Source organism: Harpia harpyja, chromosome 13 (assembly GCF_026419915.1).
Source record: "Harpia harpyja isolate bHarHar1 chromosome 13, bHarHar1 primary haplotype, whole genome shotgun sequence".
NCBI classification, from domain to species: Eukaryota; Metazoa; Chordata; class Aves; order Accipitriformes; family Accipitridae; genus Harpia; species Harpia harpyja.
The window spans coordinates 14,507,091-14,579,179 of NC_068952.1; the positions used below are offsets into that span (position 1 = coordinate 14,507,091).

Genomic DNA, 72,089 nt, shown 5'->3' on the forward strand with positions numbered 1-72,089 from the left:
CCAAAGATCAAACAAGGTGGACTGTTCCTGGACAAACTAGAGGGAAGTCAAAGATATTTATTAATAATATAGAACACCTGGTTTGTTTTCTTTGCTTCTATTGAAATATTCTCTAGAATAGTTAATAAGATCTAACAAGAATTGGAAAGAAGATACTTTCAGGAAGATCAGTGGAGGTTTTTCAAAATTGCATAATATCTGGAAGTTGCAAATTTAAATTGTGGTGAAACAATCCCATATTTATTTAAGTGGATTCAGTAGCCAAGTTTGGACTATAGAAGTGTTTTGATATAATGTGATGTGAGAGGGGGAGAGCTCTAGATGCATATGTTCTGATTCTTATGTTTATTAATTCTAGGAGAAAATAATGTAAAGTACAGCTGAACAAATGCACAGAAAAAAAGTGGGACAGCCCGTCATCCCTGGAGAAGACAGTAAGGTAAAATGATGTGATAGTGCAATTGCAGTACTTTACCACAGAAAAACTTAAGTGTCAACAGGTTTTCAAAAAGACTTTATAGTATAGCCATTTCTGTCAGATCTCAAAACAGGTAGTGTTTTTCTGAATTCTAGCAGAAATGAACTGCTTAAAGAAATCAAAGCTTTTATTAGAAGGGAGTGAAAAAAAGGACTCTAGCCCTTGTCATTGTTGAGAAAAATGAAATATAACCTTACTTCAGAGTAAGGCCTGAGAACTCAGGATAATGAAATGAAACTCTAAGATGGCATAAAAATCAAGATGGTGCTTGACCTACTAGTCTTTCAGTATATAAGGAGTTATAATACTGAAGTGTACTGCTAAACCTAAACATATTGTGTTAGGTTAGCAGTGCAAAGAAAGGCAAGACCACAGAGAGACATATAGCAAACAGATGATATGTATAGAATGATTAAAGAGAAGGTAATGTGGTATTGATCACTAAAAAGTTGTCCAATAAATCTAATGCAATCTCTCTTAAAGGCAGATATATTAAAGGGAATAAAAATCTAGTGTATAAGGGTAACAGACCAAGAAGCAATAAGCATCATGAGCTGATGATGGAGGAAAAATCATGTCAGATAAACTTGATTAATATTTTGGAGATTGAATTACAGATGGCTGCAATGGAGCAGATGTCATTTGTGTGGCTGTCAGATCCTGCTCCTATTTATACAGATGAAAATCCCGACTGACTCTGTTGACATCCATTGAATTTTTGCTGACTGAACTCAGAGAACAGGGAACACATCCCTAGTGTTCAGTGAAACAACATTTTCATTGTAAATATACATTCAAACATGGCTATGTGTATTAGCATAGTCAGGTAAATTTATACATCACAGAAAGAGGATAAATGTATAGATCTGTGGTTCTGGGGGAAGTAAGAAATGAGCTGTGGATAATAATAATGCAAGCTTGTTTTGACTTGAAAACAAGATGGTCTAAATGAGAAGTTCCTAAAAGATAGTATGTTTACTGAGGAGCTTGTGCCACATTTTTTATGTCTGGGATGTGGTATGAGGGTATGCCAGGAGTGATGGAGAATGCAAACTGTGATGGGGTAATGCCAGAGGATTGCAAAGGCTGGAGGGAGACAAACCTGTAACCTCATTCATCCTGCAGGGAGTGGTCCTTAGGAGTGCTCTTCCCTCAAAGTACTCCCTAATTTTGAAAGGCACTAGCTGGAACGCCCCAGAACAGAGCCGTGGGATGAGACTGGGAACAGCTCTTAGTCTCACTTCCAGCACTTGCCTGTTCAGCAACAGAGATGCATCCTGAATCAGAGGGTAATCCAAGACAATTTACTGAGTGAACTTGTCCTATGCTCACAGTTCCAAAATGTGAGTAGTTTCCTTTTTGCAATGGGCATTCAGATCCGTGCTGGATACTTAGGATAAGTACTGAGCATACAGACCTTTGGAAATGCCAGCTCTGAGAAGAAACAAACATATGCTGTGGGTGAAGGAAATGGAGGGCTAATGAGGCTTTTGTCAGATGCCTTTCTCCATTTGTTGTGTAGCTTCCTTCCTTTAGCTTGCTATTTAGCCTACAAGCCTCAGAGAACAGATTGTCTCAATCTAGGTTTTTACAGTGCCTTGCTGAGCATGGGAGCCTTACATCATAGAATATTTGCTTTATTGATCACTCAAATATAGCGGGATTTGCCTTCTGTGCAGCTTTTCTTTTCCTTCCTGGTCTCCAGCAATAGCACAAGGCTAAGCAGAAAGAGGGTTAGCTTTTTCCCAGAGGACAGGGAATCCTAAAGAAAAACTCCTCTGAGCATGCAGCAATAGCAATGTCTGTCCAAGCCACGTGGGACTACACTATGTATTATCCACATGCTTTGTAGCTGTATGTGATAGTGAATGCAGTAAAAAACCTACACATAGCATGTTCAGAAACTCAGTATTTTCATCCCTGGTGAAGAAAAGCACTTAATATTGTGGGAATAAATAAAGACAGGGAGGATATGCCGTTCTCCAGTGCCCAGGTTGAGAGGCAGTGACATTAGCTGCAGGGTGCAATGAGAATAATTATCCCCTCCCCACTCAGTTGTGGCAATGGAGTTGTTTCTGTGCCAAGTCCCTGCTTTCAGGACGCTAGCTGATGAGCAGGTATAGGAATTTGTGCATTAACTCTGCCTTTGTTCTTCTCTAGCTCAGCTCATCCTTTCCTTTGTCCCATTTGAAGGACACCCATAGCAAAGGCTCTGCTGCCTATCACTGCAGTCCTAGGACAAGTCCCTTTAAACCTTGCTATCTTCCTTTTTCCCAAGAGGGTAAAAGTTAAAGTATTTCTCAGTGGTAAAAATAGGCAGAGTAGAATTGTTCAGGGAGTTCACGTGCAGCCTGGATGTATGTGGCTTCCTCCAGCTGACGTGGCTGCCAACAGTCTGACTCATTGCTCTTCCTTGATATGTTTCTCCACCACTATTATGTCTTTCATGAATGAGTCCTTAAACGTCCTTTAACGTGAACAATACAGTTTTGTCATTGTTTGACCAGTCAGAGGATAAGAAGATGAGATGGTATATCACAGAGAACATTTATTTCCAGGCACTTTTACTGTAAGAAACTGCCTCTGTAAGCATAGCTCTGAATAATAACCCTCATAGGAAAAAAAGGACATCTGTTCAGCCCTTCCATGAAGTGACAGTAATATCAGCTTAATGGAGAAAACTTCCAAAAGGAGACTATTAAGCTTTCCTGAATAAATTAATGTTATGCAGTTTTAATGGAGGTCTGAAATAGATGTAAGAATTAAAGAGAATATAAAAATAGGTATTTTGTGGAGCTTTACTTTAGTTGATATGAAATTCTCTCTTTCAGATGATTGCATAAAAGTAAACTGTATTTTTTCAAGCTGGCTTTAACGATCTGTATCAACTGCACTATATTGCAGAAGGAGTGCTTTTAAAGTATGACTTTAGCTGATGAGTAAAGGTATCGGCCACCAGCTCTGTGAGGTGAATACATTCAGCTGGATCAAGCAAACACCATGAAGACCAGGGCTGAGAAGAGTTAGCTGGGGCCAAGTGGTTTTAGGACTTGTTCCCTATCAGTCCCACCCCATTATAAATTAACCTTGGATGGTGTCTATGCTGGCTGGTTGTAATCTCTACAGAGTCTGTAGGTTGGGATTGGCAGAGTGTGCTTAATTCCTGCCCCTAACTCATGCCTGGTAAAATCAAGACTGCACCTGGAGGGAAGGGAAACAGGTATAAAGGAGCTGGCTGTTCCAGTTTCATGTTTGTTAAGGTAGGTATCAGATTGTTTCTTCTTCATTCTGGAGTAATGCCTATTAATTTAGGTTCCCCTATTTACTGCTATATCGTGCTAGAACTTCAATTTGTTGTAGCAGCTTCAATATACTGGTGAGTACTTATTTTTTAAAATATTTTAATGACTGTTGAGCACTTATCATCTCTTTGGAATCTCTTTGCAGGTGAATTTCAATAGACTTGGAAAGTTCTACAAAAATCTGGTTTTGTGCCTCTTTGGGCTGACCTGGGTATAATCTTCTTCATGTAGGCTTTCTAGAGGCTACCTGATATACTGTTTACTAGGTAATTTAAGGAACTCATTATTTCAGCTATATGTGTATATGTAAATGCATTACTGTTTCTTGTAAAAAAAATTGATAGAAAACATAAGCTTTTTTTTTAACTTGGTGAATGATTCTGAAGTTGGTTCCCATAGAGGAAAAGGAAAGTTTGTTTACTTGGCCCTGAACAAAAGATCTCTGTTTAGGTGGTTTATGTGGTATTATTACTGTAGGTAATCATGTCCCTGGGTTCTCAATATTAAAAATGAACACTTATGTCACTTTAAGTAGTTGCCACGGAAATCCTCACAGCATGAACCTCTTCAGTGAGGACCTTATGGCAGATAAATTATGTCTATTATTTTCCTAAACACATCAGGTATTAGAGTGAAAGGGGGTTTGCGTGCCTTTAAAACACATGCACAAGAACTACTACTTGCTTGCTCTAGCATACGTTTCCTAACCTTACTTCTTCAAATCAGATAAATGAATGTCAGATTCTAATAGTGCGCATTTATTTGAGAAAGCAATACAATGAATTAAAGAAATCTCTTTTAGCTCCTAGTCCTCTAAAATATTTTCAGAAGAACCTCTTTCTTTTAAAAAAAGACTTCTGTATGCTGAGCTTTTAAGAATAGAAATATGGGACACATTAATGGCACTTGAATGCTTTCCATTGCTTTACTGCAGAGTCCACTCTGAGCAGATGTAATCTTTGCTAGGGCAGGGTCAAATCCAAAAAATGGAAAATATGAATGGTCTTTCAGTTTCAATTTGTAACTCTTTTTTGTTTAGATGATTAACAAGCTCACTTTAGAGATTGCTTTGGACTACACTTAATTTTTAGTTGAATTCCAAAATAATGAGGAAGAAGTTCGTTAACTGACTTCCTTTTTTTTTTTTTTTTTTTTTTTTGAGATGTTATCATTGCTCTCCAGTGCTGTCTTCTCCATGTATCTCCACATGTTAACATCAACATCTGGAAGCTGTTCCTTTTCAACAGGATGCAGCTAATAATTTCTGCTTTTCTAGCATTTCTGTAAAGACTAACTCAGCTGTAATAAGGGTGGTAAAGCACCAAAAGTTTTGTTCTATTATCTTGAATAAGGTACACTATTAGAGTGAAGTTATAACCTGCAGATTAGAAGTGTTATATTGGAGTGTACTTTGTGTTAAGCAACCTTCATGCACTGATGCAGTTCCATCATTGTGTCAGGCTTTAGCTATAATGCCTATGTAGAGAGCCAAATTGTCCTCTGTTGCAGTGCTGTGAGATCAGGGGAATACACAAATACAGATGAGAATAGCATTTGTCCCAATATAGATATAAGAGGAAATTTTAAAAATGGGTTCAATGTGAAATGTTAAGAAATAAATATGGAAAATAGCAGTTTAATGACAAAACACACAGGCTGTATAAAATAATCAGTAACACAGGTTTTCAAAATATTTTCTACTGTTTGTGTGTGTCTTGTTTTTAAGCAAGGTGAATATTAGTACCTTTCACAAAGAGTATTTTTATTAGTCCTGCAGGGCAAGAAGCTGGAAGATGACTGTTCATGTGATCATACAAACCGTATTTATCTCTGTGTCCAGCTCCCACTGCACTGATGTTGATGTCCTGGAAATAGCATCTGTGACTAACTTGGTGCCAGCTGCAGCAAAGACCAGTCTCAAATATGGGTGGAGATGGCACTCGCAGTGGGTTAAAGCACACAGATGAGCAAGGACAGAAAAGAAGTTTGCTTTGCCACTTAACAGCTCCCCCCATAGTAGATAAAAGGAGTACTTCATTTTCCTGAGCTTTCAGTCTGTCTCTCCATTCACTATGTTCCCTTTTAAAATTGAGTCTGTTTAGCTTCCCCTGCCAGACACTCTGGCACAGTTCCTCAGGCACTTAAATATCATTGTGGATTTGGGCTTCCGAGCCTGCATCTTATTTCCCTCTGAGGGGGAGGAAGCTTTGCAAGTAGAGTTAATTTTGCTATAGAGGAAATAAATGCCGTGAAACCTTTCTATTAGATTAAAACTGATAGTAAAAAACCAACCTTTGGCCCTCCATAAGCAATGTCTATGAGCTGCACAGCCCAACTGCCTGGGATGCTGTGAAAAGGCTGGGTTAGGTGGAGCATTTAGTGTAGTTGGCTTCCAGTGAAGCCCAGGATAGTGCTTCCCTCTTGTATGATCTCCTTTTTCTATCCTCCAGCAGTATGTATGGAGCAGATCCAACCCACAGAGAGCACAGATGTAGCTGCTCCATAAAAGCTTCTGAAACATCCTGTGTCTGACATAAATAAAAATGACCTTTAGTATCAATCTCTATCTCTCTGACTGCCAATAATGGGCTAGTTGTGTTACAAAACACCAAGCACGCACGGTATGCTTGGCACAAATTTCCCCAGTATGGGCAAGATACAGCTAATTACTGTGTAAAAATACTCAGAAGGCATATATAGGTGTGTTTGTGTGTATATATATATGTGTGTGTGTGTGTATAGTGTGTGTATATACAATATAAATAAACCCTATGCAACTATGCAATGGTATTTTGGGGGATGCAGAACACAGCAAAGCAACATTTGCATTATTGTAGTGTCGCAGCCTGATTCTGTTGACATACTGGCGTAAATCAGGGCAGCTGCATCTAAAATGGCAAAGATGTAAGTAGGGGTAAATTGCCTAGCTTATATCCAAAAGATGGTAGAAATAGCTTTAGACAACTGAACATTGTCAACCATCTTGGAAATAGAAGCCAGAGTTGGTCAATTTTAATTTTAAACTGTAAGTCTGATGGGACAAGGCAATCTGATTCCCAATTCCAGTGCTGGCATACAGTTTCCTATCTTGGTTTAGAAGTAAAGCTAATCTACTAGGTTTTGGTGGATAAAAAAATGAAATTAATTCTTGTCATTCTGTGAAGCTTTTACTCAGTTTCATTCAGTGTTTACCATTCTCCTCTTGAAAAGAATAACAAGATATTGTCTGATGAGGGGGACCTGTGCATTGAATGTTTATTTGCCACTTGGTAATAAAGCATATAGGGTTTGAACCATGTGGGTTGTTAGTCACCCATATCGGGAAGCAATCAGTAACTGTTAACATTTTTCTCAGGTTGTCATAAACAAAGCTGATCTATTTGTGGTTCGACAATCTGCTGATCATTTTTTCCCAAGTCAAAATGTGTTTTTACCTTCTTTTTGTAATGTCTGCCAAGATGTTACAGACAACTCAGATCACAAATGTGTTCAGGCAAATAATTGCCACTGTAACAATTGCATTGTAATGATATGTGCCTTCTGTCAGTACTTGCTTCTATTTTATAGAGTAATAATTTTTGTAACTGTATTTGGGGAGTAGGAATTATCCTCTAGCTCACTAGCAAAACTGTGGTGCTTCCTGCATGGCTTAGTTGATCTTGGTGCAGTATCGTGGAGCTGTACCAAGAGGGGGTGGAAATGTCTCTAACAGCAGACCCTGTGCCTGGGATGTTCCTGCAGGACAGCAAAGATTTGAGTTTGACTTCCTTCTGTGCAGAGATGGGAGCTGTTCCTGGGGCTTCTGCTTCTTGTGAGACTGCTCTTTTCCTGGGACTATTGAGTAAAATGAGGTTATAGATCTCTGGCTGTGATTTGCAAGAAGAGAATGAGCTTTGCTTGGCTCTTGGAAAAAGTACAGTACAGGGCCCTGTGGCTCCTCAGTGGAGGTGGCTCCCTGCAGCACCCTGAGATCAGAGCATGGCAGGGTGGCATTTAAACGACCCTTCAGGCATTGCCTTGTGGTTCAGTTGTGGACAGCTGTGTGTTCTGTGTGCAATTCTCTGCTCAGCACAGTGGTTATGGTGGAGCCCATTTGGAGGTGCCCAAATCTGCCTTCTGCACAGAGTCCAGACCCTGCCCTAGGGTTCTTGGAGGAAGAGAGAGATAACAAGAAGCTAGGTAAGGTGCAATGGCTGTATTTCAGGATCAAACCCCAGTAGTGTTTGGAAATCATATGCTGAAGCTTTCAAGCTTCAGTCCTACGCATTGGCACGTGTTTAGTTGCTTTGCTCAATTGGATTGTCAAATCTGTTTTCAAACCATAAAGCATACAGTTTGAACTTATGGGCAACTTGCATAGAAGAGTTTAGCTCTGCTATGAGTGAAGTACAAGCTTCATCGTGTACATGCTTTAGTGCTGCCTTCAAGGGGAAAAACATTAAAACATCTTTAAATAATATTTTTGCTGTAGTTGTACAGCACTACAGAAGTTCTATTTTTCTCTGACATAACAAAGATGTACCCAAATTCCTCACTGAAGCTCCAAATGTGCTTACACCTTTGTCATAGCCATGACATCTTTCTCAGTGGTTTATAAAGTTATATAATGTAGTGTTTTAGAACCCAAATAATTTTGCTACAACTTCAGTGTAATTTATCTTGCAAACCTAGGACATAATTTTTTATTTAGCTGTGTAATGTACATGTACATGCACCTATTTAGCAACTCTAAAAATACAAAGCAGTGTTTGAATCTTCCAGTGTGTGGTTCTACTGCAACTTCTAATGAATTACTGGGCCAAAGATCTTGGAGATGTATTTAACCTAGAGCAACAGGAATTTAGAAAGAAGTGTTCTAAATTTGTAGACTTGTAGACCCCAAACAGGAGAGCTGTTTGCAGCAGGGAATCTGATGTGTGCGTTGGGACTGATTTGCCTAATGACTTTGCCATTTCAGGGCTTGTTTCTGGAAAGGTGCTGAATACAAACTGTCTGACTTTGTGTGTATATATTACCCTAGCATTCAAGCTTCACTCAAAATTCCAGTAACGTTAAAAGGGAGAGTTTTCATGCACTTCCATGCTTCCTGGGCAATCACTTAAAATATTGCTGACTGGATACAGCATAAGATCTTTCTGTACCAGATGGTGCTAGGACCTGTAGGTCAGATATTTCCTCTGAGTTACAGGGCAGGTATTAACTTTGTCGTCTTCATTATTACCTTAAAATCAATAATTTTACTTTGGGTCCAACCAGCTATTATTCTGCATGCTTTGATGTTGAAGAGTAGCTCTACAAGTACTTGTATATTGTCAGACAAGGAGGTGATGACTTTCATTAGTCTGAAGTGTTCATTCAAGTGCACTCTGGATTATTAACTGAAAATAAAATGAATAAAAAGAAATCCCAAAGCCCTGAAATATCTGCATTATGAACACAAGCTGTTTTTGTAGGAATTTGTTAAATAGCTTAAGTAATTTTTCTTCCTTTACTTGTATGCAATGATGGTGGGAGGGTTGCTTTCTGTGCATCTGTTCTATAAAATAAATGTGGCTGGAGAGCTGAAGTCAGAGTACAATTAATGTTTTTAACAATGGAGTGAAAGCATTTATTATCTTCATGCAACAAGATGAGATTGGTTTACAGGTGTGAGTAAATGCTGTGTGGGTTTGAGGAAAGAGTTTACTACAACACACCTGATTTTACCAGTTTACTGATCCACTTAGTCTAGTTTTTTGCCTCCGGTAGTGTTTGTTACTTCAAAGGAACAGGCAAGATCTAAAAATAAAGCAAGCATGGAGGAAGAAGAGTTCCTGTCTTGACTTTTACAAGCTGTCAATTTATGCATTGCAAGATGAAATGTAGTTAGCATTAGATCATTATCTTGCCTTAACTGTTCTATTTAAAAAAAAAAAAAAAATTGGACAAACTTGGGCTCTGCTGTTGATCTCTGATATGTTTACAACATGATCCATGAGGCTTGTTGTTTGCTCTTGTAGTTCTCTCAGAACCACAAATATATGTTTTGCATAAAGTTGCTTTTTGTAGGTCTGTCTTCAATGTTATAGAAACAGCTGGTGAAGACTTAAGCTTTATTTACTGTACCAGGATTATTTCTTAAGTATTGTGATTACTTCAAGCAATACTAGTTGTTTCGAACTGGTGCTGATGTATAATGTAACCTTGCTAATCAACATATTTTTGTTGTTGTCTCATATTTCAACACTTAATAAGGAGGAATATAGTTAGATACTATAATTTTATTTTCATAATTCATGGAAGTCAGCATAGCTCAAAATAAGAACATAAGTACCCTATCAGGTCAGACCTGTCTAGCCTAGTGGCAATAGGAGACACTAACTACTTTAAATATTTTTAATCTATATTGCTAATTTACATGAACTGAAAGACTGACTGTAAGATATAAGTTACTTGTTCAATTTGAAGTACGATAATAATGCTTATATCGCTCATTATACCATTTAAATGCTATAATAATAGAAATCAAAATATACCAATAGCTAAAAAGGAGTGTTTTGTCTTTCTCTTTACAAAACTTATCAGTTTTCTCATTGGGACTAAACATTTTAAAGGCACCGAACAACCACAGCCTCTTGATACTTTACTCAACAACTGGCAGGATTGGGCTGCATCACCTTTTCCCATTTGAATTGAAGGGGAAAGCTCCTGCTGACTTCCAGGATAGGTGAGATCCAGGCTTGGAATAACTGTCTGTGGATGATTGTAGGTAGACTCAAACTCCTTTGTGTATGTTCCTAAGCTTTCAAGTCCTCTCCAGCTTGTGATTCAGGACAATCCTACATGTGTTTAAGGTAATAATTAATTTATAAAGCACGGTGCGGGTATGGCTTCTGGTCTGTGTAGGCTTTATCGTAATACTGCTTAGAATATATATTTGTATAAAGGCTTTGCTTTTGAGTCTGGGAGAGACAGTGAGCAACAGATGGACTGTCTATGCAATACTCTACTAATGAGGTTAGCACGATCCTGCCAAAATGTAGTAAGTTTATTAAGTATGAGGTGACACAGTATCTGTATGATTCAGATAGAAAATGGGTGCCCAAATCAGGGTGCAGGTGCATCTTGTGTAGAAAGAGCTGTAAAGAAAAAACAGTCATGTAGTTTTGTGCTGGTGTGTTGTCATGGACACGTATGAACAAGCACATTGTTGACAGGAGTGCATTAGGGCACTTTGCAGACAACATGCCTGACTAAGCCTTTGCCACTGACCTAAGCCTGAAATCCTTCTTTGAGGCAACATTAGCATTGGAGTCCCCAGGCTGATCCCAATGACTCTGGTGCCAAAGTATCTACTGAGCTGACTACACATACACAAAACCAGCGCCTAACAGCCTAAAAGGACTCTAGGAACCAAACTTGCATCTGGCCAACTTCCTCATAAGCATGGGTGCATCTAATTATAAATGTACAATTGTTGGGGCAGTTTACAATATATATAATACGGAGGAAGAATAAAGCACCTGAAAAAGATTCACTGACTAATCAGGACCCCTGGAACTATTTGAAGACTTGGAAAAAGAAAAGTTGCAGGTTTCTAAATAAGTGGTTAAGCACTTTAAAAGGAGTAAATGAGAAGTTCTCTGTGCTTTCATTTGTGCTCTGACTACCAAATAATTATTGAGTGGGGCGGGGGGGGAGGCAGGCAAGGAGAAACAACTGAAGGAATTCTCAAAAGAGACACTAGAACATAAAATTCTCTTCTCCCAGTACTTGGTATCTAAGCCTGTTTATAAATCTTCTCATGCTGGTTTGATACTGATTCTTAGGCATACTAATGGGACTGGACACTTCTTACCTAGTTTTTAGATGACAGCAACTCCTCCTCAGAAGTTAATTGATGACCTGCTCAGCCCTGGTTTCTGAGCACAGGCAGTGGCAGAACTGTGGGTGATGAAGCTCTGACTTAACGTTCCTGGTCTGGTTCTCTCTCTGATTTGAGGCACCTAGCATGGGACCTGGGTAGAATTCAGGTGTTCAAACACAAGTTATCATAGAAGGACTTCATCAAAAATATAGTTTGAGTGGAGCCTTGATTTTTAAATCCTGGGAAGTATCTAATCTAGAGGCACCTTAATTTTTATTCTGAAATTTCCATGGTGCTCAGTGTCTCTAGATGGGTGAAGAGCTGTTGATTATTCTGGACACTGTTCTACATGTTGCTGTGTTTTATTCACTTATTCAGTGTGAAATATAGAAATATTTCTGTGGTGACCCTCTAATTGGTGGACTAAAAATATAATGCTTTGGTACTCTAGATTCCTCAATCATAGACTCTCACTCAAGGAGTAGGCAGTCCTACAGACACAACAATACCAATGGTAATCAGATAAATTACTCCCTTGTTCAAAGGGAGTGTTATAGCTTCTTTTCATGTGTGATAGCTCACACTCATAATAGCCTTCAGGACTAGGCTCAATTTCTTAAATTAGGTTCCCTGTTATAAGGAGGATGTAGCAAAGTTCTGCTCTATGCTTTACTAGAAAAGCTAGTGAACTTGTATTTAAGTTATAGATTAAAGCTAAGCCATCTGAGTCTTTCTCATCAGAAGAATGAACACTTGAATAAAACACATATGACATCTCAGTTTAATGAGCTTTGTAGGTGATAGATATTTTAAAGAAATATTTTCTGAACTTAATTAGAATTACAAAAAAAAATCAACAAATGGTAACTTTTTGCTTTCTCAAATGTGTAATTGATAATACCTGCAGACATTTAAGCAACCTGTTTTCTGATGTTAATTATGTGAAGGACAATTAAAAAAACCAAACCAAACCAAACCCCCTCTGGAGAGTTCCTGGAATAAAAGCAGCAAAAGATAATTTGACACTTGTTATTTCTGCAAGAAACCTCATCGTTCAAAAAGAAGCAGCTCTTAGTAGAAACTAATTATAATAATTTTTCTGCTCCCTTGTTCCACAACACACTTCTTAGGCTACTTTGACTTGAGATTTCTGCTGCACAGGAACACCCATGACCTCGATGCTCCTGTGTTAAGTCATAGTGCAGTGCTGTGTTGTTGATAGTATATTGTATAGACAGCATCCAGCACGGTATGTGTGGCATGTTACTGATAACTGTGATTGATACTGCTTTGCCGGATTTGGTAAACTGATAGTAAGTTACCTGAAGGAAGTACAGTGGTGATCTAAGTAATGCTTGATGCTGTTGCGGGTGCTGCTTCCCCCTTTACTAATGCACCTTCCTCTCTTTCACAAAGCACTGAGATCCTCAAGGAGTGCAGCAGATTGTTTTGTTTTTTAAAGGGCCTTTTAGCCAAATATCTCAGAACACCTGTGAGCTACTGCCAATTAAAACTCCTCTACTGTGGGCTGGGTAACTAATGTTATACCCAATTTATTACAAATGACAAAACTGAGACAGAAAAAATGAAGACTCTTACCTCAGTAGGCATGACAGTATCTGTCCTATCTCCTTTTCTACATGTTGTGGTAGAGACTTGCCTTTAAAAAGCCTTTAACTTACTCTAGATAGTATCATATATATTATTATATAAGTAATCCTGCTACTTGGATCTGTTTTCATTTCCTTTCAGATAAGAATGATTGTTCTGTTTGTTTTTTTTAAAAAATTACTGATTGTAGATTTTGCTGAAACTAACTACTTGGGGGAAGAAGTTTTAACTGGGCACAGCACTTGACTCCACAATGATTACACTGAATTAAGTGTTAGACTATTCAAATTTCCAGGCATTCTCACTAAAAGATCATTAAGATAAGAGAAGTAGGTTAAAACTTAGTTATCATCAAAGTCAGCTGGCACAGGAGCTAGGTATAAGGCTGCTTGCGTTTTGGATCCTGAGCAATGCAGAGAGCAACACATTCTTCTGTTCTCTTCCAGCAGTGCCTGGAAAAATAGAAAGAGAGATGACCAAATGTGTGTGGGGGGGAACCACACACTCAAATCAAAAACTAAAACATTGATGCTACTGAAAAGTAGGGGAAAACGAACAGGTTCTGTTCTGATTACACTTGTTCTCTTTCCATATTGGTATATCTTGTGATATTTCAGGAATTACTCTTCGCCATCACTAATACAAGCCCATCATCATGAAATGGTGAGGAAGCATGTATATCTACTTATGGATCAACCAAGGGGGAACGCATCTGTTCTGATCTCAGTGACATGAGGATTGGAACAGAATCACCTCAGTACAGATATTAATTTAACAAAATTAGTATCTACAAATTTAATAGTATTTTTCTTGTGGTCATCACTTTTATTAGCTGTTTTTGTGCCAGTTGCAGAGATGGCCAGAGATCAATCAGTGTGCAACAGTGATGCATACAATAAAAGGTGCCTGCTGAACAGATCTGATAAATGACAATGCAATATGAACTGTGCTGGCAGATCTCTGCACATGCATCATGCTGTGATCTTGAAAACACATGCTCATTGATTGGACTGCAGGACTGGGAATTGATTTAAGATTAAGTGATTTCATAGAAGTGGTGGAAGTAATGGTGAAGGGAGGAGGTGGCTATGTGTTGGAATCACAGGTGCAGAGAACTGTTCTGTGCACAGCTGGATGGTTTCAGCTCTTTCAGCAAATGTTTTCAGTGCTGTACAAAAGGTGCAAATGTCAGCACTACTACTTATTAGACTTTTCCTGTAGGAAAGAAGGCCTATTTTATCATCTGCCTATAATCTGCTGCATTGCATTACCAGTGAGTATACATCATCCTTCACCTTCTTCACGGTGGGCACTTTATCAGCTTATGCCACTCTTCACAAGAGTTGACAAGTACTTTCCCTTTCTGTTCTCTCTGGAAACTATTTTCACTGTTTTTTTTCCTTTACATATATCATGTGTGTCATGACTATGAAACAGCCATATGCATCCTACTTCAGAAAGAGAGCTGTGTTCTTAGTCTGAACCCCAAATCTTGCTGCATTGATGTTTATTAAGCCTGGACTGAAGCTTAGAGGATCTGCTGTGACTGCCCATTGGTGTATTCGTGCCATCTACCTTTATGCATGGTCTTTTGCATGCTGCTTTTTCTTGATAGTGCTTATCTTTTTTATTTTCCCCAGCTTTACTCATAAGAGGTGGACTGGAATGAATGGCTTTGTTGTTTCCTCCTGAAGACACTTCTGCCCTGAGGAATAATGGGGGCTATTGCAAATCCTGCATTCATAGATGCTGTGTTTCTGCACCAGCTGATGCCCAGCCTGGGGTGGGCCAAATACACAGAATTTATGTTGTTGGAAGCTGGGAAATCATGCATTGAACCACTGTTCATGTCTACTCACGTAGACTGGGCCTGGACAAGCAGGCTGTCACCAGCAGATAGAGTCAGGGTTTTACCATCCATGGTAACAGTCGATGTGCCCTCCTAAAGGAAAAGAACAGATAACAAGCTTTGAGTTTTCCATGTCCTGTCAACTAGCAGAAACAAAATGCCGCAGGTAAGTATGGAAATCTTTCCCACTGAAAGAGCACTTCAAACCTGCTCTGTTTCATGAGGCCTAGCTAAATATTCAGCTGGTCTTCCCTGTCCAACACTATTAGCATCCCTAAAAACATGCTTCATGGTTCATTGTTCCCCATTGCCTGACTCTTGGGGGTACACTGCTACAAATCTAACCTAGCAGCCTGCATTGGTACAGCTCTGGAAATTACAGAGATAATGTCCTGGAATACTTCAACCTCCTTTTCTACTTTTCTGATTCCTAATATCTTTTTAAGTCTTGAAAAGCAATTCACAAGTCAGCAGGGAGCTAACAGAAATTGCTAATAGGAGTCCATCCACACTGGAATGGACTCATCATCTTGTCAAGCAGAGGACCCAGGTTCTTGCCAGCAACAAGGTCTTGATTGCATAGGCTGCTGTAAGCTGCAGTGTAAACAAATGTCTTTTAGGATTATTATGTCTTTAATTAGTATTTGACAGTCCCAGTGAATTTCAACAGAACAGGAACTAATAGAAGTATCTGCCTCCCAAGCTAGCCTGACTTGTGTAAACGAAAACTCGCTTTTCTCTGTTTTTCCCTTGGGCTGCAAATGTTTCCTAGAATTCAGTTGAATGAAGGACATCTGGATCACCTACCACTGTGCTTTAGTATAAACAAGTTCTCAGTTACACTTTTTTTTATTAGCTTATTCTACCTGATTCCAGTTTGACTTCAGTATGAGGACAAATGCTTCAAGGCAGAAGTAATAGGTGATGCTTTTTTTTATCACTTGGAGGCATTCTGATAGATTTACAGTATATACCCCAGGCACAGTATATTGAAATCCCCACCGAGACCTGATGGAGGATGCCAGTATCTCTGTCCTCAACATACAAGATGAGGAAAAAGAGAGACTATTTTTATGGTGACAGTAGTTTACAGTTATTTTTCATCGTAGTTTAAAGGTGAAGGGTGGTGCCTGTTGATGATCTTTTCTGTGAGAAGGAAGGTAATCATTCTAACTTCTGTTGCTGAAGGCTTTACTACTGTTCAGTATCCTCTGAACTGAAATATGAAGTCATCGGTTAACAAGTGTGAATTATCACATACCAGCTGCCAAATCCAGATATCTGAATTCTTTTTAATTTTCTCAGTTGTTCCTGGTCCATAAGCTATAACCTTTAAAAAAAAAACCAAAAAACAAAAAACAAAGAAAAACAGGGAAGAAAAGTAATGGATTCATCCCAGTGACCAAAGTGTACATATTAATCTTCCTACAGCATTTAAAAAATTCTATTTTTACAGAAAAATGTTCATAGAAGATGACGTTATTTTTACAGACATTAAAATTCACATTATGTTTGGTATTCTCATATTGATTCCTACTGATAAAAAGGGAACTGATCACACCTGCCACTCCTTATGCTCCTCTGCATCCTCACTTATCTATTCCTTCTGCCTCCTCCCACTCTCAGCTTTGCATCTATATCCTTCCTGCGTCTGTTCTTGGAACAGGCACTTCCTCCTCATGAACTCTGGGCCCTGTCAAGAGCCTGTTGAATTACAAAGGTTCTTCCATTAACGTTAAAAAAAAGCTGCAGACTGGACCTTATTTTTCTCCTCATCTGCCCTTTTTGTGTTCTTCCTGACAGTCCCATGCTCTCTGTCACTTTGTTGTCAAATGTATTGGATTCTTCAGAGTGTGACTCCAAGTAGCACAGGGAAAGAATATGTTTTGTAAACTATCGTGCATACAGCACAGATATCAAATGGTGACAGCTTCATTTACACCCAAACTAGACTGTGTTTGACTAAACTGAGAAGTGAAATGCTTTAGCACAGCCCAGGCTCTCTAGTGCTGTCCAGTTTTCCTTGTTTACACTTTATGTAGATTGAGGGGGAGGAAGAAAACGTGTATTTACACACCCAGATTAGACTTGGCACCAAGAATGCTGTTCCAACATATAGGGAAGCCAAACACACTTGTGAGTAGTCATGCTGGTGTTTCTGCTCTGGGAAATATGGGGGGGTGGGGGGGTGGTGTGAGAGAGCTGGTTTAATCCCAAAGGAAATGAATGGAAATAAGGTTCAGGTTGATTCCATGAATGGAAGTATCTGAGCTAGGAAGCCCCTGCCCTAAGCTACTCAAATCAATGGACGAAGACAGGCACTTCCAAAGGGCAGGGCAGGCTAAGGCTGAGTTGTTCTGTAGGGGTGCAGAACTTTCTCTGCTGACTACATAATTTTCCCAGGCCTGGATTCACTCAGTCTGAACAGTAGGCACCTATTATCTGTACCTTTAAAAATATCCCTCTCTTTCAGAGAAATTAGACATCCCTACCTCTGTTTCAAAGTTATCTCCAAACATACTCAAGGATTTCTTCTGTTTTATTTCACCACGATGATCATTTAACCAGCTTTGGAAGGTAAATGGCTCCATAACAGAAGTGGAATTCAGTGGGAAAGGTGTTTCTTTCAGGAGTTCATCTGTAAGCAAGGCAGAGGGCTATCAGTGATGCTTGCTTCCCTTGATCTTTGCAAACATTTTACTGTTGTTTACAGCTTGAAGGTTTCAATTTACAGATATTATCTAGTCAAAAGTCTGTTGTAACAGCAAACAGTGCTATGGTCATTATCAGGACTTCTTACTTGAGGTTGTAAGATGCATGCATTATTTTGTATCTTTGAGTTGCTTTTCTGAAGCTGTTGTCAGAACTGTTGTGCAGTCGTGCCTGTTAAAAAGGCATTCAAACAGTATGCAATAGGCTACCTAGTTCTTGCTGGCATATTCTTCATTCTCTTCCAGACCAGCTTTTGCACTGGTAAAATCTGATGTGTCATCTCCGAGCCTTTGCCGAGTCACCCCTTACATATCCCCATGTAAGTGGAATTAGGCCCATGGAACTAGCTTACTCTACATCTTTCACATAGTTAGTACTGGCTTTTATGTTTCTTCTCCCCCGTGTGACCACAGTGGTGCAAACAGGTTGTCACAACCCTGAACTTAATAAAATGCCTTTTTTTTGTGGTGTTGCTGGAGTTGTAGCTGGATTTAATTTCCAGTAGTTGTCATTCATAACTGATTTGATTTAAAATAGCTGGAGGACCAAATGCAGTTTCCATGTAGCTGGTGAAATTCAAGATTTGTGCTGTGTGTTGCTGGTATATGAAATTAGCTTTAGTTATTTACCAGCTCACAGTGAAGTGCAGAGACAGCGCAATCGCCTTGGTGATCCTAAGCAGTTTGTTCTGAGATGCCATGGGGGAACACCCATAGAGTAATTTCAAGTAATAATGCCAACTAGATGCAGGAAAAACTGGCTAGATGGATGGCTGTCTCCCAAATGCATTGAGGTAATAAACTCACAGCCAAATCTTAGCCTTGGTACTAGTAATAGAGTAGGTCTTTTTAAAGTATTAGTGTATTCATTATGCAATGTTCTTCTGTTTTTTTTTTCTAAAGGTGTATTTCACTGCTCTGCAGTGTTTTGAATGTATCATTTCAGTTTTTCATGGAAGGCCATTTTGTATGCAGTCTTTGAACAATATGCGAGGTCAATGCATCCAAGGCATAGCATAGTGTACTGAATAAGCTACTGCTGTTTAACGGATCATAATAAGCACCGAGTATCTAAATCCATCTCCAGACAATCGGAATGGGATGCTAACCCTTTTATTGTAGAAACAGGTTTTGCTATTCAAATTTCTTCTCCCTTAAATTAAACGGAAGTAGTCAACATGTTTCTGCAAATGATTTGTCTCAGCAATGCCTCTTTCAGGAAATACTGAAAGCAATCTGAAGAAATTTGCAGCAAGAAGGAATTTTTTGTTTGAAAGCTTTTTGCCTTCAAACTTTTTTAAAATAAAAAGCATCCTACTTTTACATTATTTAACTCAAATATTTAACATGCTTTTATTGAAAAGCAAACTCCTCCAGAGAAATTAAGAAGCACCAGAAGCAAAAAGAAAATCTTTACATTAGATTTATTCTAATCTGGGCCTGGAAACATTAACAAGATCTAGTCTGAACATTCTATATTTTATTGTTTGATAACACTAAAAAGTAGTGTTATGGTCACTGGAGATTTATTTTCATGCTGCAATATGTCTGTTTTGGTTTTTTTTTTTTCCTTAATTTTCACAGGTTCATCAAACTTGCTTTGGAGGTAATTAGGAATACTTATACACTTTGTCCTTAAATTATGGATATGCTTAGCTATAGCTGTGTTGGAAAGTTGTTTTTTGGCTAGGGCAAGATACAAAATATAGGTCTAAAATATTATGAAATATATTCACAGACAGCAGAGGAGCAGAAAGATGTTTTATCAGAAGGTACTCAGTACAATTAGTATTCCAACAGATTTTTAAATATTTTGTTTCATTAATAGTAGCAATCTTTACCTTCTATGGTAATATGAAGATGATAGAGGTTTTTTTCTGTTATCAGAATAAAACAGGTCACTCTTGAATTTAGAAAAGCCTTTTGGAATACAAGGAAGTTACCCATTGGTAGGGCTTTCTACTAAAATGCATGTCCTAGTTGAGATAGTTAAAAAAAACCCACAGCACCCCAACAACCAACCAACCAAAAAAAAAACCCCAAACCAGTATATAGCACCCAGTAAGGTGAGAGACACATACTGAAAAGCCATGGGTATCCTGCTCAGCTCAAGGGGATACATCTTCTTCACAGATTAAGAATTCCAGCATCAAGCTAACAATTACGTTCAGACTTCATGTGCTGGAGAATCGATAGCAAAAAGCTGAGTGCCTAGGGTGGGCACTGTGATGTTTTAGGCAAGCAGAACTATGAATGCTCCCCATGAGTTGCAAGGAATTTGAGGTACAAAAAAGCCAAAGTACTTGTTTGTCTTCTGACCAAGAAACAACATAAATCTAACAATGAAAAGTAGCTATGAACTTCTAAGTTTGTAGCTTAACTTCTGTCACTTACTCCCCATAAACATAATTTTGCTAGTTTTCCTCTTTCTAGTGAGCTCTAACTCCAGCTGTCCTGATCAACAGGGACAACACAGACAGGACAACAGTAAACAGTGACCTATGCATACTTAGGGCCAATGTAAAGTGTAATAATATGTCCTACACTTACTATGGAGCATTGCGCTTTCTTGCTTGTGATGTACAGGCGCTTTCTAACAGTTTCATTTACTTTCAAGTATAGGTAGACTTTTTTATTTAAACTTTAAGTTCCTCAGGACAAGAGCTGTCTTTTGACACTTGTTTTGTCAGTGGGCCCTGATCTGTGATGGGGTTTTAGCTTATTACTAATTTTGATGTTAATGACACTTGCCCAGTGATAGCATAACAGCCTTTGAAAACTGAGTCTGCATGAAATGAGCCTTTAGTGTGATCCAGTATGATGATTTGGTTACCTGTTACTGCAGAACAAATAAGAGAGCACTGTGATGATGAAGTACATGACATATGTCTGTGTATTATTAATAGCCTATTTGACTGAGTGCTCATTTAATCCTGATACTTAGCCCCTGCATGATGCTGAAAGCTGCAGGTGCCCTAGCACTTGTGAACTTGAGCTAACGAGCTACAATGAGGAGGATCCAGTATTCTGTGATCCCACACATATCAGAGTTGAAGCCTGGTGCTTCCAAAGGAACCGATTGTTTCTTATCAGGCTAATGGCTTATGTTTAGATAATGTTGCATATATTTCTGCTTAGTCTGTACATTTAGCTTTCAACAATATATCAGGAAATGTGAGTTGGTGTGTTTCCAGAGTTCTTATGTTCTAGTAATACTGTGAGACAGGGGGATAACATGTTTAATCATGGTAAAGGTAAAAATATGCCAGCAAAATGCAAGAAGATGGCAATTCTAAGCTACTCAGCTAGAAGTCTTGTGTATGTATCTCCAAGTAATATATCACTAAATGGAACATCAAATCTAATATTTTCTTACATGTTCAGGAGATCCATTTAAATAGTTCAATAGTGAGGTCCATATTTGTAGATCATTATTATTAAATATTCATATCACAGCAGTGTGTTCTTTATGGGTTTTATAGCTCTTTTCAGCTTTAAATTAGAATGTGATGATATCATGTTAAGCTGAAAAATACATCACGTTTACCGAATGAGTTTGTAAATATTTAAAAAAGGAAATTACAGGTTTTAGAGGAAGTTGATTTCAGTTAAACAATAGAGACTGTACTGAGACTGAAAATACGAAGCTGTGCAAAAATGGAGAGAACAGCTTACAAGAAAACAGCCAGTGAATGTACAGGTAGTTACAGCCTCAACAGAGACCACCTAAAGAAGAGTTTGAACTTTCTGGGAGTACTGTACTTCTGATAGCAATAAAGAGGACAGGTAAAAAGAGGACTGCCACTGGCCTACCAGCTCTATGTGGGTGTATTTGCTTGCCCCAAACTCACATGTTACATGCAAGCTCCCCCTTCTCTACCCCAGTGACATGCCTAAGCTGTCTTGCCAAGAAATCAGACCATCTCATTCTTCCAGAGTGTCTCTTGACCCCTACTATCCCCAAGCTCTTCCCATAGCTGTTGCGCAAACCTTGTTTCTTTGAGATTTGTTGCAAAGGAGAAGAGCAATAAAGCACATGAAATACAATATATTGAAATAGTGTCAACTATCAAACTGATTACATGTTGGCTTTATGAAAAACTATATTTGTCAGTGACATGCCATCCTTCACATCTAGGCAGCACGTTCTAGATGGAAAAATCTTCAAATCTTTAAATCACCTTATATATTCTTACTAATTATGAAAGTCCCTCCATGCTAAGTCACTGTGCTGCCTCAGAAACAGTCTGTCCCTGCATGCTGTGGCCCCATCTCCACGCAAGGATGTGAGAAAGTACCTTACAAATGGTGTCTCCCTCTGTAAAAGCAGAAGACATCCTTATCCAAAGTGGAGCAGTTACATCCTCTTTGTTTTGTTGTCCTTTAACTGAGCATAAAATGGTCCAGACTAGGCATAAGGAGCTCACAAATTATTTTAGAATTGTGTATTCATTTTTTTATGTCCACTTCCTAATCATCCCTTCCATCTCTTTAAAGAATACTATTATAATGAATAGTTCTGATGTGACAGTTTTGCCGTATTTCATGTTTAATTGCCAATGCAAGCAATAATATATTCCCTGGGATGTTTTTCCCATACGTTCCTACCTAATTCCTATGAAAAGTCTGCATTATTCTCTACGTTAACAGAAATGTCAATGAGACTAGTAGGAGTTTAATACTTCTGCAAATAAAACCTGTGGACTGAGGGATGTAACTTCAGGCATCTGGGTTTGAAAAACCATGTAGCTCATTCCATATAAAGATCCAGAGTGAAAGCGCTGATGGTGACTGATTACTTTGGGGGTAGTTGGTTCATTTCACTGTTGTTGAGTATAGATGCAGAAACATTTAGCTGAAAATACAGCACTCACTTGGTGTAATCATACATTTCCCTGTGTAACTGTATTTGGTTTTGTAGCATGCCCTGAGAATTGTCATGACTGCTAATTTATGACTTGTCCCTGTAATTATTTCTAGGCACATTTTTCTTTGTGTCATTAAATCTATGCTGGAAACTAAACAATTTTTTTTTTTCCTAATTGAAACAAAGAAGTTTGATGAGGAAAGCTTTGAAAAATATTTTTGTAATAAAGAAATATAGCCTCTTCAAAAGGAGATATCACCAGCCAGAAGGAAGGGAATAAATTAGAACAATGAAATTGCAAGATTTAGGCCATAATTCTGTTTAAAGGCTGTTCCTGATATAGCTAGGTCATTGTAATTAAGAATGATAAACTGTATTGAGAAATACTGACTACTGTTCCAATCCTAAAATCAGGCATCTTAATTTTTGTTTCTGAATCTGCCTTTTATATGACTGTGTGCACTTCATTAATCATCTTTGTGCATAAATTCTGATTCCATAGAAGAGGAACAGGATATTTCATTACAACAAGTGTTGAGACCTCATGACATTTGTGAGACAAGGATTTGTACAGCATGTGTAAGCTATTACTACTAAATAGCCTTAGAAACACTAGTGAAAATGTCAGACTGACTCCATTAGTAAGTTTCCTGTTTCAGATGTTGCTGTCTGGGGAGCATTTAAGAGTGTAAGAAAGAAAGAAGCTACCTTATTAGAGAAGACATACCTGCTGTGAAACTGTTCTGAGCTTTAGAGCTCTTAAAAATATTAGGGTTTGTTTTTTTTTTCAATAAAGTCCGAACAGAAAGGAAAACAACTTTATAGGGCATTTCTTCCAATTTCCCCGGTAGGTTTATTACATACATTATGTACTAAAGGTCAGTAGTGGCTTGGTTCCCATGGTTAAGCATTAGGAGAGCTCCTGGAGATTACAGTTTATGTTCTGCCTCTCTTTGAGGAGACTCAGCTGAAAATATTGTGGGAGATGCAGACTTTTTCCTGGAGACTTTTTTTTGTTTTGTGTTTGGTGACTGTTGTCATTAGCAGGTCTGGGCTCTGGGAGCCTAATGAACTTCTCGGAGCATTCCTGGCTCCAGAGAACATGCAGCCTGCAGTCCTGGGTTTTGGATGATATGTTGTATTTTTGGATTAAAAAGTTTAGAATAAGTTTTCATATGGCAAATTATAGAAGCCTTACTCCAGACATTGTAATTCTACTTTATTTGTGTATTAAATGTTGCTGACTTAGGTTGGTTCATCTGAGCTCTTAACCTCCATTACTAGTTATATGCTCACTGGGGACCCATGTGGTGTGGAAAGTTGTTAAATATGATGGAAGGGGAAATGGATGAAGCCAGTGAGAGGTTGCATGGTTATACAGGATTGGAGGTGTATATTAGATGATTCTATTCCCTTCTTCCACCTATGTACCCTTTGCAGTTCAGGTGGGCTTCAGGAGAGATATGAACATGACTTGGAAGTTACTTAAAGGGTTTAGGTATGATGGGATAAAGATGAACAGTGTATTTAGGTGGGCATCTTTGCCAGAAGAGAGACAAGGAGGTTGACACAGAACAGGAGTAGATTCAAGTTGTTTATAAAAGTTATAGGCAGTGTCTCAGAGAATTGTATGATTATGGTGAGTCTCGACAGTTAAAAATGATTGACTCTCTGTATCAGTTTGAATACTGTTCTGTCCTGGAGACCTCCTGGTGGCTCTCTGCAAAATAAATTCCCTAGAGGGACACTCCTTAATATCTAAATGCTCATATGCTGGTTTTTTTAATACAAGTACTCAAAGCAGAAGGAAGTAACACATTATAGAAGAGAAGGAGCAATCTATCTAGATATGTTGGAAGTCCTTAAAAGATGAGAGAAAAGAGAATCAAATTCTCAGTTTTCTAAACAGCTTCATAGCAAATAAAACTTATTTCCAAAATCATCATTCTTATTTTTAAAAAACCTACAGTAATAGTATCATTAGAATTATTTCAATATACCTACAACAGAAAGGCATAAATATTTATACAGTTCTTTTAAGTTCAGAAGAATGGCCCTATATTTGCTCTAGTGTAAATGAAGACAGAATTTCTTCCTCATTTTTATTTTTGAGGTAGATATTAATTAATATTGCCCACTAGCCAGTTATCTTTATTCTTTAGCTTTTTCTTATTTTAAGTTATTAACACTCTTCTCTTTCGATCTGCTTGTTTTTATACACCACTGAAACAACACTGAACAGCAAATACTGTCTACAGAAGTTGCACTGGATTAGCTACAGAGGATGACAGTACAGAAGCTGATTTTTATAGCGCTGAGCTCACGCTTAGAACTTGTTTAATAGCACTACTGGAACCAGAAAATGTTTGTTTATAGACCGTGCCCTAGGCTGTATGGTATTCCTACTCCAACTGACTGAAGAAAGGACCCAATTTTTCATACTCATTCAGATCCTTAGGTTTTGTCTGCTCTGAACCACAAGCATAGAACTGTGCTGTACTCTAACAATACTAACCAGATTTTAAGTCCAGACTGTAAATTATCCTAGATACACCTAGAATCGATGAAACTTTTGCTAGTGAAGTCAGTACAGGTCTGGTTTTTGTATTATATATCTGTATGTCCACTGACAACAAAGCTTTTATGGGAATCAAGATTTCATTGATAATTAGAAGTTGATTAATTAATATGGATAAACAAAAACCTGATATTCTACTTACACCATTGATGTTCTTAAAGATAATTTTTAAACAAGCCTAACTTAGGAGAAGTCTTTTCTTGCACTTTTTGCCATCAAATTTCACATAAAAGAAGCCTGGATTATTTCAGTGAGCATGGCAGGATAAACTTTTGAACTTCTGGATACTTTTGCGAACAATATTCAGCCATCACTGTTTATTAGAACTGGGGTTTGCCTGTCTGAACTGTCCCTTGTCCTCTTGACTATAAAATTGGGATGAAATAGAAACCCTGAGAGAATCTTACTTCCAGTTTGATTCAACTGAAAGTAGGAAGAGTTGTTTTGATAACTGTGGTTCCTCCTGTCAAAAATTGTGTAAAGTAAACCAAACCAACCTATCCTGAGTGTTCTTAGTATGTTTAGACTATATCTTAAATATATTCACCCTTATTAATAAAAGGAGGGGAGAATTTTCTCAGACTTTATTTCTACACGTGGTAACAAAAGAGGCTAGTAATTCAGTACAAAACAGGGAAGATGCCTGAAGTAAGGATTGCATGCAATGCCTGTTTCTGATTGTATTTCACCTGATGGTACTTAAGTCCCTCTTCTAAAATGTATCTTTTTAATACCTACTGCTGTCTTTTCATATATTCTGAGTACCCTGCTTTCAGAGGGACTTGCCCTAATGTTGGCTGAGCCAGAAACCATAAATAAATCAAGAAAAAATCTGGACTTGGGTATTTTTTTTTGGTGTGTTTTTTTTTAAAAGCAATTGGAGCTTGATTAATTCCATTTATAGCTTTCCTTTATAAGTGAGCTGCAATCAAGGGTTTCTTTCAAGATGTTTTTCTTCAGTTTTATTCCATTTCTCTCTGAAAAGGTGAGGCACTAGTTCAGGTTTATGTAGAGGTGAATCTGAAGCTGAGTGCTTCAGCTAGCACTTTTAAACTGAGGAGATTCTGGATTTCAGAAGAGCAACTGAAAGAAGAGGCTGAAAACCAGCCCTCTGCATAGGCCAGCTCAAATCTTGTTAAAATATGTCTTGAGAGAGAAACTGGTGGTAGCTTGTTATGTGTTACAAGTGTCATGCTGGTTGTTGAATTCTACTTAAAAAAAATTCTGCTGAGGGAATAAATCCAAAGCATTATTTCTCTATCAGTTGGGTATGCCTGCAGAAGGAACATATTACCAGCTTACTCATATCTCAGTCAAACTTTGATTTTTTTAAAAAATTTTTTTTAACACAGGCCTCACTGACAGTTACAGGAGCTGCTAGCTAAAACTTCTGTAACTAAAAATCTGGGGTATTTTCCTCATGTGTAAGACATCACTGAGACTTTGAGCTTCTTACTGTCCATGAGAACTGAAAATTGGAAAACATGGAGCTGTTTCCCAGGCTGAAAGCCTGCCATGTAACTTTATTGACTGCTTTTTGCTTATAGCAAGAGTTAAGCCAAGAGCATTTCAAATATTTGTTGTCCTGACTTAGTGGCTAATCCAAGAGGAGAATCCATTCAGTGGGAAAAGATGTATTGAGCTCTGAGCAAAATAACTATGTTTACTTGCCTTTTTTTTTTTTTTGTCTTGAAAAAAACTTTTTTCAGCTTTAATGGAAGTATCTCATGCCTTTTGGCCTTTTTACAGATTTTGAATAAATTACAAAGAAAGACCTTCCATACTGGATTTATCAATAAATTTCTCAGAGTTCCGTGTTTAAAAAAAAAGTGTCAAGATGTATCATAGCTTCTGATTGATTGTCAGGTTTGTTCTTTAGCTCTAATCTTCTGCAAAAATATTAACAATATAAATCTTTAATGTTCTTTTTTTCTGCACTGATATAATTAATTTGTTACTGACGTATAAGCTCTTAGCTCAGACTGGTGAGGGATGCTTATTGGAAATCACTGTATTGAACAAGGATAGTATGTGTGAGATGATTTTTTTTATTACAGCAGCATCTAGAGGCTTCATCTGAAATTATATTTCCTCTGTTAGACACTGTATAAACACACAGTGAGAGACAATACCTGCTCTACCTACACCCCACCCTCCCCCACCTGCAAAAAAACCCCAAAACAACAAAAAACCCCCCATCAACACCCAAACATGTCACACAGGTGACGTACTCCAATTAAAATAAGTGCAAATTAAAATAAACACATTTTGATGGTGTGTCAGAGAGCCAATGCCAAAAGCTGGTTCAGCTGCAAAGTCTTTCAGGCAGGGTTTCTGGCTGGCTTACAATTTCCTGACTGCAAGGGCTTGTAAGGTTGCAATCCCATACATAGGACTCTTCTGTGAACTTTTCATTTTGGTGACAGTGATTTTGTCAACTATTTTTAAGAAAGGTGATGTTCATGCAAAAAATATCTTTACCTGATTTTAGGATCTGAGTAAGAACTTTGTTCCATTATTGACTGAGATGGCAGGCAGTGACATTTTAATGGTGAGTATCAAGCTGTGAAATGGGATAGATGTGGAAATAATGTTTCACTAGAACCTTTGTCTCTATTAGAGTAATTAATAAAAATCATCTTACGACATTTGGGAATGAATATGGAGATTAAGGACAATGGGTTCCAAAAAATTCTTAGAGAGGGGAACTAAAATTTATCTTTAACTTGTGGCAAGAGCTATGGAACTTAAGTTATGGGTATGACTGAAGGATGACATTCAAGTTTGTCATGTAGTTGTAAAAGTAACATAGCTGGGTATTATGGCTGTGCATGTGTGCACATGCAGTGCACCTGAGCCATAAATTTCCTGGTTGGTGCAGGATGTCCCCCAGTCAGTCATCTGCATAAATGACACAATAGACTGATTTGAAACAACAAACCTAGTTGAGCAATGGGATTGACTGAACTGCTGGCCTTCACAACAGCATTTGGCTAACTTGTGCAGGAACGAGCTCTCCAGGTGGGAATCTCAGGCTGTCCTGGAGATCCCACAGGCAGCTCCTGCTGTGCTTATGCTGATTTGTATGTTTCCATGTGTCAGTTAAGAACCTGGCAATCTCATGGAGACTCTCCCAGAAGTTCCTGCAGCAGAACTGACCAGGTTGCACCCAACTAAAACACTTGCAAATAGTCTGTAGAAACTGTTCCTGCAGATGCAGAAATGGTCACATAGTGTAGTCTTTTGTACATAGTTAAGACAGGTGGGTGGTATTTTGCACATAGTTTACATTAATAGCAATGGATCATCACATCCTGGATGATCACGTAGAGCTGCAGGCCAACAGGATTGTAAGACTGCAGCAAAACAAGTTTCCCGCTGAAGGTGCTGTTGCAAGTATCCTTGCAATAGAGACATCGGTTGCCATACAGAAAGCAACCATCATGTTTGAGAGATGTGATTCCTAAAGATATTAATAAATTAGTTTTCTTTAACAGTCACTCCCCCTATGTTCTATGTCTCTGTCCAGCAGACTTAAGGGTCAAGTTACAACTGGAGTATCTGCTCAAGTGTGGAAGTTGCAGTCGCTATCCACAAACAGAGGCAAAATAAAAAATAGGGCAAGACAGCATGGAAATAAAATGTTAAATGGATCAGACCCTACATGAACTAAAAGTATCTGTCTTTCTCTAGGTGTCCTTTTTTCCCAAGAGTAGATCACAGTGTATAGTTATAGGTAAAGGAGTACAAGTAGGTATAGAGTGTGTATTCAACTCGCAGAAATCTCATTCTGCACAGTCAGAAATGAAATTTTGTTAGTATAAGACTTGAATGGCATGCAAGGATAGAGACATTGAGATTTCACACTGTACAGTTACCTGATAGGTCATTATGATGGCATCACATGAACAGCCAAGATGCTGTGGGTAATCATGTATATGGATTTTATTTGTGGTTGGGGTAATGAAAAGAATTACTTTTCAAAGTAACTTTAATTTACATAATCAGAAAGAAAAACAGAAACTTAGTCATTTTGTGGAGAGAATCGTTGCTATTCAATCAGATACAGTAATTGTTCTAATTCTGAAATTAATTTGCATTACCTGGGTTTGGTTTTCCAGTTTGATATTGTCTTGAATTGAAAAACCTGGAATAATAAACATTTAAACACTAGTAAAAAGTCATGTTCATCTTCTGTAGGTTAACAAAGACTAGGCAGTAATACCAGCCATTAAGCTTTGTGCTGAGAATGGATGTGCCAGATCCTTAGCTACTATCACATGTATTCAACAGGGCTATACCTATTTTATTGACAGAGGGTTTGTCTGAAAGTCCTCCAAAATTTGTGTCACTAAACAATTTCCTTGTTCAACTTTGGCAACTGTTTAACAAATTGATTAGTTAATTGATGACATTCACACATTTCCTAGAAAGCAGCTCTCTACCAAATTTGCTACAGTACTGATTATTCATGAATAATATTGATTAAAAGTACTTAGATTAAAGCAAGAGTGAAAGAAGCCTTAAGGCAAGTGTTTTACCTAGTTAACCTACCATCAATTCTGTGTTAATTTTTCATTCAATTCTGTGTTAATTTTTCATTCAATTCTTTTTGCACTTCGCAGCAGTGTGCTTTTACTTGTTCAAAAATTATGTTCCAGATAGATGTGAGGAACACTTGATTTTAATAGTTTTTTAATCTGATTTAATGGGTTTGGGGTGTACAAGATATGATTAAAAACTTGTAGAGCGGCAAATAACTTTTAACAAGTCTATGTAAAATGCAGCATAAATAGAAAATTAACTATGTAAGTCACAGGCTGATGATCTATTAGATCATTTTAACCATTCTTTTAAAATTTATGCAGAAAAAACCTTACTCTTGAATTATTGGTATAAGTTGAGTGCCGAGATCTTCACAGTGGAACCATTTTTCAAAGAGGACATTAGTTGATTCTCCAACATAGTATCTGACAAAGTAAAAACATTAGTCAATCCTTTTATTAACTAACTGATCATGCAGTTTCAGTCTTTTCAAGAAAATAGCTACTTGATGTTGTATAAGAGCATGTTATTCTCAAGCCTGGTGTACTTTATTCTGAAGAATGGTTATTTAGGGAAGCTTTCTGTTTCCCTGGTTAGCTGACATGGTGGGTGGGGTGCCCAAACTTCTGTGGAGGGCCTTGTAGTTCTGCTGATCAACCACAGATAAGTCACCAAATTCCCTTAGCAAACTTTCCAGATTTAATCCTGGAAATGATTGGTGACACAGTCCCTTGGGACCAATTACTCTCACTTTGGATGTAGTTACTGAAAAAAATAACTGGCCCCAAATACCATTTCCAATAACTGCTTCCATGCAGCTATGAGATAAATGCTCATATTTAAGAGACTCAGCTTGCTTATTGCCCATGCATGGACTGTTAAGAAAACAAGGTAGCTTATGGACTTGTTTGCAAAACATAGATGGTTGTCAGCTACATAAATTTGGTAAACGTTGTTTAGGTCAGCCCTCTGAAGAGGAACTTAGTGCTTCATTTGCATTATTTTACGTCTTAACAAATAAATATTGTGCTGAGATCAACAGGTCAAGGTTGCTGTAATCTATGGAATGGCAAATATAGAATTTACCTACAGATTTAAAAAAGACTGCATAGACTGGCAAGGGAGTGATGCTCAAGTACGGTCACTCATATTGCAACTGCTTGTAAATAGGTCCTATATGTCCTTTGGGTTAAAGCCACTGGAATGTGTGTTTGAAGAGGGAAACAAGGCTTATATAATTATACTGTGCATATTTGTATATTCATGTCTGTCTTACATATCTATATATATATTGTCCAGAAACTTTCTAAGAGCGTTGTGGCTCCTCAAGTTTTGCAAAAACAGGGTACTCAGAAGAGAGTAACATTACTAATGCCTCCAATATGGAAAAAGCTGTGCTCTGAGCACAAATATTGAACACAGAGAAGAGAGATGTTACAAATGTCTCGGTTGGGAAAAGGCTTTGCACCTGGGAAGGACTCTGCACCTTATTAGGTGTTAAAGAATCCAGCCACACAACTAACATCTAATACAGAAACCAGTTGTTTCTGTACTTCTTTGCCATAGGATTAAGATTAGGTAGTACATTTTTCTTATAGTACAAAGCATGTAATCATTACTTAGGCTGAAACACTGGGGCAGGCTACTTATTCTTCACTTGTACAATAATTGGCATGCTGGGGGCTTCGATTTATGACTGAGGCTTGTAGGCATGATAAATAATGGAACAGTAACGTAATATTAGACCTTGAGTCAGCATACTTCAAAGGTTATTATGACTTCCTCTTGTAGAGTCTTTGCTGCAGGTGGCTGGGAGTGAAAAAAGTTTGAGAAGATTAGAGGTTCTGGTTATAAATCCCCATCTCTCCCAGGAGCAAACAGAGAGACAATGTAAGTTCAAAAGTATGACATGATTGTTTACTTCCAAAACTTCAGGTGTCTGTTCATCATGTCAGTGTGAAAACAAGGGCACTAAAAACCTCTGAGTGATTTATTTTCAGGCACCTGATACTTTCAATTAAGAATGTGTTTTGTTAATCCAATTATTTTTTTCCACCTGCAAACCATATGGTAGCTTTTAGTTTAATTTCTCCACAAGAGCATGACTATAATGGAGTGCAAATCTCTAGATCTACCTGGGATCCCTAAAAAGGCATTCAGCATCTCTCTAACTCATACCATTCACAGACCTCATGTACAAGGTAGGTTATTTTACTTAAAGTTACCTAAAGCTACTTATGTTCCTTTATTACAAATAAACATTATCTGAATCACTGGCCAATTGTTTCTAGCTCAAGATATCTTTTTAATAATGTAAGTGCTCATAATCCACAGACCTGTAATGAAAGGAAAAAAAAGGGACAAGTGCATAGATGAACAATGTTTTAAGTGAACTGAATTTGTCTTTAGCTTGGAATCCAATCAGATGGTTTTTTTGAATGGTCCCTTTCTTAGTTTCTTATTTCTTTCTTTAGCCTTTTTTGTTTGAATGAAAAAGTGCATCTTTCTAGCTCGGCATATTTGCAGTCTTCCTGCTGTGGTACCGCCCATGCAACAAAACTGTAGGCAAAAGGACAGAAACAGTACATTACAGATATTACCACAGTTTTAAATCTTTATAAATTACATGAATAGCTGTAAACTCTCTTTGGTCAGTCGTATCTGGTTAATATCAAACCAGCTTTTCTAACTTGGCTAATGTTACTGCTGTGACTTGCCTTCTTGGACTTATGAATTCTGTATGACCACAGGACAAGGCTTAGTCCTGCTCCCACTAGAATACAAAGTAAACCTCTCATTTCTTTGAAGATGTTGTTCTCATAAGGCAATAAAAGCTAGGCAGAGGTGTGTACAATGTAGAGGGGTTAGTGTAAAGAAAACTGACTTTTGTTCCCAGCTTCCCCCATACGTGCCAAGAAAGCTCCTCTTCATCTTTTTTATTTCAGTGCTTACAAAGGAATTAATGTTCTGCTTGCCAGAATTGATTAAAAAAAAAAATCTTTTTCTGGTTTGTGTTGTTACAGAGCTCTGAGATTTTAAAACTTATGACGATAGTAGTAGGCAATACATAAGTAGATAGCTATAAACACAACATGCATTTAAGACATTTCAACATGTTCCTTGTTTAACTAAATCAAATGCTAAATGAGATCTCTGTTTATGTATGTATAGGTAAATAGATGTGTGGATAAAATTAGTACAAAATTGCCAGGGTGAATCTGATAAATTATCAGGAAAGTAAAATACAGTATTTTATTGACATGAAAAATTAGTTTATATTACGAATCCTAACAGATTAGCCAACAGTTTATACTTCACCTGAGCCCATCAATTTCTGTCTTTAATCTTTCCCTCTCAATCACAAGACCCACAGTGTTTGCGTATCTCTGAGGAGAATGAGGTATCCTAGCAGGTAGGAGGAACATCTGTTCAAAGAAATGGGAAAGCATCAGTGTCAGGAAGTCTTTGTTCTTTGTGTTGTCCTTCCTCCACCCCCCAACCTGCAAACCCCTCTGCTCCTTGCCCCACTTTTCCCCTACTCTTTGTTGATCCTGTGTTCCTCTTCTGCAGCTGTGCCCACTTTGGTGCCAACAGCCCAGCAGATACTGTTTCTTGCTTTCTCAGTGAATGATGACCACTGACTGCAATCAGCACTGCCTTTATGGCAGTCAGGTGCTTTCCTCCTGGTTTGATCATAATTGCTGGACACAATTGAAATTAAAATCTAACCAGTTACTCATCTGGAATTTATAAATTTACTGCAATTTCTGAGTAGCAGAAACAGAAATAAAAAGCAAGTTTGTTGCCACCTCAAGAAAATGTCTAAACTAATCAACCACATGTATCCCTCCAACACAGTAAGCACCTGTGATTGCATGATGAGGAGTGTTATTCTCTTCAGAAATAATTAACAAATATGAGGGGCTACTTACTCATGCAAGTGACAAAGTGAATAGACAACATTAGGTTGGGAGAAGTCTATTGCTGAAGTTTGAGAATAAACCTTTTTCTAGCAGCTATCTGACTACGTAGGAAGGTGGTACAAGCCTGTACTGTTCTTCAGTGCTACAGATTTCTTAGCCAAGTTTGGGCAAGTCTATCTACAAAACAGAGCTAATGATAGTGCCTCACCAGGTCTAGTGTCAGTCTTCCCACTAAGGATATTGTGCACTCCTTTTCATTAATACTTCTGGTACTTGCCAAGAACTCAGCTGAATGTACTTCTCCAGTGTATTACCAGACTCTCACTGTCTGTAGGTTTGAAAACATAGATCTGTTTCTTCTTTGAAAATGTTGTAATACTTCTAATGACATCAAGCTATTGGATCTAATATATGTCTTCCATTTTAAAGGCTGGCCCCACTAGACCTAATAATCCTTTCAAAGACTGACTACAGTTCAAGCTTGTGACAATGAGTGGCAGTTGTAGCACATCTAAAAACTTGTAGTAACACCAAGTAAAATACTTAGTCATGCACTCATTAAGAACACTGCAATGTATGCTTTAGCAAGTCCACTACTATAAGGAAAAACAACTGAGTGCAGCTGGATACATTTTATCCATAAATTGCTCTTTAGAGCTGTTCTTGTATTGTGATGGTTGCGAAGGCTAGCTGTGAGGACTAAAGGCGGCTGCAAATAGTTGAATCTCTTAACTTTCTAAGTTCTAGGCAGTTTGCTTAATGGTGTGTTTAGGTGGGTGGGCAGTAGGTACCTGTTGTGGTTTAACCCCAGCTGGTAACTAAGCACCACGCAGCCGCTCACTCACTCCCCCCCCCAGTGGGATGGGGGAGAGAATCGGGAAAAGAAGTAAAACTCATGGGTTGAGATAAGAACGGTTTAATAGAACAGAAGAAACTAACAATGATAATGATAACACTAATAAAATGACAACAGTAATAATGAAAGGATTGGAATGCACAAATGATGCGCAGTGCAATTGCTCACCACCCACCGATGTACGCCCAGTTAGTCCCCGAGCAGCGATTCCCCGCCCCCACTCCCCCCAGTTCCTATACTAGATGGGACGTCACATGGTATGGAATACACCGTTGGCCAGTTTGGGTCAGGTGCCCTGGCTGTGTCCTGTGCCAACTTCTTGTGCCCCTCCAGCTTTCTCGCTGGCTGGGGATGAGAAGCTGAAAAATCCTTGACTTTAGACTAAACACTACTGAGCAACAACTGAAGACATCAGTGTTATCAACATTCTTCGCATACTGAACTCAAAACATAGCACTGTACCAGCTACTAGGAAGACAATTAACTCTATCCCAGCTGAAACCAGGACAGTACCTAAAAATATGTAAATAAAAGACTGATCCACTTGAATTCACATGGCAGATTCCATGCCATTCAGGGGAATAAGAAATCCTCTCAGTATATTCCTGACTATCTGAATGGGTATCCTAAATGCTGAGGGAGATTTTTATCTGTTATTGAAATAATGAGATGTTGAACACAGTGTACTGCAGTTTGCTGTTAATTACATGGAATTTGCTATACTGCATTGAAGATTTTTTTTTTATTGTGATGCAATCTCTTGCACAGCAGGGATAAACAGACTTTTAAATAGTTCATAAAATATTCATTTAACATTCCTATGTACAATAATAACAGAAAAATCACCCTGTTTTACCTCCCCTTCTTGGATGACAATGTCTTTTTGTTTCCCATTTTCAATTATCTTCAAACACATATTTCCTTTAACCTGGTAAAACAGCTGAAGGAATAGGAAAATAACATTAAGGCAACTACTCCAAAACATTCTGTACTTCATATTCTGTATATAAAGGATACATGTATAAATACATTCAATCTGTAATTGCAAATATGTACATATTTTTTCTAACAATAAATGACTTCCAACCTTTGTTGCTTTTGAAAGCATTACTAAATATATATTATTTCCATTATCTTACATGCATTTGACAGTCTAAGAGGTCTATAACTGCTTATAGAGCTATTCTGTGAACCCAGTGGAATTCTGTTGCACTGTCTTTACTCCTTTGTAGGGTTGGGACGTTATGGTTTAGACATCTGTTAATTACGCTGTATATAAAGCTTCATTTCAGATGTAGCAGGGTCTCCACTATTGTATTCAGTCAAACTAAATGTCACTTTTCCAAATAAGCTCCAAATATGCATGCACAAGTTTTTTGGGTGCATGTTTTCATTTTTTTTTTTTAATGAAGCTTTCTCATTTGGGAATAATTGCCCATTTGGAAGCTGTTCTGCTTTATTTCTGTGGATACCCTCAAAGCCCAGCAACAGCTGATCCTCTTCCTACTGTGCATGTAAATGTAAAAGGATTACATTCAAAGCATGTATAAGGACAGAACCACTGAACCCATAATTCTGTCCTCAGTGACCTTTCCGCAAGTCCGTTTTCAGAGTAGCTTTGGGGGGGCTCTGAGATGCTCAGACCTAGCCTCATGTTTTGTGGCAGAACTGTGCTATGATCTGTAAGCAGGTCTCTCTGACCTAGAATAATGGGCACATTGTTCCTCATTTTCTATAATACAGAGCAATAATACTTCCAAAAGTCAACTTTTCTGCCATTCTCTGCCAACTTCTATATGCTTTCCATGTTCTGTTTGCCATATCTGGAAACCAAAGAGATTAATTCATATAATTGCTAGTGCAGGTGAAATTGTCTGAAACCTGATTAAAAGTTAGAAGTATAGTGAAAATAATTTTATTTATAGTAATTCACTACAATTTTGGCAAAATGGAAAATAAATAGGGGAAAGAAGAAACCACTGAAGTATATACCCCCCCCCCAACCTAAACCTTTTCCAACATTAGAAAAGCTTAATCAATTTTTTTAGTCAGGATTATTTCCAAAAGAGTTTTGAAATATTAATTCAAGCCCCTGAGAATTCAAGAAACACCTCTATGAACATAATAAAAAATAAATATGCTGCCAAGGGAATGAAACAGTAGAGACAACTGAAGATTTCCAGTACGGAAAAGTGGTCATGCTGAGAGCTCTTATATGAGTCAAAAGTTCACCTTGTGCCAGGCACATCACAACGGGTAAATTATAACTCTTGTCTAGATGGCCACAGTGCCATGCTACTTATCCTCCTTGCACTCCACTTCCCCAGGTTCTTTTCCTGTCATTTTCTTTGGTGTTACTGAATGACTGTAAAAAATGCTATAGTAGCCCCCGTTACAGAGCACGCTGGGCAGGGCTAACTGCTCATTGTACAACATAAAGTGATTTGAGTGGGGAAATGATCTCTCCTTCATTTCAAAAAAGACTCATCTAGGACCGCAAGATCCTCATGGATTATCACACAGGCCATTGGCAATATGGCACTGGTAATGTTGAAATGGAAAGATCCTTCTTGAAATGTTGAGCTTTGGAGTGTTACCTTCCCTATAACTACTGAGGGAGCCATTACTGAACACACGCACAGGATGTGTAGATGAAGGGAAGGACAACAGAGGCAGAGTTTTATTCTGCTTGTGACCGTGAATCATGCAGCTAAGCAAACTTTCTGGTTATGAAAGACTGGAGAGGGGAAAGGGGCCATCCAGTTCAGTAGGCGAGCATCAGAGTCATAAGGAAAGATTCTGAACACTGTATTTTGAATTAAAAGGATTGTTTTGCAATGGGAAAGGAGGAATGAGGTGGGCTACACAGTGTCAATAAAAGTGTTTTTCTGACTGAATTTAAATAGTACCTTTCACTGTAAATTATGGTCTATTCTTCAAAACTTTTTGTTTTGAAAATGTCTGAGTGCTTCAGTCATCCATAAATCATCTGATATAACTGTGATTAATACAAGTGGCAGTAATTACTAAATCTACTGCTGTGCTTATATTATACCCTGAACTTTTATCAAGAAAACTATCAACTGTTTAATATCTCAGTGGGTTACAGTCCATGCCCATTTCACAGGACAGTTTGGCAATACAGTATTGTACTGTCTTTTTGCTAGAATTTTTTTTTTTTTTTATAAATGCTGACTGAGCTTTGCCTTCTGGGAAAATCTAACCTTTCCCTAAGTATCTCCTGGAAAAATCAAGGCTTGAGTAAGGAGGTACTGGGGTGTGTGTGGGTGTGTGCACCCACTTATGTATATGTATGTATATACACAAATATGTATGCATATAGATAGATAGTCAGTAGAGTTTGTGCCACCTGAAAATATAAGCTTTCCTAATTGGTCTGTTTTTACTGGGATAATCTGGTATCCATTCTCTACAGTAGTACTGAAAACTGAGGAAATGTGCAACATTTTCACTCTATTAACATCTTATTAATGACAAGATCTTGTTACGTGTAATATATATATATCTCTCTATATATCTATCTCCTTGTAGAAAAGCCTAGATTTGTACACTGCTACTGCATAATAGGTCAAAATTGGACACGGATTTGTCTTTCTGGGTGAAAAATGTGGCTCAAGGAAGAAACAAAGGTTGTTCATGTGTCTTTTTATCCCTTTTGTTACTAAACGTGCTTATTTATTATTATTTTTATACCTTCTTCTTTTCTTCCTTTCATTTTGCAGACTTCTGCCTTTTGTTTAGCTTTGTTTACCTTTCCTGCTTACTATGTGGCATCTTCTTGTTATGATTACACTAAAAACACTTCCTCTTATTATTTCTCACCTTGCCTCTAGGAGTTATGAGCCACCTAGAATTCATTCTTTACCCTAAGCATAACATTTTTTCATAACATTGCTCAATATGATCATTAAAACTGCAGTTATACCTATGAAAACTAAACCGAAAGCCCCTTAATATTGAGAGCTTTTTTTTTTTGACTCATTTAATTTTCCTTAAATTCTCTTTACTGTAGGAGAATTACATCCTCCTTCCTTAGGCTGCTTCACCCTTCCTGAGCATGCTTCAAACCTCATAGTATTGTGTTAAGCTGCAGTGAAAGGCAGCATGACCAGTGCTGAATCATTGTCAAGTCTGTAAAGGAGTATTTCACTCAGTTATGAAGACTCATAAAATAAATTATGCAGGCATTTCTGGAGGCAATAGGTGGAGATGCAGAGAGGTTGCCTTCAGTGGAAGGCATTCAGCATTACTGAAGCTGCTTGTCTTGGTAGGAATTCATTTCAACAGGGTAGTAGAAAGTGTGGATACTACCTTAAAAAGAGCACTATCATCCCCACCATATTAACGTGGTGAGAATTGTATTGCTGCTTCATCCAAGTATGTGTATCCTAGCAGAGTAAAGAAGGAAGCATGTAGCAGGGGAAGAACACAGTGTTTCTAATTGGTTTGTACAGGCCAATTAAAAAACAAGTCTATTTTATATTATGTACAGCAATGTATGTAATTTAATTTAGATTCACCTTTGATATCAAACTCTGCCTAGATGTAGGACCCCACAGCTCTGTGAGGGCTTTTGTAGCTGAGAGCTTATTCATAGACCTGGAAAGATACCTGCAATTTGCAGTGTACTTTGAGTGCTGACTGCTTCTGAAAGTGGAATTTGGGATTGCTCAGCTACTTCTGGGATTAGGCCCTGACTTGGCATACCCTGGCTTGTACTGCTTGTCAGATTGCTAAGCACTAAATTAATTTGCAGAGCAAATCAAATTCTGATGTGGGAGTAGAGCCTGGGTGTTTTCCAGACTTCAGTGGTGACTGATGTATTTGAGCACAGAAAAACAATTTTCTCCCTCTCTCATCACAAGGCTTTTCAGCTATCAGAAGTCTGGAAGGCAAACAGATGAGGAAGGTAGAGAAAACGATGTTGTGGTGTTTTGATTTTTTTTTTACTCTGCTCATTTACGTGTCATCTGTGAAACCTGAATACTACCCAAAACTCATCCCAACAATTTTATGCAGCAAACTTATTTCTGAAGACACAATCTCTTTCTGATGCAAAAGGATCATCTCTCTTATTACTTTGTAATAGGAGCTTTGTTTCTTATTAAAATATTCAAAGAGTTTTCACCAGATAAATGGGGGGGGGTGGTGTTAAATGTAAATAAGCAAAAAGGTTTGTCTTGCTTTGTTGCGACTCACGTTCTCAGTTTTATTTGGGAGATAAGCACCACAAAACTAGCTACTGGAATGCTCACCTAGCCCCTTTCCCCTCCTTCTTAGGCATCCATATCCCCATACAATGCAAAGGGAGAACTGAGCTGCTAGGGAAGAGTTTCTCAAAAGCATGCTGACTAGAGAGCAGCATATGCTAGAAGAAGGGGTCAGGCTTCATTTAAGCAGGTAATTTGTCAGAAACTGGAGTCAAGTCTTACTTGTGGTGTGTGTGTGAGGGGGAGAAAAAGAGAAATCAAACTCAGGTTAGAAAACTCAGATGAGCTGTGGCAGACGAGACCAAATCTGTATCATGTTTCAGAGCAAGACGTTGCTATATCTCAATCAGGCCATGTAAATATGCTAGGAGAAGATGAAGAGATTGGCCAAGACGATCAAAGGAGAGGGAATTTCTGTTCTGAGAGTCCTCTTTAAGACTGCAGCGTAAGGGCTCTGATCTGTGGGGCTGCATAAGTACTTAGGTGGCTCTATCCATAGGAAATAATAACCTAGATGCTGAGTGCAGAAACTTAGGGTAAAATATGCACAGCACAGTGAGAAGCAGGGCTTTTAAAACCAAGCAGAATATTATGCCAATGCAAATGTGTTGCAGGTGGTAGATGAAAGGCTGATTTGAATTTCTCTGCATGGAACTGCACTGTTTTATGTAGACACAACATCAGAATATAAATTGTTACGAAATCAAAGTCAGCTAGCGGAGATTCATTGTGTTTAAGTGGTGGTCTGAAGTGGGTAAAGAGACAGGAGCTGAACTACTTTTGTGATCCTAGATTTAGCTGTTAGCATATCTCACTTTCCCCCAAAGCAGCCCACACGATGCAGTAAATAAAATCTGAAATTCTTTTACTATAGCTAAGCTTTGTTATGATTATGGGTTTTGTCTGTCATTAACTTCCTCCAAAATATACAGTTCCCTTCAGTTTTCACTTACCTTATTTCTTTAGAAGTTATATAATGAATTTATAAGATAAGATTAGAAGGGTTTTTTCCCCCTCAGGCTTTGCAAGTAAGCGAAAATGCAGTAAATACACCATGAAGTCTGTGAGCTGTGTAAGTGCCGAAACTCTTCTTGTCACAAATACTTCTGTATGATGAAAAGTTCAAGACACAAAGGTATGTCGAGGACTGTTCCCTCGTACCTGGGATGCACCTGCTATCCCATAGCTGTGAGGGGTTGAGCATCATGTCAGGACCACCACAGAAGCTTTCACTGGTCTCATCAAGTTGACTATACAGGACTTGTAGTTACTAGTCCATGTAATCCAAAGCTCTCTTGACAAAACTAGCTATATAGCACAAACACTTTCATTTCAGTGCATATTAAGAAAGTTTTGTCCATATAGCTATAAAGGTGCATTCTCACAGCAGGTTTTTTGCCATGTTTCAACAGAAGATGCATTTCCCAAAGCAATGCAGTTTCATTTTAAGAATGAGTCTGATTTAGAGGCAGAGAACGTCCAAGTAAATGTTTGTTGACTGCATCTCTGTTCTGATGGAGAAGGGAGCAAGGGGGAACTTAACATTTACAAATAGGAAAAAGAACGAATATGACATAGTGGTAAAGTCAAGCTAAAGAATCTGAATGGTTTATCTCTGGTAAAGTGCAGCTTGATTTGGCTCCTTATAAAACCTGTCCAATGGAAAACAATGTCTCAGGTGTGAGGCAGTACTTCTGTGCAGAAGGATGGCAAATAAGTAGTGCATAGAAAGTTAAGATGGAAGTGAAGCAGTAGAGACAAAACTAAGAAGGAAGAAAATGTCAAGTTACATATTTAGGAAACTCCTGCTTGTTGAGAGGAGGAAAAAAATTCTGCAAGACTAGCTGTCGTTTTAGCATAAATGACTGTTCAGGAGACGATCCTAAAAGGTTTTGAAGAGAGTCCAAATCAAGCCTCTGTTTTTTCTCATAATTAGCCAGTCAGAACTGATCTTCCTGATACACCTGCACATTAACAGCGCCAACAGAGAACAGCTCAGGAGCAGGAGGATGCTCCTAAGCCCTTATCTCTGCATGTGAACCCCTTGCTGCTGTGAACTGCAGGCTGACAAGCACAAGTTGTGCCACAGGACATACTGTAAGCCATGTGATAACAGGCATACAATAATGAGTGAACAGATATAAACAATCCTAAATTTAATTTTCTTTTCTAAACCAACACTTCTTTGCTATCAGAATAATACAGTAGAATAGCATCAGCTAAATTTGCATAAAGGATTTATGGGGTTTTGCATTCATGATTTGGCCTGTTTAACAGTATGCCTATATAGTTTATCTTTCAAATTATCACTCAGAACTATAAATGACCTTTTGCCTGCCAAAATAATGAGCTGAACATGGCTTTAAATGTTTTTTTTTAATCCCAAATCTAATTTAGGACTATGACCTTTTAGTAGGATACTCTCTGCCTCATAATTCTTCTCTAATGAAAAACATGGATCTAAATTAGATCACAGGAAGGTGCAAATGTGTCTGATAAAAAGCTATGGTAAAATGCAATCTATGACTATATTGTACCTCCATAAAAGGGGACAAAATTGGCCCATATGTTAAACTGATAAGTAACCGATAACGCTTCTGATGTGTATATTGCCAATTTTCCTATCTGATAGGAATTTTATGTTTCCATTTTTGGTTGCTGAGTAATTGTGGGAAATTTGCTAATGAGCAAATAAGCCATGTAAATGAGGATGTACTGATACCTAAAAAATCTTGTAGCCAGTTGAATTAGTAAATTTACTATACTGGTGCATACTGATATAAGTTATGCCTTTATAGATATGGCTAACTTTCTATACTGTTGGAAAGTCATATAATGGGTTTAGGCTTATTAAAGGCAGGCCAAATTCTTTTCAAATACATGAAATCTTGAAAAAAAAAAAAGAAGAGACAAATTATATTTATCTAACTTTCATTTTGATGGAAGGGGAGGAGGAGATACATTTAAAAAAAATGAAACAGCATGGGAATGGGTTGGGGACCAAGGATAATCCATTATGAACTGGGAGATGCAGGGAGAGACAAGATTGTAAGGAACAGAAAAAAAAAATACAATATGTTTTATATTGTAGTGCACATTATTGTACCGGTTAAACTTCAGCTCATTTTTGTGTGTTCCTCTCTTAATGTATAGCTCTAATGTATTCTTCAGAGCAAGAAAATAAATTAATTGTATAAAACCAAAAAGGTTAAGTTGCAGAAAAAATTATATGGAATTGTTAACTTCCATATGTACCTTCATTTTATCCTTTGCCAAACCTTGATGTCATTGACCTCGATAAGAAAATTCACTCACTCTTTTTTAATCTAACATATAATACTCAACAATATACCATAACAGCAGCGTAGAGATTAGCTATTCTTGTCAGTGCTTTCTGAGCAGTCATCCTACAGATGCGATTGCTCCTTTTCCAGGGACTGTAGTCACGCTGACGAAACCACATTTTGTTTTCCCCAGCTAAGTATCTCTGGAATTTTCTTGTAAATAGATGATGGATGCTAAATTCTCCTGGTTAGCAACAATCACTTCACACGCGCTGCCCTGGGACCTGGCTTGCCTCCTTCCCAGCCCAAGCGACCTGATGGCATGGTCCTGGCCGGTGCCAGAGCTCCCCCTGCGCGGCCGCTGAGAAGGGACATCATGGCGCGTGTTGGGTAACCTGGTAGGTGACAGACATGCCTGTGCCCACAGCCATGGGTGGGCTGTGAGGCTGTGGTGGCAATCCAAAGCAGGCAGGAGTCAGACAGTGAGAAGGTAGCATCCACGCTTTCAGAGTGGTGCGGTTATAATGACTACAAACACCTGCACAGCACAATTATAACAGAGAGTTAATGAAGGCTGTTGTGATATGGTTGGGTTGGTTTTGTGAGAAATGATTCAGTGGTAAGCAAATGCAAATTTTGGTTTCTTTTTAAAAGGATTTATCGAACTTGACTCACTTCTGCCTTGAACTATGTAGATGCTTAGGCTTGGGTTTCCAAAGGTACTTAAAATTAGGTGGCCAAGTTTTACTGGAATTCCCTGAAATTAAATTACTCTGCTGGGAAGCAAGGCAAATTGTCTCCCATCCTGAAATCCTTAGTGCCAGGCCTCTAGTGTCCCCTTTCCCTTAGTGTTCCTTCAAAGCCATTTGTGATACCTCTGACTCAGAGGAGTCCTCAGGCCAAGCAGACGATTCCATGAAAAAGGCAGTTAACAAAGTAGGTGTAAGCTGTTACAATTTTGATAGGTTTCTACTCTTTCTTCCTATATTCTGCATTTGGCACAATGGCTAGTCACAACTCAAAGCGGTGGGATGGCTTTCTTTTGATACAGAAGATGTGCAGCAAAGGGGACTGATTTGAAAAATGTTTAGAGACTCTATTCTTCAACCTTCCAAACCTGAATGAAAGCTGAAAATGCTGATGTTTTTCACAAAGTCCAGAAAAATATAATTTCAAGCCAATCAAAATAATTTATTTTTATTTTTGAATTTCAAAGTTACTTTTGAAATATAGACCGATCTTCTGCAACAAAGTATCACTTTAAAAATATCATTACCTTTCCAAAGTTTTGTTCCAAAATGTTGAAATGAGACATTTTAATGTGTCAGAACAATTTATCTAGTTTCCCCTTGGAAATGAATTATAGCTACATAGATCTGATCTCATGTGCTTGTTTCAAAGGAAATGCACAGATGGTGTATGGTTCTGGTGAATGATTCTGTTTAAGTCTTTGAACAGATCTAATAAATACAACATCACAAGCCTGGCATTGCTGATGTGTAGCTTCAAAAGTAGCTGCATTTTAATCAGTATAGATCAATTAAAACAGCAAAATATACACAGCCTATAGGTTACCTCTTCTCCTTCTTCAATATGATAATCCTTCCTTTCATTTGGCCCTCCAACAAACATCACGTTTAATTGATGGCGATGCCTAGAAAAGAAAGTGACATTTTAAAGCTACCTCCACTCATGATGTTCTTTATTTCATGTAAGTTTTTTTTAATTCTTTGAGGACAGTGAGTCAATGAAACAATGCTGAGTGACAAGCAACATCCAGAAAGAGAACTCAAAAGACCTTCGATGCATCCCTCTGCTCTGCCACTGTCTTGCCGGGTGACCTGAGGCCAACTACCTCCCTTCTGGTGTTTCAGTGCCTCCAGCTATGAAAAGGGGACATCGATAGTTACCAACTGTGGAAAGAGCTTTGAACTGTAAAGATAAAGAATGCTACATAAGAGGCAGGAACGACAGGAAAATGTCTTTTCAACCTGAGCGGATTAGATCAGGATTCTGTAAAGGTAAAACACTTTTAAAGGTCAATAAAGGTAAAAACGTACTTTTCTTCCCATTGGTAGAATTACGGGAGATACTGATGGTAGGAATTATCAGCTAATTTCTCTTCTATTTATACTGGTTTTGCTAAGGTGGAACAACATTACAATGGTTTCATTGTGGTTGTGGCTAATCAGAAAAGGAGATTCAGGCCCTTAAACTTAACTTTGCCCCTTTTAAGAGCCCCAATGAGCACTTCTCTCAGCTGTCACAAAGAATAGATATCACCCCAATTATCTATCAGTCCACTTACACTAATAAAGAGGTAAGGTAGCAGGTTTTCATTTGCTAAAAACCCCTATAAATTAGGCCTGTTAGCTGTGATTCAAAATTTGTTCTTAAGCTCTTTTTGACATGTGAACTGAGGTGTTTTGACCTCAGCTTTTTAGTGAGGAGATTCTGGGCAATACTAGGGCTAACAGGAGATCCTAGTAACACAGAACCAGCAGAGCCACACTCCCCTGCAACACGGGGAAGAATGATGTGCTTCTGTGTCAGCACCTCTTAAGCCTGAATTGAGAGAAACTTGTTTTGAATGGCTGAGCATATCTATTTGCTCTGCCACCATTACCATGTTTACTTTGAAGAGTATTTAAATGAAAATGAACAACACAGTAGGGACTAGTAAAGCAGAAATAACAAGTAACAGTGACAAATTAGTTGGTCAAATAAAAGTCTAAAGAATTAAATTAAATTACAATTCTTAAATTGACTGTTTTCACCATAGGAACCTGTACACATTATAGCACTTGGCTTTATGCCCATATCCTGAAATAAGGAACTGAAATCAGAACTGTTTGTACCATGCAGATTTAATATTTGTTTTTAAGAATGCACTAAAATACTTCTGCATTAATGAACGCTTCTACTGAAGAAGGGCAGGAAAACTAAAACAGTAACAACACAGCTAATAAATAATTAAATAAATTAAAATAAACCCTGGAGAATAAAATAAGAGGAAGACAATCTATGGGTATCTTGTAGTCTGCTGTAAAGATAATTTTTTTATAGAAACCCATACAATTTCATTATTAGTTCAATAACTAAAAGTGAAAATACTGCTCTAAAAATCATTGTTGCTTAAGTTTTTGTTTGGCAAATCTACCATTAATTCTGTTACCCTATGGATTTAGCTAGGTTTTACATAATAAACAGGCAACTATGGGTTAATCATTCCTGTCATTAACAATTACATAATGACACCATCAAAAAAATCCAGCTATGAAATACAAGCAGGAACTCCAATAGGTTTGTTTGTCCATATTGCTAAATAAAACTCTCTGGTTAATATAGTTGCATTAAGAAATAAAATCAGAAGGAAGGAAAGCAGTTTCAGCTAAGACTGCCAAAATGCAGTTAGAGCATCGTAAAGGTTTCAGGGGTGTGAAAATTACTTGATCGCACTATTTTTAGAATAAGGTGCTAATCAATGGCCTATTTAGTTTCATATACTCATATATTTCTCCTCTTAACCACATAAAGAAAATGGTACCAGCAGGTACCAGTAGCACCAGGAGCAGCAGGTAGTGAGACTCAATCTGCACAGTAGATGGCTTTCCTCTCCTTCTTCATAAGCTGAAGCTACACTGGAAAAATGGATATTTTTTTTTTTAATCTATGCAATTTTTATCACAAAAAAATGTTCCTTGTTTCACTGTGGCTTGTTACAATGTTTATAGGGAAGACCTCTGATAGATGTCACGTTCTAGAGTTACTTCAGAACTGCTGGTATATGGTACAGAACAAACAGTGCGGTAATAACAAAAAGGTGGTTCTTACTGATGAGGAAAGAAAACCATGACTATTTCATATACATAAAGTACTAAAATTTTACCACCATCACTGGCAAGCTTTAGAAATGGATATGCTTTACAAAATGCTTCCTAAATCCATTTTGAAAATGAAAGAAATGCAAACACTCCTAACACGACACTTTTCTCATTCTCTCCCACTGTGAAACTATTGTAGTGATTCAAGTTTCATAATTTTTCAGTTAAACATACAATTGTAGTTTCAACACAGACATCTCAGGAAGGATGTGCCTTTTACCTTATCTTTATCTTGCAACCATTACTTTGAAAAGTAATCCTTGCACCTGTGAATGGAAATTAATATCACCGCTACAGTACTGCCCATTCAGCTTTTGATTAGAGGTAGCACTTCAGGGTAGGGCAAGAAGCATATTCTTTGATGCTTTTTTTTAATGATTAAAATTGTAATGCAAGATTTTTTTTTTTAAATTAAAAGCAAGAAAAAATGGTTTTTATTTTCTTTATAAAACCTGGGTTTATATCATTGTTTAGAGAGAATCCTTTCTTATGAAAGCCTTCGGTATAGAGAGTTTTGGACAAAATATATTATCCTCAACTTCACTGACAAAAGAAATCCTTGCTAACTTTGTGACTAAAAGGTGCCACACGTTGGATTATTTACACTGGAATTTGTTCATGAGCTTTGACACTGAGAATACACATGCTGTACAACTGCATAATGTCCCCACTTTTTTTCTTTTATTAGCTGTCTCATTCAGAATATGGTTCATAGCTTTAAGCTGCCTCTTCAGCCTCCCTACCCTGCTTTGACAGCTCTGGAAATGCCCTGGAAACCTACTCTTCCAGTGCCCCTGCTCTTCCTTTCACCTTATCTTTCAGTGATATGTCCCACCGGTTTTGATTGCTCCTGCAGCTTTGGCTCCTCTGCAATGTTGGAACGACTCTCAGCAGCTCTAGCAGCTGTTCCAGGCTGTAATTTGGTAGCACTAATCTGTTAGCTAAATCTTACCATTTCTGAATGTGATGCCATCTCCTCTAATTTCTACAAGTTTATTGTCACAGGGCCTTACACACATTCCCTGAACTCAGTCTAACTGCCTACAAGAGACTTTGAGTTGAGGCAAATATCTTATATTCAAGTTGATCTTTACAGCTCTTGCTGAGTTACTGGAAAACAGATTTCAGTCACTTTCTGTTCTTTGAAACAGCACTCTGACTGACTGCAGTCTGAGAGGAACTACAGTTCCTTACTAATCTTCACCATGTATGCATTTTAGCAGCTTCCTCTTATAGCTAGGAATATTTATATACCTAAGAACTGGGTAAAAAAAAAAAAAAATCTTCATTTACTTACATAAGCTTATTGCACACAGGTGGCAAAAAGGCAGTTTCGTTTTCTTCTATCCATTTTCTTACATTTACAAGAAGCTCCATGGTCCACCAGCTATGAAAATTTTGACAGAGATACTACAGTTTGCAGAGTGCTTTTTCTGTGAGCAAACTGCATGTGGTTCCATCCCCAGAGCTCAGAGGATTGGTTGGTAGAAGAGGTGTCTTCAGGCTTCAGTGTCAAAGGGTCATCAAGGTCCATCAGCCAAAGGTTACTTCGTAAAGAGTACTAATGCTCCAGCAGCTTAGCTAATAATTGACTAGTGTTTTTAAAATATGTATTTTCATCAGAGGCTGATTCTGCCTACAGGAGGTGTCTTAATTCTCTTTACTGCATCAACTGGAGTGTGTGTTTCCTCTTTACAAAAATTGCCTTGTTACATACACAAACTGAGAGTTAGGAAAATGCACATGACTCGGGCATCCACACCCTGCAAGTCTAATAACGAAACAGATTTCAAAGCTAAATGCAAATTGACAGCAGTTGCTCAAAGTTTAGTTACATATAATATACAAAAAGTATTTTTATACATGCATAACCATATATAGGTATTTCAGGCTTGATAATAGAGCCCCATTTCCTTTTCACCACCTCCCTTCAACCTTCTTAGGCTGAACGTTTGGGGGAGTGTGTGTTTGAAAATATTGGGGTCGTCTTCTGCCAAATAACAAAAATAAAGACGTCTCTTGCATTTGTAAAACCAAAAGCAGCTACCCATAAATGCTCATTTTTAATTTGATCCTCTCTTTGCAATGTTGTAGCGGGCCTTGTTGGAGAGCTGAACTTGGTTCTGTGATGCCCTTTGGGAAAGCGCAGCATACTGTCACCAAATTATCAGGCAAACAAGAAACTGAAAACTGTCAGGCATTCCAGACCTGTATTAGTCTTTATTCCTTCACTAGTTTCTGTTCAATGTCTACATAGTTCCTACGGGATTGCTCACTCTGTTCCCTGCCACCCCCATTTTTTAATAAGCAAATGTATAAACATTTATTTTCAGACTTGAAATACATGAAATGGGTGGTAAACAAAAAAACCCAAGACATTACAAAATTTTGGCACTTTTCAGTTGCTCTTGACATAGCTTAGTCTTCTGATTATATCTACACTGTTCTTAGTGGGTGAATGTGTATGGGTATAAGGTTATAATATGATTTGTTTAAAAGTGAGTGTTACATGCTCCATGGCTTGCGCGTATGAGCAGTCCAGCAGCTGCTGGACTGAAGAGTCAGCATGCTGGAACAGTACAAATTTGGGAGTTCTTTACCTTATACCATTATAATTTTCCAATGGAAAAAAGCAATGGAGTGTGAGTTTTAACTAATACCAATGTTCTTATTCCAGTATGTGTAAGGGTGATTCTGTTTTACCTTCATCTCTATTACTTCTTTGCAGTTTAGTTTAAATTAATTACATAATTGATCAAAAAACCCCCATTTATTTTGGGATAACAAGATCCACATGTGGATTACAGTTCTGCTGTATTTGTACAATCACAATGGGACCGGCAATAATTTCCTCTGAAATAAGCCCAAAGGAATTATTATTTCACTCAATTATAGAAACACCCTCCCCACCGCCCATTATTTATTTAGCACATGAAATTTCTACTATCAGAATGGCTGTGGTGAGACACTGGTGCATAGCAAAGTCATTAGGCCTGTTTTTGGACCTACAGACAGGAACACTTCAGTGCTTTTTGTACTGTAGGCTGCTGGCACACTATTCAGCTGCAAAGGAAAGAGATCTTCTATTTAACATGCACTTTCACTTAGAGGATTGCGACCCAGCCTGGCAGGACCAGGAGAACTGAAGACACTCTGTTTTAATGACCATGGTTTTGTAAAGCTCTACCTCATCATCAGTAACATGCATTGCAGAGCAGGACTCCATTTATCGGGCTTGAAAACCAAGGGATTGTACAAAGCCACAGTAGGAAAAAACACAGATCCTGGAAGTGATAGAGCCAAGCCTTGTTCACCACAATATTAATGTGCCAGTTTTAACTGCAGGGCTATGGTCTGCAACCCCTACTCTAATCCCTAGTCTCCACTTTTTTTCCACTAGGCAGAATACAAGGTACTATTACCTGCAGAGAAAACTATCTGTTGCATGGTGATAAATCCACTTTGTGGCTAGAGTGAGGTATGAAAACCCGACAGCTAGACCTACTCAGGGAGGAAACAAATGAAGTTCACTTATAAAATTCACCATTAGTATGAAGCTGAGGTTATTATCACAGGGTAGCATTTTCTGCTACCTTCTGTAACCAATAGGTTTTGAAAAATGCAGTTAATGGCCTCTCCATGTGTATAACAGGTATAAGGGAACGATGGGATTTCGTTGTTTAGGTTTTTTTGAGGAGGGCTAAGAAATGGTCTGCAAGGCCTAGAAGTACTGGGCCATGAAACTCAATTTCTGTGAATTGTATTGGAGAGGCAAAGAAAAGAGCCAGCGTTACAAGTCTCCATGAGACCCAAGTAAATAAATACACCTCGTGACCTGATAGAGGCCTGGATTTTTCTTGCTAATCTGCTTCGCAATGACTTTTCACATCCATCAAAGCCTGTTCTAGCAGCTGGGGCTTCTGCTCTCACTTTTGGCTCAGATCCTTCCCTTTATGCAAAGGTAAGGACTCGATTTGTCAGCTTTTGCTGCCAGAGAAGCACAAGACTACTGAAGCACAGAACTGCTACACAAAAATAATCCATCTTTTGTATTAAGGGTACACGAAAAAAGTGGTAGTAGAAAAAACTGAGTTTAGGACAGCACCTACTCTATTTTTCTACTTTCCTCAACCACCAGACCTATTAGAGACTTAAATTTACTAGCTGGTGTCCAGCAAGCAGGATATGTTAACAAAAACCACATAAGCTAAATATTGTGTTCCTAGTTAGAAGACGTATTCAGGTTTGTTGGCCAGGATTTTTATCTGTATTAAAGTGATATTTGGTCACTTTTCCATTACTCCCTGTATTTTTTTTTTTTTTTCACCTAAAGAACTGATGATAAAGACCTAGAATGGCTTAGAGCCCCTGGGAAGGGGAAAGGGAAACAGACCATAAAGCCAGCAAGTATGGATGCTGCCTGCTCTGCTCTGCCCATTTTACTCTTGAAAGCAAACAGCATTGTGAAAATTGGCTCTTAAGCTTTGTTTTTTTCATACTTAGTGCTAAGAAGTATTCTGAAAAATCTTCACCGGGGAGGTTTGCATTCACCAGCAATTTGAGTACAAAATCCTTTTGGTATCATTTCAACTTTGCCTTTCTGTCCCTCTGCAATACAGAGACTGATCTTCCCCAGTTGTTAAAATACTGGAGCTACACTGAAGTGATAATCTGGAGATTCTGCAAGCAGAAGGAAGCAAGTAACTTTCTGCACCATTAGGACAGCTTTAACTTCTGCTTTTTATCTTTTTTTCTTTTTTTTTTTTTAATATTATGAAGAAATGGAAAAAGGAAAACCTAGATATGACTAAATAATCCATTTCACCCAGTTGAACATGCTTCCTATTTTTGGTCAATTCTGTGCTGCTTCTGTTTGTTCTTTGAGAACAAATACAAATGAAGTACTTCTTTAAAAAATGAAAAATTATTTATATTAAAAAGCCCTATATAGTTGCTGAAAACAAAAATTCAAATCGGTAACAAGCCTACTACTTGAACCCAAGTACAGTTATGTTCCTACAAACTAATTCACATAGCCAAATTTCACCGATATATTCATAAACATACTATCAAGAGCCTCAGTCTCTGTGGGGACAAACATAAGAAGCAAGTGAATCACATAGCACGGTAGAAAAGTTAAAGATCCCATGAAAACTACTAGAATCTTCACTGTTATCACTGTTACTTTTATGGTGAGGATGATTAAAATAAAACACGCAGTGATTATCATCTATATAAACACCAAAATTAGACTCACTGAGTCCTCACTCTTGCCTGAGTCTAAGGTTAAATCTGCAATAAAGAGCTTGTCCGTATATTTACAGCTTCAGCTTTGATTCTTCCCGACATTCTTGTATTTGCCAAAAAAGTGCTTGTTTGGATGAAATTATGTTCACAGCAATCTTTGCGTGGTATAGAATATTTAATTTTCTAGTGTAATGATGCACTGCTAAGGGTAATGAAGGCAGCTCATGTTTTCTGGTATGCCAACTAAACCTATGTGATGATGGGAAATTTCTCTAAGAAATGAACTGTCGGTTTTCTCTTTTTCTCCATGCCAGCCACCTTCATCAGTGGTCAGATAACAGCAATCGCATGTTGCTTTACCTGTCAATGGTGTATACCACTGAAACATATTCTAAGTAATGCCCGCAGTAATAGTACCAACAGCAGAACAACTTTCTTGACAAGCAAGAAGCACCTTGTCTCCATTCAAAACAGTCTCAAAAAGTTTCAGCTCATTTATGGATCAGAGGTGGGTGGAGGAGGTAATGAAGTCACATGTAACTGCCACTCAATCTGCCAAAAGCAGTTGGGAGATCAGTGCTATTTACTTAAAACTGGCTAAGTGCCTGTCACCTGCTGCGGGGCCACCAATATTTCATTTTTAGAGGCCATGGAAATCCAAGCGCTGTGTAGCACCCTCTACAACCATCCACCCTGTAAAGTAATACCCAGAGCTTGTTGCTTTGCCCAGAGTGAAGTAGCGGTAGAAAGGAAAATGGTTGCTAGTACTTATGTCAGTAACCCAACAGAGCTGTCTAGGAAAGTAAATACGGTGACAATGCCTAACCATGGGTGGAAAAAAAGAAAGAGTATGTCTCTGTCTCAACTGCTTAACAGTGTTGGAACATTGCTTGTGTTTATATCTGCTGATGTGGATTGTTTACCATCTTCCTGCCACATAAAGGTAAGACAGATCTGACTGCAGAATAAATCCGTGTTAGCGGTATACTTTAACAATAAACGTGCTTAAGGCTTTGTGTTTTCATCTGGTAACTGTTTCTAAGCATGTAATAGATCAGATATACACTGTGTTGTTTCCATGTGTAAGTGATGTTAGCCTTTTAGATCTATTCAGCATTTTCATGTCAGAACACCCAATTCCATCCAGAGGTGAAGCCAGCCCTCAATGAATTATCCATACGGGATAAGCCCCAGTATTTTTGGTTATTTCTATTAACTAGCATTCAGAAATCATTTTATATGATTCCTTTTAACCTGTACTACTTGTTTTGAAAGTGCCAGGCCATCCCTCTCGTCGCGCACAGCAGCAGCGGAGCAGCAAGTAGCCTGCAACGCCCTAGGGTGTGCAGCTAGTGGTACTACAGAGAGAATCGTTTCGTTTACTGGCAGTAACTAGTTGTTTTTCTCTCCGGCTCGGACCTGAGCACGACAGACGGGGGCATTATTTCCCACCGATGTGAATTAGCGTGAGGATGAACTTCGCTGACCTAGCGGCTAATGCCTTTTACCGAAAGCCCTCAGGAGGTTTGGTCCCGCACGACCCGGGGCCGGGGCCTGTCTGCCTCGTCTCCGGAGTGCGGAACGGCGGGGGCCGCTTCGGCCGGCAGCGATGTCTGGCGCTAGCGCGGGGGGGGGGGGGCGAGGGACGGACGGGCCGGGACAGGCCGCTCCCACTACCCGCCCGTCACCTGCAGCCGCCCTGCGTGACCCCGCCGCAAGCTGCGCGGGGGGCGGCGCGGCGTCGAGCCGGCGGCGGGCCGCGCTCCCTGCCCCGCCCCGCCCCGCGCGGCAGGCCCCGCCCGCGCGGCGGAGGGGGCCGGGCTCTCGCCGCCGCCGCCGTGGCCCGCCGCCCGCCCGCCCTCGCGGCGGGGAAGGCTTAGTCCCGGCACCGCAGCCGCCCTCCTTCCTGCCGTGCTTGGGGGCGCCGCCCTCCCCGAGGGCGCGGCGTCCACCCAGTCCCTTCTCCCCTCCCCGCGCCGCTGTTAACGGCCGTTAACGATGAGAGCGCGGCCCGGGCAGAGAACCGGGGCGGCCCAGGGCCGCTGCCCAGCGCCGGGCGCGCCGCCGCCCTTGCCCCGCCGGGGCGGGGGAGCCCTTGATAAACCGTTCGGGAGGAGTTGGTGTCAGGGCTCCAGTGGCGCAATCGGTTAGCGCGCGGTACTTATACAGCAGTACAAAGCCGAGCAATGCCGAGGTTGTGAGTTCGAGCCTCACCTGGAGCACCCAGCTTTTTGGGAGGGAAAACGGGCTTTTTTGGGACTCGGCCGCGCTCCGGAGGAAGAAAGAAGAAAGTTCACGGAAAAATTATGCAGCCGTGGCGGCAGCCTGCGCTCCCCCGCGGGCACCTTGCCGCGCCCGCGGACCTCTGCCTGCCGGGCGGCGCTGTCGTGGGTGTTCGGTCCGCTGCGGCGGCGGGGCACACCTCGCCGGGGAAAGTGGCTGGTGGTGGTCACAGCAGTACACAAAGGGAGCGCGTGCCTGGGGCTTTTTATTGTCGGAGTAATAGCTGCTTGTGTGAACTTGCAGGAAATAAAGGTTATTTTCTACTGTGTTGCTTACTCCAGCGTGCAAATATTGACTGGTGTGGTAACTACAACTGAAGGGTAACAAAATCTCCCCCCTTTGCCTCCTTCGGCAGTGACAGTCTGTGTAACAGCTCCTTACCTCGGTAGTGCTTTACACATGTGCATGCTGTAGCAGGAAGGAAAATAATTCAAATAATTTCAGGTTTCTTTTCACAACGTGAGAGGCAGTAGGGCCACGGGAAAAGGGCAGCTTCCTGAAAGAGCAGGTTGGGGGACACTGCCTGAACGTTTAGGCCCAGATCTTGTGAACCCACCTCTATGTTAAGTCTACCGCTTTCACAGTGCAATTTATATCAAAAAGTTCAGTGAGACCCTCAAGATCATGCAGCCAGAGGCACCTTTATTGCCCAGATCAGCCCATAAGTGTCTATACTGCAGGCATTAACTCCCTGAAGTGCGACTTTAAGGTTTTTAATTACCACTTCTTCCCTATTCTAGATACCCCTCTGAATTTTGCATTGATTTCATTGATTTCAGTGATGGTGCAGTCATGCCTGAAGCGTGTGCCATATCAGCATAAGGAAGCTACATCAACAAGAGAGGTCTGTAATATATCTAAGGGTAAATAAAATTCATCCTTTGCTTGCACTGAGTTTTGCGTTTTCTCCATGCAGGGGTGCCATGTCCCAGTGCTGAGGAGTACAGGCAGTACAGAGGAATATTTGCAGAGGTACTTGGAAATACTAAAGAGTCAAAATGCTGCTCTTGTGTAACTGGAAAATAAAAGCCAGCAGAGGGTGAGGGACTCCATTCCTGGACAGAGACCACTTTTTCCAGAAACTGAGTGGGGACGGTGCTGTTCCCTTCTCCCTCTCCCAGTTCCCCTGTGTGCCTGCAGGCTCAGACGGTGGCTCCTGCGCTCCCTCACCAAGGAGGAACCGCTAGTTTTGCATTTGGGGTCTTGCTTTGGTGTGCTGGGGGGGGTGATTGTGCAATTTTTGCCAAGTACGAGGTGTACGAAGCAGATCTTGTTCGTTGTGTTCACTGCTTTTTTGCGACTTGCCTCTGCAGTGCCAGAGAGCAGCTGGGACAAGCAGTGAGAGCTGCAAGGTACTGTGGCCTTCTTCACAAGACCTCCTTCATCCTCTTGGTCCTACTACCTTGGCTTTTACTCTCACTCCAAGATGATTCTTCTCTTGCGTATGAAAAAAAAAAAGACCAAAATCACCATGTAAGACAACACTTGTTTGCATTCCTGCAGCAGAGGCCTTACCTCCTGATTGACTCCTATGCCTGACACCTGAAGAAACACGTTCTGAGATGGGGAGTTCACACTGAAAATTGTGCTAAATCAGGACAATTTATGGGGATTTACTAGAAACCCCTGTACAAAGAAAGAATGTTATTTATCTGATGGGTATTTACAAAATAAACTAAAACCGCTGCTAAAGCATGAGGGCTTCCTCATGGAGGCAGGGCTGTGAAATAAGGTGAAATAAAGCCCCGTGGAGCGGTGCAGCTGCTTGTGGTCTGGCTGTGGGCACCTGGGCAGGGATGGTGCTGGGGCCTCCTCCTGCTCCAGCCGGTGAAGGTGCTGCTGTGGGGCTGGTGCTGGGGTGGCCTTGCAGAGCCTGAGGAGGAAGGGGGCCATGTTGGAGCTGAAGTTAGTGAGTCTGTTTTCTTTCCTTCGCCAAGGAGCTGCTGTGGGGAGCGGGGTCAAGGCTTGGGCCTTGGCAGGGTTTCTCCAGGGTGTGTGAGGAGCCTGTCCTTGCGCGGTGCTGAGCTGGGGCAGCCATGGCGCTGCCGTCGTGGCCTCACCAGCTCTGACAGGCTGAACTAGGGAATGCCCCAGGCTGTTGCTTGCATTTGCAACTTTTTCCTGAAAATTAGGTGTCTTACAGACATATGAAAATAAAGTATATGTTTTCATTTATACTGAGCTGGTTTTTTGTTGGGCTTCTTGGTCCTGGCTTGTTGGTTAATGCTTTAATGCTAGTTGGCAGTGGCTTGTATGTATATAAAAACATGTGTATATATGTATATGCATTGATATACATATGTGTAAAGATACCTTTACACCATTATAAGAGAGCTCCCAATGTCTGTGGGTGGGGGCTGTCTTCTTTTCTAAATCTTTAATGTATGCAGATGACATATTTAGAAAACACCTGTGTGAGTGATGCAAAGTGCCAGGTGTACTAAGGTGATCCAGAGAGAAGTAATCCCTCCTTCCCCCTCCCACCTCTTCCCCAAATAATAATGTGGTTCACCTGTACCTCATTTTCCTTTTGAAAACCAACTGCCAGAGCTTGTCCTGCCTGTGCTGAGCCGCTGCTGGGTGTTCATCGTTGTCCTTGCAGATGGTGGCTAGGGGAGCCCTGGCCTCAGCCTGGGGGCTGCCCTCAGCTGGTGAGGGGCTTGGACAGGCCATAGGTGCTCCTGGAAGTGCACTTGGGAGGACAGGTTTCCCCATGGTGAGTCTTCCATGCTGCCTGGTTTATCTAGGGTCCTGCCTCTTCTAGCCTCTATGTTCTTTATTTCTCTAGTAATTTGCCTGGTGTGGATGACAGGCCTGTATTTCCCTAACTCATCTGAAATCCTTCCTGGGTCCATTTTCAAAAGGTCCCTCTTCTTAAAATTCGTGTTGCTCTTCATTTAATGTTGAGTATGGACTACACGTGCTCTGCAGGCTTATTCTGGCTGCTCTGAGTTTCCACTGGCTGTGGAAAGAAAGAGGGCTTGCTTATAGACTCAGAGAAGCTTTTCATGTATGTTGCTTATTGCTGGAAGGAGAATTTACAAAAATCTAGCTACTTCCTGATCTTGGAGAATTAGTAGTAATCAGGTTAGGGAGCAGGCTTTGTGTTTATCCCTATATGATCTTGCTCAAACAGGGAGTCCCACTGGAATGGGAGATGCAGGATCTAGGAGGAGGAAAGACTGGCTCGTGCAGGATAGCCATTCCTGACCTTTATTTCTAAAGGTGGCAACTTTTGTTTCTGGCATGTTAGTACAGTTTTGGTGCTTGTGAGGCTCTTAAGTGGTTGCTTAACTTAAGTTTCTTTGAATGTATCAGTCTGGAACTTTCTGTAATATTGGGGCTTGCATATCCTAACAAATGCCTATAAAAGCCTACGATAAAGGCTTGGCCCACCTAATTGTTTTGAAACCGAAGTAACAAATATTTTTAGTCTTTACAAATAGTAAATAGCCAAGAAGAGTCTGTTCTTCATAGCTTTCCCAATAGATGGCACTGTGGTCCCACGAAGCGAAAAAGAAAAACCGAAGCAAAGCATTTCCAGACATTCTAAAATTAGAAATCACTTGCTAAACGCTCTATTGTGCGCAGCAGTGAACAACAGGCAAAAATTCCAAGGGTTGCTTAGAAAACAAAGTCCACTGGAGGTATAGATGCATTCGGTTTGTGTTTTGGGTTCGCTCCCCTCCCCCCTTTGTATGTAACATCTTGAGGACCTTACTGAAATTAAAATCTGTTGTTGTGTTTGGAGTAACAGAGGTGGTTGGGGTGTATCGTGTTTTTTAAATCTGTATTAATTCAGTGCTGTGTCAAAGTACCAGCATAGCAGGCCCGGCTTAGATTCTCATGGAACAAATTTTTTAAAGAATAGCTGGTGTTAGAGGCTTTCATGTGGTGCCGTCTAAAGTCCAGGTGGCTGCTTCCCACTGAGGGTGCCCATGCTATAGAGGTATGGGCTTGGAAGCAGCAGCTGGGGGGAGAGGAACAAAATGTAGGTCCTTGCAAACCGTAGGGAAGGACTCTTTTAAACCAAATAGAAATATAATGCTTTTGTGAGGAGAAAGATGGGGGGGGAGGGGTGAGGGTCAGATGGTCACATGGAAGCTTCCTTGGTGAAGAGAAGGGCTGAAAGATGAAGGGGATGGTTGGGCTTATACAGGCTGACAAAAGCAGAAGAACTTGTAAGATCAGTAGAAAAGGAAGCTCAGGAAGAGAAAGAATTCATGCATTGCTCTCTGAAACCAGGAAAGTGGATGTTACAAGGAAAGAACAAGAACAAAAGAGAAAGGGGAGGGAGACAAAGAAAGGAAAGGAGGAGGGAACAGAGGGAGCAGGTAGAAGAACATAGGTAAGGAAGCTTTAAAAAAAAAAAAAAAAAAAATTGGGTTGTCTGGCTATAGCTATATGAATGTGCTGCCTAGGGCAGTGAAAAACAAGTAAGTGTTAGCCAGTCAAGCCACCCTAAGATGGAGTTGCTGTAGAAAGCAAATTGGCCTGTAAGTTTTGCTTGAGCAAAGAGTGATCTCAAGAGGCAGGTTTTTCTTCTCTGTGTGTTTTGAGTGGTTACTTTAGTGTGGCAATATAAGAGACCCCTTGGTCTCTCTAGGGATTGAAGCTGGTGTTGGGAGGGCTAGAGAGCTCAGCTTTCTGGTTTGGAAAAGGAAGGAAATGGACAATCAGTACTGGATTTTGTGCCCATTTAATTTTCTTGCTTATGCTGAGTTTGCTATGTTGGGCTCTGCTTTTAAGGTGAAAAAAGGCTCTTGGTTTCTTCAAATAGTTTTGGTGAAGCCTAAATATTTGAAACCTTGGAAAAGTCTCAGAATACAGCAAAACAAACTAAACCAGACCCAGAGAAAGAACAATCTGGGGAAGTGGCTGAAATGGCAGGGGATAGTCAGAGAGTCTGTAATTAAAAACTTTGGAGGAGGGGTGCTCCCTTGAAGGAGGCAATAGAGCCTGTGCTGCCTGCTTTAGTTGAGAGATCTTTGTATGTGGGATAGCAGATTTATGGTAGTGTTAAGAAATACTTCTAGAAATTTTACTATTAAGTTATACATATGAAGATTGTGAGGAGGATTAAGCAACAGTTTTTAAACATTTGTCTTCTGAAAAGACTGTATGAAATTCTTAAGAGGCAATTGTGCTGCCAGTCACGTGGCTATATGGTGTAACTTAGAGACTTAGATGGTTTTCTGGTTTTGTGAAGAGAGGCTGTCAAATTAATCATAAACATGGACATCCAAAATTATTTGCAAGGTCTCAGAGTCAGTTGACTTCACTGCTTGCATTTATTTTCCATGTATCCTACCCATGGAAATAGGGATGAGAGTAGGTTAACTATACATCTTGATTTTTTTTTTAGCACTATTTACATGCTGTTTAAAGGAAGAGTTTAAAGAAGGATACACATCTGTCTTTAAGGAAAGTCACATCAGACCTGTGCCAGCATGTATGAAGGCCATTTAAAAAGCTGTTAATAATGCAAGTTTATGTAGCTTTGTCAGTGAGCTGCATGCTAGAAAATGGCTCTGTCGCTTTTGCAAAAACTCATACATTGTTGCAGCAAGCGGAAAATGTCTTAGAAGTGAAAATATGCCCACCTCACTCAGGGTTAGGGGAGTTTTGTAGGAAACTGATGCTGGATTTGAGGGTGCTTTCAGCCAAGGTGGGTGGGGGGTGTCTGTATTAAGTGCCCGGATCCTGGGTTGGGGAATTACTCTTTTGCATGCTCTGGGCTGCTCTGCCTCTCTCTCCAACAACCTTGCTTCTGCCCCACCTTCCACCTCATGGAGGGGCTCAGCCTCAGTAGATAGAGGGTTGCCTTGAAGCTGGCACCATTTTAGGGAAGGCATGAAGCACCCATTCAGATGCTTCCCTCCCCATCCGCATTTCCCCATACTCCCAACTGTCTCCTGAGGGGCTCAACTTGTCTTCCACTTTGGTCAAGTGCTCTAAGGGTTTCACACTGCAATCCGAGGTCCGTGCCAGTCGCCTTGTCTCAATGGAGCTGTGGAGTGGCAGGAGGTGCTGTGCTTCCCAGGGCGGCTCAGGAGGGACTGCGTGGACTCGGATGGCTGTAGGGTGGTAGTGGCTTGGGCCAACTTGGCGGCCAAGTCCTTTGTTGGCTCCCACCCTAACACCTCAGGAGTACTTGTTCCTTCTTGAGACTTGCAAAGTCAGTTAAGCTTGATGGCTGTGTCCCATTGAAATCAATGCCAGTAAAAAATGCACACATTCAGATCTATTGAGATTTATAGGTGCTTGCATATGTATTTAAGACCCTAAAAGCTTTGAAAATTTTACTGCTAATACTAAACTGTTTGCAAGGCCTGTAGTAGCCTACATCTGTTTAAAATACTGCTGTGACTGGTGGGTGTATCTGATTGTGTCTGTCATTCTCATTTAGTTACTCTGTGCTTGCAGTGTAACCTAGCCAAAAAAATACTTACCCCTATATATTTTGATAAAGGAAGTTTTTGGTGTGGCTGTGTCATTATTTCTTAAGCTCTTGACATAGAGTATCTTTGAAAATCCATTTGTTTTTTCTGGAGTTGGAGACTTGTATTTCACTGGGGGTACTAGGAGCGCTATGGTGTGTCTTTGTGTTTGAAGGCAAATTTATTAATAGAGAATTAGGGTATTTGCTCCATTGTCTTTCGGTTCTTAATAACCATAGCCCTTTGACAGGATTCTTACACTTGGACGAATTTTCAGAGCTGTTTAGGGATGCCTGCTTCATGTTGATGTTTGCCTGCTTCTAAGCACCTGGATGCTGTAAAGGATATCTAGCAAACAGACTTCTTACTGCAAATGTAATGCATTTGAAGTATTCTTGCAAGAGTAGCCTGTCATCTAAATACCCCTGAAAGTAAAAGCCAAACTGTCAAGGAATCAAGATTGAGGTGCCTGTTTTTGAAATATAGTATTAATGTATAATACAAATGGGTGCATTTTCACTGATGTCAGTGAATTTGCTTCATGTTCCGTAGGAGAATAAAGATTGGCCCAAAGTAATGGGAAGCTTATGTCTGGCTGCCAGGAAACCAGGAAATTCATGGGGCCTTAAAGTATGACCCACTGCAATATTCAGTATGTGTGATTTTTGGCATGATTCAGCAGTAAATACTAGTTGAAAACAGAAGCACAAATTATAGGGTCAATAATTCAGGCCAAAGAGAGGCCTCCTGCTTATGCATATATAGTAAAGGAAATGGAGGTAGAACCACAAAATACAATTGCTGGGAAGAACAGCAGCAGTTTGGAACATTCACTGCTAAAACTGTGGAAATGATCTTCCTGGATGACACCTGAAATCAGAAGGGCATAATCATCTCCTTTGTATGTATTTGTGTGCACTGACCAGTAAATCGTGTGAAGACTGCTGCGCTTGGCAGGCATCATTTTGGAGGGGACTTTCTGTTCTGTGGCTGCAGGGTTGGAGGATGTAATCAGCATAATGCTCCTTTGGTAGATGATCTAATAAACGTCTGTGACTTGACTTTTAAAACCTTTTTTTTTTTTTTTTTCTTTTTTTCGTGGTCATTGGGCTAGATGCATCATGGTCTGGAAGAAAAGAACTTCTTTGTACTAAATTGGCGTTCTCATCTTTCACTTTGCATTTTATTTAGTATTTAAATAGATAGCTTTGGCTGCTGACATAAGGCAGTGGTTGTCTCCTGCTCTATACATAGAAAGCCACCTAAGCAATGTTCTTGCATGTCATTTGGTATGGTAACGTTTTTACCGTCTGGCAAAAAAAAGAGCCAAGGTAGTCTCAACAGATGTGTTTGGCTAGCACTGTGGCTGAGTGATCTGGCTTCCATTTGCTTCATTTGGGATGAGGAGGACCTTCAGAAATCAACAGGTCCCTTCCATAAGTGAGGTGCAAATTAAGGCAAATAGCAGAATGAGCTGTTAGCACAGTAAATTCTCTAGCTTGGGCATCTTTTAGTTGCTCTTTTGCCTTGACTTAATGTGTACCTCGCTTTCCACAACGGGGAGGGTTATTGCCTGTGTGTGACCTCTGTAGAGCCAGGAGTTGAGGAGGTGTCATGGTTTAACCCCAGCCAGCAACTAAGCACCGTGCAGCTGCTAACTCACTCCCCCCCCCCCCCCCCCCCAGTGGGATGGGGGAGAGAATCGGGAAAAGAAGTAAAACTCATGGGTTGAGATAAGAATGGTTTAATAGAATATAAAAAGAAGAAACTAATAATGATAACACTAATAAAATGACAACAGTAATAATAAAAGGGTTGGAATGTACAAATGATGCACAGTGCAATTGCTCACCACCCGCCGACCAACACCCAGCCAGTCCCCCAGTGGCAATTCCCTGCCCCCACTTCCCCGTTCCTATACTAGATGGGACGTCACATGGTATGGAATACCCCGTTGGCCAGTTTGGGTCAGGTGCCCTGGCTGTGTCCTGTGCCAACTTCTTGTGCCCCTCCAGCTTTCTCGCTGGCTGGGCATGAGAAGCTGAAAAATCCTTGACTCGAGTCTAAACACTACTGAGCAACAACTGAAAACATCAGTGTCATCAACATTCTTCGCATACTGAACTCAAAACATAGCACTGTACCAGCTACTAGGAAGACAGTTAACTCTATCCCAGCTGAAACTAGGACAGGAGGATAGCTAGCAGCATTGATCAGGTGTGACCCATGGTGAGCTGTTGCTTCAAGATTGCTTCCTTGTGCAGTGTGATAACTGGAAAACTACAATTCCTTGATGTCTCCAGTGAATGCTGGTTTGAAATACAAATTGGACGGTATTTAGTTTTTATATGGAATATTTCTACTTATTAAGTTGCTTGTTTTCTCTGGAAACTAATCCATGGGATAATAGGGTGAAAAATTCCTGTAGCTTACTCCATTAAATGACTGCTGGACAATATAAGACAGTAGGGTTTAAGGGTCAATTTGGAAAGGAACTTAGACCAGAAGTTTCCAATAACAATTGTGGTTTGGATATAGTTTAAATAAATTCAATTGTACTTGCATTGGTTAAGTAATAATCTTAGAGTAGATGTGAACAATACGTGTTGGAGACTAACAAGCCATATCCTGGAAGAAAATTATAACTGATACAGACAAACTGAGGAAAAAAACTGGTAGTGATTACAAGCTATGAAAGTGCTGGTCTTAGCTGTCCCACTCAATAAATAATCCTGAAGGAGTATTACTAGCATTAGTAGTAGCAGCATTTAGCCATCTGGCTTGGCTTCTGTGGGAGGTTTAAAAAAAACAAACAAACAAACAAAAACAACCAACCCCCCCCAAAAACCCACCAAAAAACCCCAACACCCCCCCCCACCCCCTGCTGTTAGTGGAACTACATCCATTGAAATTGTAGGAGAACTTGGCCCTGCCTTTTAATGTTTCAGTTCCTTGTGTGCTGTACATCCTGCACTTGGATCTCATGTGATCATTTGATTTGATAGAGCAGATGTTTTCTTGATGTTCATGGACCATTGGTGGTCAGTTAGTGAAGGCCTAGTTAGTGGTCAGTTCAAGTTACCATGCATCAGTCTAACCATGCTGGTAGTCTGCAAGAAAACTTGAGGTGACTTCAGACGTACAAACCTTTGTCCTGTAGCATTGGTGGCTGCAACTTCAAGCTTGTGTTGCCCATTGTACTGTGGACTACTCTTGTGTAATCAAATCTACTGTCTTGACTATTTCCTTGACTTGGAATTATAAACATGAGTGTTGATGTGGCAAAAATGCTTCTAGCTCATTCTTCACTGAGTGGCTATTTGAGTACCCTGAGCTGCTCTGAGTAAATGAGTCTTTGCTGTAGCTTAGTGTCTCTGACTGCATTTCCCACATGTTCTATTTGTGTCTTGTTTTACTGATAAACTCTTTTCATCTTGTGTCTGTGTTAAACAACATAATGTTCACAAATTATCAACTTAATTGTAAAATGTCAGCTTACTACATCTAATTTTTTGACAGACAATTTTTTTTTTTCCTAAAATGTGACCTTCATCCTATAAGAAAATGAAGCTAAGGATGAATTTTTTAATCTCTGGGCAAAGGCTTTTTTGCCTCTTCTTTGTGCTACTGCCAGAACTAAAACTGCCTTGAAATACATAGTTGATAGTATTTCTTGGTATGTGATTCGTGCCATAATCAAACTGACAGACATCAATGGAGCACTTACAAATTTATGCTTGGAATTAAGTCTAGTAAAATGCTTCTGGAATCTCCTGGTAATTTCCTTTTATCAATGTAAGTGATGCAGCATGAATCCATCGTAATTACTTTGGAGCTGCACTAAATTAGATGATATGATTGAGGCTGAATTTTTCCAATGGATTTTTTTAAGAAATGAGAGATGGTGACAAAGAGGCAGGCTATGTAATGTTCATTGTTTGATGAGTTTGTCATCCTGTATATAGAACAGACCTATTTCTTCTGTTCAGTGTTCACCATTAGATTGCTCACAATCTGTTCAAAGTGATTATCAACTACTATTCTAATACAGTAGTGGTATATTATAATTCTGTTCTTGTTTACTTCAGTGCAAGGCATAGACAATTCGGGCTTGTACTGTTAAACAGCTGTATCTGGTAAAGCCATGCATGACTAAACTTGGTGCAGTGGCTCACATCCTTGATTTGTTTACACTGGTAGAAATTGAGGTCTATGTTCACTTAGCTAAGCTGAGTTATTTCAGATTTATACTGATGAAATGGGAACAAAAATATCTGACTTGAGCTTTAAGTGCTATACTAGGATAAACTCTTTAGCCTCATTTATCTGAGAAGTGCCAATCAAACAGGAGAGGACAGGGCATGAATGTCAGACTGCTTCATGGGTAACGGTTGTGCAAGACAGACCATGCTATGTGAGAGCTTTGTATGCATACCTAAATTTAGTTACCATGGCTAATCTAGGTCACAGTGAAGATGACTTTGTGGTACTTTCACAAGTTCCTTTTTTTTTTCTTTATCGGCTTTTGCTAGGTGAACAACTTTGGCCCACAGATGAAAAATGTTGTCGCTTGGCAAATTGGATATGAATTTTGGCAGTTACAGCAGGCCATATCCATCACTTGGAAGGGAGGACAAATTGTTAATCTATGATGAGATGTGGGGAAATAAAAATAAATGAAAAATATGGACTCCAAAGTTTTCCAACAAGTCTACCACCTTTGGGTGCAGCCCCAGTAATTGGAATGCCAACCCAAGCTGCTGGAGGGGATGGTGTCCACCCTGTTGTGCGGCTTTCCTTTGTGCATAGCCAGAGGAACCTGTAGGTTCTATTCCAGAGTTGTCACTATGTGTGAAACGTTACTTTTGGGGCCTGCTGCTGAGAGGGGGAACCTTCTGCAAGGCTAGTGCTGCGTTATACACAACACATGGAAACGTGGGTTACTACCAAGTGTGGGGTGGCCATCCCATGAGAGGGAAGTAGAGTTACTGTATTTGACTACAGTTGACCTTGCACCTGTACACACAAAAGCTTGATCCAAAAATATTTGTTACTCTTCCTCAAACTGGTCAGATTAAATAGCTCTAAATAGCTTTGAATGTTCAAAAGCCTGTAACTGAATCGTTGGAAACAGTAATTAGACCATTAAGACAACCAATTTTCAGCAGATGGCAGCATTGCACTCTAACTTCATTTTTCCAGCAGTGGTTTTGCAACTCTTCAGTGCTTAGGCTGGTAAGAGGCTGGCAGCTAAGAAGTAATCCAAACCCACTTCTAAAATGTTTTGAAATACAGGTCTTAGTAGATTATGATAATTGGGTATTGTTTCAGACTCAGGGCTTTCATATGGAAAATACCACTGTGCTGCATCAGAAAATATTACACTAAAAAGCAATGTGAGTACACCTAAATCTTTTCTGTTAACTCTTTAAGTAATTGCTTTGAGACAGAGGAAGGTTGTTTGATAAGAGTGTTCTTATTTGTAAAAATAGTAGCAAATCACTTAAAGATGGAAGAGTTCAAACTGGAACCATGTGTGTAGAGCTGTAAGTGACTTCCTGCGTAGTATGTCATTCAGACTACAACACTCCCCCCTTCCTTCTTTAGAGTAAAATATGCTGACTTTCCTAGTCCTCTTCGTACTATACCTTTTAAACAACATGCAGCCTGATCATCAGAGTCCATAACTAGGCAGATGTACAAGTGGACATACCCTCATTATAAGTTATCAACTGTGTGACAGTGTTCAAAGGTTCAGATGCAATCGTTAATTTTTGTCTGTGAAAACTCAATTAAGAATATTGCATTTTATACAAAGCACATGCTTGATTGTACATTCAAACTGGTCAATTTATAGCAATTATGGCAAAATTGGAGAGGTTCTCTGTGCCTGCCCCACCTCCTCCATTGATTCATGGGAGTTACAGTAAGACAGTGGAGGGCATGAGAGTTGTTACTGCTATGAAAGGAAAGGGCTGAGTTCAGAGACCTCTTCAGAAAAAAGCCTTATAGTTCCAGACAGACATCTGTCTGTGACGTGCTACTATATACATAATCCTAAACTGCATAAGAGATTTCATTTTTCGTGTATTCTGTTAGGGAGAATATAAGGCTATTCTGTTTGGCACAAGATGCCCGTTGAGCACTGCATTACAACCAGCTAGCACTGATGTAAAAGGCAACACAGAACACAAGACAATAATAAATGGAAATGAGGTCAACCATTGCAGCCATTCAGAAAGAGGTTAAAAAACATAATTATCTTGCAGACTATGCCCCTGCAACTGTTGGGTAGAAACAAGTATATTGATATCGATTATATTAGTGGTCTCTTTAGGAAGCTTTATGCACCTACTTAGACTTTGGCTTCAGAGTGAATGAAGAAACCTTCATCCTTTCCCTTTCCTTTCTGTTTTTTTTCCCTGCAGGACAAAATAATAGTATAAGTAAAACCAAAGTTCAGACTGAACCATTTGGTTTACACTCCGGTACAATTCTGGCTTTTGTCACACAAGCGAACCACAATGAAAGTTTTGAATTATTCTGGGTTTTGCAGTCAAAGTAGATTACTGCAGGTGCCAGACTATTTTGCTGAGATGAAAGAATAGTTTTTCAGCTATATGCTGTCAGGATGTGACCATCTTGGTATTCTGGAACAAATTAAGCATATGCAATTTTCACTTGAATGGGAGAACTTCAGGAATATCAGCAGCATGGGAATTGGTATTTTGAATTGAGAGGGCTCCTCATACTAGTCATACCCTCAGAACATGGTCTGGTGGTCAGAGCAGTCTAATGCATACTTTTTTTTTTTCCCCTTAAACCCTATAAAGCATTAGTGAACAAAAGTTGTGTCTTATGTAGTAGAAATGTGTGGCAAGGGACTTTTTGGCCTACCTGGACTCCTGTTGCAACTTGAGCAGAGTAATAAGAATTGGAATTAATTTCCTGTCTTCGTCAACAGTGAAATGGAGCTTGCATAAGCCTGTTTAAAACAGAAAGCAAAACAAACAAAAAATAAAAGCTCGGTTAATGTTGCAGAAGGAAGTACTTTGAAAAGATTAGCGAGCTTAATATTTTATCCTTTAAAGGTGCATTGAGAGACTGGGATTCACTGCCGTGTGTGCATATACTGTGAAAGGGTATTATTAGTTATCTTTCATCTTGGTCACATTTTAAAGCTTTGGCATGAAGATTTTGGATACTTTGAGTAGAGTCATCCTTTACTTTCTGCTCTCTACAGTTAAAGACATAGTATCATTGTATTCTCATGCAAGGGAGCAATGTGTGCTTTGTAAAAAAAACAGTATTGTTTCTCTTGTGTAGTAACATCCCCCTCTCCCAAAGCGGCGGGAGGGGGAGGGGTGGGGGCGGGCAGCTCTTAACTCTTATCTGTCCTTCCAAAGGTCTTTCAGAAAGCCAAATAAATGTCAGGAGTTTTTTTGGTCTTGGAATTAAATCAGGCGATCCATCTCCCATGTCTCTTTGGGTATTAAGTTTGTGAGATAAGTCATTCGTTCTAAAACAGCATTCACAGATCACTTCAGAGTGTTGCACAAAATATTATTTTAAAGTATAAGACACAAACACTTTTAAAACAAAACCAAACCCCAAACAATAAAAAAAACAACCAAAAAAAAAAAACCCAAACCCTACCAGCCACAGAAGTCAGGTCTTGCTTTGAGACACTTGTCCTTTCAACTATGTGGACTGTCTTTTGCTGTGTTGGAATGAGCAGTTCTGGGGAGGGTAGCTACTTTAGGTGGCTTCTGCAGCTGGAATTTTGTCTGGAAGAATGTCTTCCACTGTATATCGCTCTGGTTTTGCAACAGCATTTTATATCAAGGAAAGTTGCACCACAGTGACAACAGGCTTAGTGGTACATTAATTTCTGGTGTCACTTCAGTAACACTATGGAGTGGATCCTGAATTTGAGATAAAATCTTAAAGGTGAAAATAATCTTCCTCATCTGTAATATGCACTTATCTGTGCTTTTTCAGGATTGAATGTCACACTTCTGGTCTGCTTGAATGATTATGTTTTCTTATTTTAATGAAACACTGGATTTTGTGACTCTGGTTTTCCAGAGGATATTATAAATTGCTTAAATAATCTGGTTTATCTTTGAGATACTGAGCAACACTTACTGTGAAAATGAGTGGAATATGTGGATATCTAACAGTTCCCCAAGTCCCCGTTGCAGTTGACCTGGTTGATGTAGTAATTAAGGACTGATCCAGATGACTTTAGATGACACCATACCGCGGGGGGGAGTTCTGGGTGTGTAAGTGAATGTGAAACATCAGTTCCATGTGGACCGCTCAGCATTTAGGGGTTATGTACTCTCAGTATGACAGGAGATGCCATCAGTTTCCTCTTTAATACTCCTAATGAATTAACTTGTAGTATTCTTTTTTTTAATAGCAAATAAGCCTGCAATTTTGAAGGAAACAAGTTTGTTCTTTGTTTGCTAAATATCTTCTTTCTTAGTCGATTATATGTCATTGTTGCCTACATTTCCTGAATACAAAGTAAGTGTTCTTCATTTACATGTTTAAGACAACAGAATAAAAGATGTTTTTTCATGTGTTACAGCTCTGTAATAGTTATTTGCATATTGTATACATTTTAGAAGGACCCTATTCAATAGCTATGTAAACCATTCAGAAAGACTCCCTTGGGCTCTGTTTGCTTTTATAGGGCGGATAATTTAAGAATTGTTTCTTTTTAAAGGACTAACAGCTTTAAGAAAGTGTTTTCTAAAGAGTTGCTTTTGTTTTCAAAGTGGGACAAAGTCGGCTGGCAGTCGGGCTTTCAAAGCACCTCAGTCCTGGTGTACTTTGGAACTTGCCTAAAGAAACTATTTCCTGACCTGTATAGCCAGCATCTCTTCTTCAAAGTAAGACTTTTAAAAGCCTGCTAGGAAACTCCCCCCAGTGTTTGGAAAAAGGAGAGGTCCTTATAGCTGCTAAAACGGTGAACTGGGCTGGTAATTTTAAATATGTTTAGCATGCTGAAGCTGGACAAATATATTCACAAAATTCAAAATCTGTTTTAACTTTCCAGAGAGAGTAAATCGTAGTGTTCTGGGATTTTTTTCTTGTTGTATGGTGTGTTGTGTGTTTGGCAAAAACTCTTTAAGGACACGAACAGGAAAGATGAGGTTTGTAGACAGAGGTTATGTCTCAAGAGTTGGACTGATACAGCTGGTAAAAGCAGCCAAGCTTTCAGGTACCCAAGGCCAGGTGCCCGCATGTGTGCAGGAAGCGTTGGGCTTCAAAGCTAAATACAAGGGGGAATGTGACTGATTAGATCATCTCCATAAGAGGGGCCATCTCATACCTCTGGAGCAGAGATGACACTTGAGACAGAGGGGTGGTAATGAGGAGGTAGCTGTTCTGGTGTGGGAAAGGGTTCTGTCACATGAGAAGGTGTTCAGTTTCTGTTTGGGAATGGGGGAGAGGCTGTATGTGGGAAAGCTGAGACATGTCACGCCTTTATCGAGTGGGGTGTGTAGTATCCAGTACAGCTGTGACTTTCACTTCCCAGGACTACTGTTCAGTGTCATAGCATGAAGTCATGATGTAATATAACATATGAATTGATGTTATTTATATCTTACAGAATGAGGATTTTTAAAACATCTATATTCTACTCAAGTTTGGTGGAATCAAGGAAGTGACTTAGCCTGTTTCCTCTGCAGCAAGAAGACTGATGGAGCAAGAAATCACTGATGGAAGGGTCTGGTTGGGACTCTGGTGTTGTGTACAGACATGGTCTCGGTTTCACTCTTAATGAGAGATGAAGTATAGGAGTGTTTCATTTTCAAATGGGAAAAGCGATAACCACAGAGAGAGGATCAACCTTTAAGTGTTACCTTTTCAGCTAAAGCACTAGGTCAATCTTGTTTCTGTGGTCCCTCTTGTCTTATCTGCAGACATTTTTCTATGCGTTGGCTCTGTTAGCTCACTGCTGTAACATCTCACAAATAACTAACAGATTTATCTTATAGCATCTCTTAAAAATAAAGACATAATACTCCCTTCTTGCTGATGGGGGGGAAGCAAAAGGATCTTTGTCTCCTTGGAGTCAGATATTTAGCATATTAAACTTTTCTGGGTGAGAACGGAACAAGCATAAAATACAGTATTTGCTTTAATGCAGGATTTTTTTCTTGTTACAGTTTTAAAGCCTTTTGGTTTTGTTATGCTGCAGCCTGCAGTTGTAGTGGGAATAAGAAAAACAAAAGTAATACTTATCACTCTAGAAACATAGGTTTTTAAAGTTATACTTGGATGACTGCTTGTATTGTCTGAAGCATCCTGGTTACCAGCAGGAAAGCATCTTTATGGCAAAGACTCAGCCTCTAAATGAGAAAACGGAGCACTCTCAGTTGTTCAGCATGAATGCAGGGAGCATGTATTTAAAGTGAATTGCTCTGGAATTTGTTTAAGCCTGTATTTTAATGTGGTGTTTTTAATAGCTAGACTATTTGCTTTAAAGTCTTAATAAAGCCATGTCTCATATCTAAATTCAGGCAATCTGAAACTCTTATCATTAGGACTCTGTAGAAATATGGGGCTATGCCTACACTGTTATCCTTGCAGGATACAGGAACCTAAAAGCTTATCTTAACAGTGAAATTGTAAATTGGGATGGTGAATTTGTAATATTAGATACTACTCTATGGCTGATTTTTATTCCCTGCCCCCCCATCCTGGAGTTGCATCAGAGTAAATTGCTGCATATAAAACTGTGTTATAATTGCATTACTTTCAACCCTCATTGCAATTCATACCTGTATTCGTTTTTCATGTACATGAAATTTTAAGCCATTGCCATCTGATAGCTGCTTGGGATAGCACCCATTTCGCCCTTCCCTTTAATTGAAAACAACAACAACAAAACCCCTCCATAAACCTTAAGGGATATATTCCCTGACAAACAAAAGAGCATTATGCCACCCCCATGGCAGTTTTGATGTTTAATTCTGACATTTAATTCAGAAATGGACAAGGGGAAGTGCTACTATGGAAAGACACGCAGATCTGAAGCCCCAACAAATCCTGTGCCTGCACACACCTACAGAGCCAAGGGTTTCTGAGAAATAGGACTATCTTCTGCTTAGTAAAACAAGCGGAAAGCAGGCAGAT

General features: G+C 39.4%; 1 protein-coding gene and 1 non-coding gene across 3 annotated transcripts; one reads left to right on the forward strand and one right to left on the reverse strand.

Annotated features, from left to right (window-relative positions):
* Positions 1-12,384: 12,384 nt before the first annotated feature.
* HAAO (3-hydroxyanthranilate 3,4-dioxygenase) lies at positions 12,385-48,468 on the reverse strand. 2 transcript variants are annotated; one of them, XM_052806411.1, is made up of 10 exons: positions 48,263-48,466; positions 44,657-44,735; positions 35,423-35,506; positions 33,106-33,212; positions 30,123-30,212; positions 29,346-29,389; positions 17,579-17,724; positions 16,348-16,416; positions 15,097-15,179; positions 12,385-13,689 (listed from the first exon to the last, which is right to left on the reverse strand). In XM_052806411.1, the coding sequence occupies exons 1-10, from the start codon at positions 48,340-48,342 to the stop codon at positions 13,611-13,613; spliced, it is 861 nt and encodes a 286-aa protein (XP_052662371.1). In that variant the 5' UTR covers positions 48,343-48,466; the 3' UTR covers positions 12,385-13,610. The 2 variants fall into 2 exon arrangements, with proteins under 2 accessions (XP_052662371.1, XP_052662372.1); XM_052806412.1 differs by lacking the exon at positions 35,423-35,506 and having other exon boundaries at positions 48,263-48,468.
* Positions 48,469-54,340: 5,872 nt separating this feature from the next.
* TRNAI-UAU (transfer RNA isoleucine (anticodon UAU)) lies at positions 54,341-54,434 on the forward strand. The gene is made up of 2 exons: positions 54,341-54,378; positions 54,399-54,434. It is a non-coding gene; the product is annotated as a tRNA-Ile (tRNA).
* The last annotated feature ends 17,655 nt before the right edge of the window (positions 54,435-72,089 follow it).

Coding starts and splice junctions, on each gene's coding strand:
- HAAO (XM_052806411.1), bottom strand. CDS start 48,342: ATGGAGCTTCTTGTAAATGTAAGAAAATGGATAGAAGAAAACGAAACT. Junction 15,180..16,347: donor ATATCTGGATTTGGCAGCTG/GTATGTGATAAT, acceptor CTTTTCCTTTAG/GAGGGCACATCGACTGTTAC. Junction 13,690..15,096: donor CTTGTCCAGGCCCAGTCTAC/GTGAGTAGACAT, acceptor CTATTTTTCCAG/GCACTGCTGGAAGAGAACAG.